Source organism: Salvelinus sp. IW2-2015, linkage group LG6.1 (genome assembly GCF_002910315.2).
Source record: "Salvelinus sp. IW2-2015 linkage group LG6.1, ASM291031v2, whole genome shotgun sequence".
In the NCBI taxonomy this organism is placed as follows: Eukaryota; Metazoa; Chordata; class Actinopteri; order Salmoniformes; family Salmonidae; genus Salvelinus; species Salvelinus sp. IW2-2015.
This window is the reverse complement of record NC_036845.1, coordinates 3,842,490-3,914,578: the sequence shown is the minus strand read 5'-3', so window position 1 is coordinate 3,914,578 and position 72,089 is coordinate 3,842,490. Positions and strand designations below refer to the sequence as shown.

The 72,089-nt window shown below is 44.1% G+C and overlaps 2 protein-coding genes across 2 annotated transcripts; one reads left to right on the top strand and one right to left on the bottom strand.

The window, feature by feature from the left end:
- The first annotated feature begins 13,542 nt into the window (after window positions 1–13,542).
- LOC111964917 (melanocortin-2 receptor accessory protein 2A-like) lies at window positions 13,543–21,034 on the top strand. The gene is made up of 3 exons (XM_070443921.1): window positions 13,543–13,958; window positions 14,590–14,689; window positions 19,317–21,034. The coding sequence occupies exons 1-3, from the start codon at window positions 13,835–13,837 to the stop codon at window positions 19,807–19,809; spliced, it is 717 nt and encodes a 238-aa protein (XP_070300022.1). The 5' UTR covers window positions 13,543–13,834; the 3' UTR covers window positions 19,810–21,034.
- Window positions 21,035–22,918: 1,884 nt separating this feature from the next.
- On the bottom strand, window positions 22,919–44,675 carry LOC111964916 (centrosomal protein of 162 kDa-like). The gene is given in 29 exon segments (XM_023988788.2): window positions 22,919–23,457; window positions 23,589–23,723; window positions 23,829–23,927; window positions 24,034–24,175; window positions 27,242–27,738; window positions 27,889–28,095; window positions 28,699–28,938; window positions 29,048–29,146; window positions 29,335–29,498; window positions 29,703–29,829; window positions 29,954–30,053; window positions 30,134–30,246; window positions 30,860–31,009; window positions 31,476–31,655; window positions 32,035–32,132; window positions 32,135–32,218; window positions 32,919–33,165; window positions 33,526–33,742; window positions 33,853–33,937; window positions 34,207–34,425; window positions 34,575–34,697; window positions 36,166–36,196; window positions 36,582–36,634; window positions 39,303–39,379; window positions 39,700–39,895; window positions 40,097–40,258; window positions 41,534–41,836; window positions 43,287–43,446; window positions 43,661–44,675. Coding segments are annotated over 29 exon segments (4,581 nt in total). The 5' UTR covers window positions 43,721–44,675; the 3' UTR covers window positions 22,919–23,244.
- Window positions 44,676–72,089: the final 27,414 nt, after the last annotated feature.

The following is a 72,089-nucleotide window of genomic DNA, read 5'->3' as shown; positions in this document are numbered from 1 at the left end:
TCAATAAACAGACTCCAACCTCTCCACAATGGCCAAGACCAGAGAGCTGTGTAAGGACATCAGGGATACAATTGTAGACCTGAACAAGGCTGGGATGGGCTACAGGACAATAGCAAGCAGCTTGGTGAGAAGGCAACAACTGTTGGCGCAATTATTAGAAAATGGAAGAAGTTGAGATGACCGGTCAATCACTCGGTCTGGGGCTCATGCAAGATCTCACCATCGTGGGGCATCAATGATCATGGGAGAGTGAGGGATCAGCCCAGAACTACACGCAGAACCTGGTCAATGACCTGAAGAGAGCTGGGACCACAGTCTCAAAAGAAAACATTAGTACCACACTTACGCGTCATGGATTAAAATCCTGCAGCACACGCAAGGTCCCCCTGCTCAAGCCAGCGCATGTCCAGGCCTCTGAAGTTTGCCATGACGATTTGATGATCACAGGAGGAAGGATGGGAAAGGTCATGTGGTCTGATTGAGACAAAATAGAGCTTTTTGGTCTAAACTCCAACTCGCCGTGTTGGAGGAAGAAGAGAGGATGAGTACATACCCAAGACACCATCCAACCGTGAAGCATGGAGGTGGAAACATCATTCTTTGGGGATGCTTTTCTGCAAAGGGGACAGGACGACTGCACCGTATTGAGGGGAGATGATGGGCCATGGATCGCGAGATCTTGGCCAACAACCTCCTTCCTCAGTAAGAGCATTGAAGATGGGTCGTGCCTGGGTCTTCCAGCATGAACACGACCCGAACACACAGCCAGGGCAACTAAGGAGTGGCTTCGTAAGAAGCATCTCAAGGTCCTGGAGTGGCCTAGCCAGTCTCCAGACCTGAACCCAATAGAAAAACTTTGGAGGCCTGAAAGTCCGTATTGCCCAGCGACAGCCCCGAACCTGAAGGATCTGGATAAGGTCTGTATGGAGGAGTGGGCCAAAATTCCTGCTGCAGTGTGTGCAAACCTGGTCCAAGAACTACAGGAAACGTATGATCTCTGTATTGCCAACAAAAGGTTTCTGTACCAAATATTAAGTTCTGCTTTTCTGATGTATCAAATACTTATGTCATGCAATAAAATGCAAATTAATTACTTAAAAATCATACAATGTGATTTTCTGTATTTTTGTTTTAGATTCCGTCTCTCACAGTTGAAGTGTACCTATGATAAAAATGACAGACCTCTACATGCTTTGTAAGTAGGAAAACCTGCAAAATCGGCAGTGTATCAAATACTTGTTCTCCCCACTGTATCTTATCAATATCCTATATATCCTATCAGTATCCTATATATCTTATCAATATCCTATATATCTTATCAATATCCTATCAGTATCCTATATATCTTATCAATATCCTATATATCTTATCAATATCCTATATATCTTATCAATATCCTATCAGTATCCTATATATCCTATCAGTATCCTATATATTCTATCTTTTTTTGTTTTATGTGCTTCACATCCTTTTTATTTAATTTGACAAATTTATATAAAATGTTTTTATCACTGCTCCAGGCGACTACCTTGTAGGCTCATTCTCTCTGCTGCAGTGTGGAAACAATGTAGCAAAGAACATGTAATATAGCTTATGGTATGGCCGGTACTTCAATGGTGAATTATATCTGTTTTTCTGGGTTAGAGAGAAGTTTATGGAGAAAATCAATCAATCAATACTGGCCAATCAATCAATACTGGCCCCTTAACATTCAGCTTAGTGCTCCCCAGATCCGTCCACTCCAACGTACAGCTGATGTGACATAGTGGAGAAGAGAAGAGTATCTTTAGAGAGAATCCATTAGACCAGATGCATGTTTTATTGAGCTGCTTCCTTTAATGAGATGTCTGATCCACTTTGGACATATTAAACACAGAATTATTCATCATTTTGAAGTGCACGACCACCACTCCCCAGTGATGTGGAGCTTGATCCCTGCTTCATTTGTCTTCTATTTGCGATCCCCTCACTGTGTGAATTCCACACAACAGCAGCCTAGCCCCAGTACACGTCCTCATCTTCAAAAGAAGTGGCTTTTATCAGAGGAGACAAGAAAGGTTTACTCCTGAGGCCTCCTCCCACTGAGTTAGGTCTTTGACACGACTCCCCCTCTGGCTTAGTGCAGTTGTGACCAGAGGGAGAGAGGCTTTGCTGAAACATTTAAAAGGATGGGTCTATAGCTAAAGCAGGTTTTCCTGTTGTTCTTTCTGTAGCAGAGAAACAAAGGAACCCAGAGTAACAAAATGAATCTCATTTCAACAGTTTATTGAATGTATTGTGTTGCAAAGAATGATTCACAATAACTGACAGTAATCATGTTTAACTATCCTGAATGCTTGAAACATTTTACTAAATGTAATGTTTTACTTTTGATGAATAAACCTTGCAATTCGAGAAGCATGGTGATAAGGAAAGGTGACAGAAAGACAAGGAAAGGTGACAGACAGGTTCAGCGAGAAAAAAAATCCATAATTCGTCAATAACCTCGTCAAGTGCCTGGGAAAGTTATTTGACCAGACCCTAATGGACAGAAGATCCACATGTACACTGTGCTGGATGTACCAGCACAGTGTCCTCCCCCGAATAACCTGGCCGCTAACCCTGTACAAGGTCACCTCATCAACAACAGGCACTAGAGAGAATTGCGAACCGAGACCTACGCAGATGGCTTGGTGTGCCCCCCAGCTTCTCATGTGTGGGCCTGTACAGTAGAATAGCAATCTCATCACTGGTAGAATTCAAAGTGGTAAAGACCAGGCTGGTGATGATCCTCAGGGACTCCAAAGACCTGAAGATACAAGGTGCCATGATTGAATTCAGAACACAAAGAAAGTGGTCTGCCACCAAAGCCGTCAAACAGGCTGAAGCACGGTGACATTTTTGTAGTATATTTTTTTGAACCCTTATTTGACCAGGTATGTTGACTGAGCACACATTCTCATTTACAGCAACAACCTGGGGAATAGTTACTGGGGAGAGGAGGGGGGATGAATGAGCCAATTGGAAGCTGGGGATAATTAGGTGGCCATGATGGTATGAGGGGCAGATTGGGAATTTACCCAGGACACAGGGGTTAACACCCCTTCTCTTACAATAAGTGCCATGGGATCTTTAGTGAGTCAGGACACCTGTTTAACGTCCCATCCGAAAGACGGCACCCTACACAGGGCAATGTCCCCAATCACTGCCCTGAGACATTGGGATATTTTAATAGACAAGAGGAAAGAGTGCCTCGTACTGGCCCTCCAACACCACTTCCTCCACCATCTGGTCTTCCATCCAGGGAGCGGCCAAGACCACCCCTGCTGAGCTTCAGAGGCAAGCCAGCAGTGGGATGCTGGGTGGTGTGCTGCTGGCAAAAAGAGGGGAATATCTGCCAATAAAGACAGGGCCTTGAAACAACGAAGACCACATGCTGGGCCAAAGCCAACACCACTGAAAGGAGGCACCTGGTGCAGCAGGAAGTCAGGCAAATGGAGGATCAGAGAAGGGCCAAAGCAGTGAGATTGGGAGCCCAGGGAGCCTGGAGTGTCTTTGGGTGAGCTGTGGAGGATGGATCCTGACAGAATCCTGTTCCTGTTCAGATCTGTCTATGACGTGCTCCCATCCCTCACTAACTTACACAGGTGGGGCCTCGCTGAAAACCCATACCTCTCTCTCTGCAACAAACTTGGCACCATGGAGAATGTTTTAACAGTGCACTCTTGCCCTCTCCCTAGGCAAATTCAGATGGGGCACTACCAAGTTTTAAGGGAACTGGCCATGATCCTCGAGAATCAACAGAGGAAAAAGAGGACTCCCACCAACAAAGGCCACCACATCAACTTAGTCAGGCCACGGGAAGCAGAAGTAGCCAGACCCAGGAAGACGGCATCCTGGAACAAGCCAGAATGTGGGAGATGCAAGACCGTGGTAGATGTGTGCTGACCTAGACAGAAAGCTGATCTTCCTCCCTGACATGGTTGTCTCCACTATCCGTCCAGACATCATCATATGKGCGGTAAAGGAGAAAAAGCTGGTGACTGTGGAACTCACAGTACCCTCAGAGAGGTGTTTGGAAGCATACCAGCACAAGAAGGGAAAGTATGACATCCTGGCAGATAAGATGCGAGGGAAGGGATGGAGTGTCTGGGTTTACCCAGTTGAAGTCGGCTGGCATGGCTTCCCTGCCTAATCAACATGGAGACTGCTTTCCGCTCTGGGCATCAAAGGAAAGGACAGAAGATCTGCGCTATAGCACCTAGCAAGTGCTGCTGAAAAGGCCTTTTTCTGGTTATTATGGTGGAAAAGATCTGCACCAAGCTGGAAGCCATCCACAGGCGGGCAGTGATTTGGCCAATTACTGTCAATGCATCATGTTCAGGGTGTTCCTGGATAGGAGTTGAAAAGTCCAGTGAGAGGTGGACCGGGCTGATGATGCCTGTGGATCAGTAATCAAACACTGATTGTATCAGATACAACAAAACCCAAAATCGTATAATGAGAGGGAGAGGTCAGAATGGTTACTAATCTGCCTACAGTGCAATCATTCTCTATGTGCTATTGGTCATGACAGAGTATCAGAACGGCCCTGAAAACCCTGATCCACATGTGTTCTCCTGAAGGTCATATTTAACTAGCATGGTTAACAGAGTAGTCTATAACTAGTTATATAATACACMATTTCTTTGTGAATCTAATTAAATATTCAGCTCAGAGCGTACCTACGAGATCCATATCCCTGGTGCATTGTACAATTATATGGTACTGTTGTCCTGTGGTCCAACTAGCTGTAGCAGAGTGTGTGTTGTGTTCCCTGAGCTCTGGTTAATAAGAGCTAAACACTGGCCTGCAGGTCTGGAAGGATGACTCAATAGAACAGCACACCTGACCTACCATTCACACAGCAGATCACACAGGGTTACTGTTAGAGGAATTTGATTCCTATGTTTTCGTTAACCAATTTAATTATAACAAAGCAAACACTCTGTCCGTTTCTAAGAATTTGTAAGGTTCTTATTTGCATAAAATAGACAAAGACCAGCCACCAAATTAATCAATAGCATTTATTCTCGAGAGCTCTCCAGTGCATATACAAAACAGTTATTTTTATCCCTTCTCTTCAGCTAACGCACATACATTACACACTATATTTGGATTATCTCCTGAAGTCTCACCACAGTTTATTACCACTTAGCTGAGTTCCAGTACCCCCAGATACGGAAAACCTGGAGGGGCTCTCACTGTCTTATTTTATCTCCACAGAGTTATAGCTGTGTCAGTTCAAACATAGGTTAACGAGTCTCTTTGCTTTCTTTCGACACACACATACATTCCTTTCTTCCACAATGGTTATCATTTTTAATTACCCCTTGTCCATGCTACATAATTTCTATTTCTCATGAACTAACATAATTAATCACTAAAGTAAAAATGGTAGAATTCAATTAGTTCTAGTTCTAGTTAAATGTATACATTGTTTAGTCATTTATTCATAAAATCCATAACAATCCACACTTTGACTAAATATTATACTTACAAGCACACATCTATTTTTATTAGATAACAATATCTATGGTTATCCAAAATCAACCTAACACATACCAACATCTGTATTTTCACCGACTGTTCTAGGTCTACATCAGAATCATAACTCTTCTTATCAGGATTTGTGTTACAATCTTCATCAAAGAAACAGTCTAAACATCAAAACAGGAAACAACCTAAAAATCCGAAACATCAAAAATGGTCTCATCCAGCTTAGGCTCCTCGTATGTGAAGGAGCCGGATCCATCCTCTAGGTCTGGGGCCATGTATTCATCATTCCACTGGTCAGAGCTTGGGATCTGTCCATATCTCACCATCTGTTGTGTCATCGATTTCTCCAGAGTCCTAGAAATGAGACCTCTCACGCACGGAATAAAGCAACAGCCTCACAAAACTAACACAGTCACACAGGTGAAGGTAGCCCACAACACAGTGATCATGACATTTTTCCATTTTCCAAACATACTGTCAACCCAATTAGTCAGAGAAGTATCCACCCCAGAATTTTCTGCCAATTCGTGAGCTAGGGTGGTTAATTAAACCAGCCAGGGCCTTGGTCACTGATCCGTCCGGAGCTGTGTTATTTGGGATAAACGTACAACACATTTTTCCGAATATCACGCAGAACCCTCCCTTCTCGTCCAATAACATGTCTAATGCGATGCGGTTTTGCCAGGCCATCAGGCTAGTAGCTTCGGTTTGTTCTGCCAATCCTTTTATTGCATCTCTGGTATAATTGATGAAGCGCTGTTGATTATAATAKATATAATTAATCCAGTCCACATTCTTATTGAGAGTGGATCACCAGAAGATGCTTGACTCTAATCCTGCTAGTATCTGATTTCTCGCTTTGAACTCGTCTGGCACCCCCCTTGGAACCCCAATGTTATAAATGTATACTTTATCGTCAAAAGACCCAGATGGAGTACTTCTTTTCTCCCGTTTGGCCAACACCGCATCCTGGTGTAGGATAAGGGTGAAAGGCAGTCCCAAATGCACAAGAGCACATATGCCTGTCCAATTCGTGGGTAGATTTGGCCATAACGTCATTCCCCCGCACAACCACCAGATGTCAGCCCTTGGCCTCCTTATCTTACTGAAATCCCCAGAGCTCAACCAGCCTGCCAGATCTCTCATGGTCTCATCTATTGTAATATTCTCCGTGCTGTTGCAAGTACTCACTTCCCCTACGTCTTTCCCATGAATGTTGTACCGGGCCAAACAGTAATAGTCTCCTCCTGTCACTGTGAAGGGAGGGAGCCTAGATTTAAGGGGTACATGTGGATACAAATAGTGCAGATCAGTACAACTGTCATTATCTGGCATTCCTGCTTTCATGAACAGCTTTACCATACAGGCCATTYYCCTRGGTRWATYAATTCCATYRARTGGAAMRGGRATGGTWGTCAACTKAGGTTTWGCTGTGRCRCAGGCATAACMTTCTTCTTTMGCTACTGATCTRGCCSTATATWGAATCMWTTCCAACCATAGATTAGAATCCCCAAACCCAGTCTCCMCCTCAATCACTTCCTTAAGGTMTTTTGTCTGGACTATTCGTACCGGCCCTTGGCCCTGGATGACTATATCAGGAATATTAGTTTTGTTAGGGAGACTGATTGGATTCTGACTGGCCTTGGCATCCTCACCAACTCTTACCTCTGCTACCTGGAATGGCACCATAGTATCGGTCGAAACCTGGTCAAAGCCAATATACCACAACCCAAGATCCTCGGTGTTCACATTCTTGATGGTGAGTCATACCTTTATATAATACTTCCCCTGCTCCGGATGGCAGTCAAAAACCCTCACTTTTACCATACTCCATCTGTTCCCATATTGGGTATGTGGGTTTACGTAGCCACCCCTCTCAGTGTGAGCTATGACCTGATTCCACGAATKACATGGTGATTTACACAAATACCTTCCAAAGAGGCCCATAGTTCTGGACTGCCAAGGAGTGAAGGACCCCAGTTGGTCTACATAGAACTCAACTGAGATATCCTTCCCCAACTCCACTCTCATGCTTAGCATACTACTCAGTTTCAGTGACCGTTTGAAATGCTTTGGTAATATCAAATTCTCATCGTCTACACTATAAGTCAGGTTACCCTCTTTAGCCTCCTCGGGGGGTTCATGGTGTATCAGGAATATGGCTCCCACAATCAGACAGCTCAGGACGACCAGCACACCTGTAAAGCCCCACCCTCTCCCAGAGAACATATCATCAGCCAGAGGCCAAGCCATACTTTCACTTCTATGAATGCTCACGCGGGGAAATGTCGGGTATAAGGGAATCTTCGGTAGAGAGTTAACCCCCGATTCCTGTTGGTTTCGGTTCTGCTCCTACCCTTGTGATTGTTCGACAGTGTCAGTGTGTCTTACCCTCTTACAATGTGTGATATGTACCCAGGTAGCTCTTTCAGCTATTCTCACCGCGAAGGCTGTTACCAGGAGTATTTGGTATGGYCCCTCCCACCGTGGCTGCTTCCAGTCTTTTTTCTTTAGTGATTGGACCCAGACCCAGTCTCCTGGTTGTATCTTGTGTGCAACCTCCTTCTGTAGTTCTCCTGTTGGGCATAGAATCTTTGACATATGGGTTTGGTTAATGAACAACCGTCTCATGTGTTCCACCATACTGTTCTCTACTTCTATATCTGCTTGTTCCAATCATCCTAATTCGGGCATTCTATAGGGTCTACCAAAAACCTTCTCAAATGGAGACAGTCCCTCCCTGTCGGGGGTTATTCTAATAGTCATTAACACTATGGGCAAGCATTTTACCCAATTCATTCCAGTACTTAGGTGTGTTTTCCTTAATCTATTCTTCACCGATTGATTCATGCGCTCAATAAGGCCCGAGCTCTGCGGATGATAAGAACAGTGTTTCTTCATGTTTATATTTAATTTCTGACCTATATTATCTATTACCTGATTAGAAAAATGGGAACCGTTGTCGCTATAAATAGTTTCAGGCAGTCCAAATCGCGGGATAATCTCCTGACATAATGCTCTAGCCACTGTCTCTGCGTCTGCTGAGGATGTAGGAAACGCCTCTATCCATTTAGTGTATTTATCAATACTTGTTAAACACCACTTCTTACTTTTAGTTAATTCAATGAAGTCCATTTCCAACTGTTGGAATGGGTACTTAGCCGCAGGATATTCACCCTGCGGTGCCCTCACTTTGCCTTGGTGATTACTCTGTGCGAATATAGCACAACGTGAACAAAAGTTTTTTAAATAGTTAGTTATTCCATATGCTACGAAGTATTGTCGAATTAAACCTATCATACCCCCTGTTGATACATGGCTTTGCCCATGTAACAATATAGCAACATATTTAAATAGTGACTTAGGTAATATAGGTGCTTCGCATTTACAAATTGCTACTTTCTTTGGTAATAAAACTGCCTCCAATAAATTCAAGATTAGCTGCGCATGGGTAATGGGTTTACCCGCCGTGGTAACCATGCCCCTGTTTCTCCACTGAGCTGCAAATACATGGACCGTGTTAAAAGCATAAGCACTATCAGTATGTATCGTAATGCATTTACCCTTCCCCAATTCACAAGCCCTGGTAAGGGCAACAATTTCAGCTTGTTGAGCAGAGTAATTCTTTGGTAATGCTTCAGCTTCGAGCACCTCAGTGAGAGTCACTACTGCATAACCAGTGGTATTTGAGCCATCTGGGTTCTTTCTGGAAGACCCATCAACAAACATAGTTATTTCAGCATCTGGCAAAGGCAAATCAGTTAGATCTGGTCTGGGGGGAACTACTTTCTCCGTTTCCGCTACACAGTCATGGGGACACCCATCGGTGGCTATGGGAATTAGAGTGGAGGGGTTCAAGGTAGTACATCGCTCAATAGTTAGATTTGGCATATTTAACAAAATAATAATACAAGACAAATGTCTAGCTGGTGACATTTACGCCATCTTATGTTCTAATAATAAGATTGAGACGGCATGTGGTACCCTCAATTTTAAATAATGGTAAAGCACTACAGAGGCCGAGTCCTCCACAGCCYGTGCTGCAGCCACCAGTGACTGCAGAGACAGGGGCATTGCTTGCGCCACCTCATCAAGACGGGAGGAATAATAGGCCACAGGCTTATTCTTCCCTCCGTGTTTCTGAGTCAACACTGATGTCATGAACCCCTCCCTGCAATCCACCGCCTGTGTGAATTCACGGTCATACCTAGGGAATGCCAGAACAGTATCAGATACCAATAACTGTTTAATAGTCACAAACTGATTCTCCGCCTCTTTTGTCCATTCAATTTTGTCTTTTGCTGTCATAGCCTTACCATAGATAAAATCACTAAGTAACCCTGTATGCAGTGCAAAGTGTGGGACCCACGCCCTACAATAGTTAATCATTCCCAAGAAACTCATCATCTGCTTTTTGTTCTCTTTTCTTTCTTTTGTTCTCTTTTCTTTCTGCCTCTACCGCTTCTCTCTCCCGGATCCGGGATCCTCCTCATCAAAAAAGCTGACTAGCATAGCCTAGCCTAACGCGACAGGGATATCATATAATATAATTTTCATGAAATCACAAGTCCAATACAGCAAATGAAAGATAAACATCTTGTGAATCCAGCCATCATTTCCGATTTTTTAAATGTTTTACAGCGAAAACACAATATGTATTTCTATTAGCTAACCACAATAGCAAAAGACTCAACCACATATTTTCACAATTTTTCTACCGCATAGGTAGCTATCACAAAACCGACCAAATAGAGATATAATTAGTCACTAACCAAGAAACAACTTCATCAGATGAACAGTCTTATAACATGTTATAACAAATACATTATGTTTTGTTCGAAAATGTGCATATTTGAGGTAATAAATCATAGTTTTACATTGCAGCTACCATCAAAAATATCACCAAAGCAGCCAGAATAAATTACAGAGAGCAATGTGAAATACCTAAAATACTCATCATAACATTATATGAAAAAATACATGGTGTACAGCAAATGAAAGATAAACATCTTGTGAATCAGCCAATATTTCAGATTTATTAAAGTTTTTACACGAAAACACAATATGCATTATATTAAGCTTAACCACAATAGCCAAACACACCAAATGCATTTATCAGCAGCAAAAGGTAGCGATTGCAAAAAACCAGCAAAAAGATAAAAATTAATCACTAACCTTGACCAACTTCATCAGATGACAGTCCTATAACATCAGTTTATACAATACACTTATAGTTTATGTTCGAAAATGTGCATATTTGAGCTGCAAAACCGTGGTTATACATTGTGAATAATGTAGCATCGAATTCACACAATTGTCCGGAGATTATTTTGGACACTACCCTAATCTGACCAAAGAACTCATAAACTTTTACTAAAAAATACCATGTTGGACACAAATGAAAATACACTAGTTCTATAATGCAACCGCCAGTGTTAGATTTTTAAAAAAACTTTACCATAACAAACAGCTTACGTTATAGCGAGACAGCGCCCGCAAAAAGGGCGGAAAATAGGACTCAACATTTTCCACAGAAATACGAAATAACATCATAAATTGCTCTTACATTTTGCTGAGCTTCCATCAGAATCTTGTACAAGGAGTCCTAGGTCCAGAATAAATCGTTGTTTGGTTTTAGAATGTCCTTTTCTCCTGTCGAATTAGCAACCTTAGCTAGCCATGTGGCGCGAACATGCCCATCTTCTCCTGACGCAAAGAAAGGAAAATTTCCAAAAGTCGCAAATAAACGTTGAAAACCTGATACAAACTCGGTTGAAAAAAACTACTTTATGATGTTTTTATCACATCTATCACATAAAATCAGAGCCGGAGATATCCACCGTGTATACCGAACGCTTTTCAGAAGCCAATGTTGATGTCCTTCCCGCGCCTAGGTAGAGAAAGGAAAATCTGGTCACGTCATTCCAAGAGCTCCTTTGTTCAGACCTCAGATCAAGCTAGACACCCCATTCCACCTTCCACTGCCTGTTGACATCTAGTGGAAGGCGTATGCAGTGCATGCAAATCCATAAATATTAAGCAATTGAATAGGCAGGCCCTGGAACAGAGCATCGTTTTCAGATTTTTCACTTCCTATCTGGAAGTTTGCTGCCAAATGAGTTCTGTTTTACTCACAGATATAATTCAAACAGTTTTAGAAACTTGTGTGTTTTCTATCCAATAGTAATAATAATATGCATATTGTACGATCTAGAATAGAGTACGAGGCCGTTTAAATTGGGCACGATTTTTYCCCAAAGTGAAAACAGTGCCCCCTATTCACAAGAAGTTAAGTGGTCCCAAACCACTTAACAAAAAGCTTCTAGAATGGCTGTCTTTCTGGCCGAATTAAGTGTTCTCCCTTCCTGAGTTATAGTGTGTCCTAAATAGATAACTTGTTCCTGCCAGAGCTGTAACTTCTTCTTATTAACTTTGTGACCTTGGTCTGCTAGAAAGAGAAACAGAGCAAGAGTATCCGCTTTACAGGCCTCTTGTGAGGAATTTGACAACAGAATATCATCAACATATATCAAGATTTGACTTCCCGGGGGAGGGTCGAATTTTCCAAGATTCCTGGTAATAGCCTGACAATAAATTGTTGGACTTTCCAAATATAAAACTTAAAAATAAAGGAGGGCCGCACACTCTAGGAGCTCAGATGCAAAAATGTAATTACCAACGTTTCGACGGCCAAGCTGTCTTCATCAGGGTGTAATCACAAACACWGCGGGATGACTCGTTTATATAGTGTCAAAAGACACACAGGTGTCTGTAATCATGGCCAAGAGTGGCCTAATATCATTGGTTAATTCTCAAATATTAAAATGGCATACAAAGAGCAGCATACAAAAAAACAAATGGATAGCATACGATCATAGATTCATTTTGTGGAAAGGATGTAAAAAAAAGCTGAATAAACAAGGATTGAACATAGCTAGGGTCTGGCTTTCGGAAGCCAGAATGAGAGTAGAAGGGGATAGGAAAAAGAAAGAAACAGAGAGACAAGAAACGCTGCCCTCCGCTCCCGCAGCCGAAAAAGTTAGCCAATTGGGCGGGGGTGGGAGTAAAAAACTATATCCTTCTCTAGTAGACCAAGCGTGGAGAGGAAACCCCGATGATGAAGTGGTGGTGGCTCAAAGAAGAGTGCTATTGCCGCTCCAGGCTGAGCCTCCTCCCGCTTATAATCGGGGAGAGGAGGGTGTAGAGCCAGAGAGACAGGGAGAGACAGAGAGGGAGCAGGAACTGATTAAGGCAGCATTAAGTAAGGCTGGGTTAGAAGGGGCATGGGCCGAGATCCAGACAGTGAAGTAGAAAGACAAGTTSGACAGGGGGAAATATCAGACACATTTACCGAATCAGAACCGATCAGGACTATTCAGAAAAACCTCCGATGTAGGAAAGAAGAATAGACATAAGCCTAGGAAAGATTCCCATTATTATAATGATGAAGAAGACAGTGCAGAGAGAGAGGGTCTGTATCCCCTAATAGAATTACCCAGGCGGGGGAGGGTGACAATGAACCTATTGTTCGGGTCTATCGGCCCTGGACACAGAGACATGGAAAAGGCAGTAGAAGGAATCCCACACCCAAAGACAGGAATGGCAGGTTTTGAGAGAGATTTGAACGGACTAGCGTCCGTTCAATCTCTCTCAAAACCTGCGTCCGTTCAATCTCTCTCAAAACCTGCCATTCCTGTCTTTGGGTGTGGGATTCCTTCTACTGCCTTTTCAAATCTCTCTCAAAACCTGCCATTCCTGCTTTAATTTCACTCTGTGGTTTCGTGACAATAAAATAGCATATGTTTGACCTTTGAACATGATGGATTATTGACAGTATTCCAAAACACAGATCCAGAACATATTTAAAGCCACTCGTGCCTTTGCATAAATATTTTCATTGATGGATAAGATCACTCCAGATCGCAGTCCCCTTTAAAAAAAAAAAAGTGTAGGCCACATATCCTACCTACCGCTCTCCATTTCACCGTCCTCCAACTCATTATTGCTCTGCGCATCCAAGCCAAGCGCACGAGTCCGAAAGCAATACAAGATGATGTCAATGGACAGGCGCACCCTCGTTCCGAATCCAGAGAGAGAGAGAGAGAGCGCGCGCCGTGTAAGCACATAGCTGCGCGTGGTGAAGTTTAGTATACCTCATATAATAACTGTGTTATTGAACGGAGTCAATTCCAGAAATCCTCGCCTACTTCGCTAGATTTATTTTATTTTATTGGTGTTGGGGAATAAAACTGTCTCACTTAACGTTCGCCTTTTTCGTTTTTCTTTAGTCCGCCTGCGCTCTTGGATCTTTTTGGAGATGTCTGAGTTTAACCACTCAAATCTATCAGGCGGAAACGCTCCAGACCCGGACTACAAGTGGACATATGAGTATTACGACGATGATGAGCCTGTTTCGTTCGAGGGACTCAAAGCGCACCGATGTAAGTACAGGATCTCAGTTTACAGTCCTGTGCTGCCCCTCCATCCCTTTCACCCATCTTCTCTGCGTTACGCATGCATGACTTTATTGTAGAAGTGAACTGTGATTAAATCATGTGTGTATGTATTTATACGTGAGAATTGCCATGGCTCATTGCATCACATTCATATTTGTGGCTTGAAGTTAAAGTTAAGTATAGCAGATATTCTTCATAATGACAAATAGGTAGAGGGTGTGTGTGGTTTATGAGAGCTAGAGAGAGAGAGGGGGTGGTGGCGCCTTAGAGTGTAAACCCTGCAGAGAAATATAAGCATGTCAATGCTGAGTGTCTGAGTAAGGGAGTTCCTTGTTTAGGCCTGTATGTGTGTCCGCCTTTTAACATTAGACACATACACAATCAATACATTTATTTTTCCTCTAGAATAACATGCACCAATCAATGTCAACCCAGTCTAGACATAATACATTTTCATAGCCCTCCCCTCTCTCTCTCTCCCCCTCTTCTCCATCTCATTGTGCTTAAAATACTGTTGTTTTTGTCATGCTGTAGATATAATGACATATAATGACCTACTATACATTGGAACTAAAACATGTATTTGACCTGTCAATCAAGTCTTGTTGTGTTGCAGACTCCATCGTGATAGGCTTCTGGGTGGGCCTGGCTGTCTTTGTCATCTTCATGTTCTTTGTCCTGACGCTTCTCACCAAGACAGGAGCTCCACATCCCGAGTGAGTCTCCTTATCAACCAGCCATCACATGTCAATCAAGTGAATTACTTAGCAATCCACCAACTTCCAGTGGCTCTTAACATGTGCGCAATTATTTACCACGGTAGGTAAATGGCAGACAGTGTGACTGGTTCATGTTTCATGGTGCTTTTCAGGTCCATGGATAGCACCATGGTGGTTCAGCAGCACGGACAGTTTCTTAGCATGCCCAATTATTTATCACACCAGGTAAATAACATTGGCAGTGTGGCTGTTCATATTCCAAGTTTTGTGGTACTTTCTTTTCAGCACCGTGGACAGCACCAGGCGTGTTAGTGGCAGAGCCTTACACAGGCTGTGGTTAGTTCTGCTTCAGCACCACAGAGAGCGCCTGGTTCAGTGTCTCTTGGTTTTCCTCTCTGTAAATGAGACAATTCTCCCTCCCRGTCTCAGTGCACTCTGATGTTTGATGCCATCTTAGTAAASGATTCTAATTATCAGCAGCCCTCTTCCCTTGTATCCATGGTTGTAGCATATGTCTCATTTGCACACCGTACTTGCTCTCTCTCTCGCGCGCGCTCTCTCTGTCAGCTCCCTCTTTTTTTCTTACTATACGCTCTGCTTTGATCCTTCTTTCTTTCTCCTTTTCAGTCAGAGATTTCTCCCTTGGTGGTCCCCCCCCCTCTCTTCCCCCTCCCTCAATGCCCTGTTTCTCTCCCACTCCGCTCATCTCTCTCTCTCTAGCCTCGTGCAAACAAACTGCGGTAATCTGTATGCGTTCCGGTGGAAGTCCAGTCATTTCAATGGTAGGCGAGCCGCACCGCTGCAGCTCATCTGTCGAACTAGATCTTTCAACTATGTGTTTATGGGATAGCATCAAGACATTTTCGACAGGTCAATACATTTACTTGAAAAACTACAAGATCAAAGTTTATGATGTTTATACATTTATGCAATTATGTGGTAACGCTTCACTTAACACCCAGTGTTATTACACGGTCATAACCATGTCATGATGTCATAAGAGCTGACATAACTTGTCATAACCTGTCATAATATTGTCACAACACTGTCATGACCCATATATTTACACCTGTTATGACAAATATTGTTTTTTTTTATGGCTGGTTATGACACCTACATTTATTCAAATATTTTTTTTTCCTGATAAAAAGTTTCCTTTCATTTGAAAGTTTGTCTCTTATATCCTTTGTTTTTGTTGTAATGAATTCTTTACAGTCATGTTTTTTTTCATCATATTTTATTTAACTTGTAGAAAATACACTTTATGACACTGTCATGAAGCATTATGACCATCCTGTGTCACTTTACATGGACTAAGACAATAGACTTTATGACAAAGTCAAGAAGCATTATGACCATCATAATCATATAAGCCAGATAAGACTATCACTTACATGCCCTTATATCAGTCATCAGTCAAAAAGATGGTGTGTTGTCCTGCTCCTGATATCTGCTCCTGCATTCATCCCTGTAAACAACAGAGCACTGGGGTAGGTGCATGTCTGACATCAATGTGTGTGCAATTACAATAATAATTTAACAACGTTAATAAATAWATATATATACAGTACCAGTCAAAAGTTTGGACATACCTACTCATTCAAGAGTTTTTCTTTATTTTTAAAATTTTCTACATTGTAGAATAATTGTTCAGACATCAAAACTATGAAATAACACATATGGAATCATGTAGTAACCAAAAAAGTGTTAAACCCAAATATATTTTATATTTGAGATTCTTCAAATAGCCACCACTCTTGTGTAGGTGTCATAACCAGTCATAAAATAACTACTGTGGTAGGTTTTGTGGGTTTTGACACTCTTGTGTAGGTGTCATAACCAGCCATAAAATAACTACTGTGGTAGGTTTGGGTGGTTTTGACACTTGTGTAGGTGTCATAACCAGCCATAAAATAACTACTGTGGTAGGTTTTTGTGGTTTTGACACTCTTTGTGGTGTGTCATAACCAGCCATGAAAATAACTACTGTGGTAGGTTTTGTGGGTTTGACACTCTTGTGTAGGTGTCATAACCAGCCATAAAATAACTACTGTGGTAGGTTTTGTGGGTTTTGACACTCTTGTGTAGGTGTCATAACCAGTCATAAAATAAACTACTGTGGTAGTTTTGTTGGTTTTGACACTCTTGTGTAGGTGTCATACCAGCCAATAAAATAACTACTGTGGTAGGTTTTGTGGGTTTTGACACTTTTATGTGGGTATCATAACCAGTCATAAAATAAATACATAATATACGTCACAAACAGGTCTAATATATTTACAATGACAGTGTATGATCATATTATACCAAGTTATGACAAGTTATGTCAGCAGTGTTATTACATATTATGCACATGGTTATGACCGTGTCATAACCTGTTATGATGCTGGGGTGTCAAATAAAGTGTTACCTATCATGTTTTATGTTTATATCGCTATTGGTGATTTTAATTTTATACAAGTTGTGGGATTAGCCTTTGTCACACACCCTGGCATAGTGGCTGAAAGATAATTAATTAACACTTCCATGTTGTGTGGAATTCTGATTGGTGATGCCTCATGCAATAGATTACAACACGTACGGCAAATGTGATGGATGCAGTCTGTTAGCAGATGCGGTGCTTGAGTTCTATTTCTCTTGGAGCTTCATCCCCTCTCTCTCTACCACTCTCCCTTTTCTCAACTCTCTCTAAGCTGATTCTTTCTTTAAGCTCAGTTTTCCCCTGTGAACGTTTTATGCTGCTCTCTGAACCACCCTTATCCCTGTGTGTGTGGCAGTGCCACGGCTTCTCTCATTAGCTGTCAGAGAGCTGAGCCCGTGAGTCTGTATGTATCTGTTCCTCTGGAGTGGATCTCTGCCAGGCTCAGCTGAGGCTCAGCCTCTGGATCCCTTACAGACAAACCTCACTGCCTTCCAGACAGACCTCACTGCCTTCCAGACAACCTCACTGCCTTCCAGACAACCTCACTGCCTTCCAGACAGACCTCACTGCCTTCCAGACAGACCTCACTGCCTTCCAGACAAATCTCACTGCCTTCCAGACAACCTCACTGCCTTCCAGACAGACCTCACTGCCTTCCAGACAGACCCTCACTGCTTCCAGACAGATCTCACTGCTTCCAGACAAACCTCACTGGCTACCTTGATACGTCCCAGGCTCTATCTATTGCAGGACCACAGCACAGCAAGCAGGATGGCAGTTAATGCATTTAATGTGACCAACTAGTTAAAGCTGGAAATCTGTCTCTGTGTGTGTGACTATAACAACAAATGAAAGAGTAAATGATACCCATCAGCCTCCCTGAATCTTGTATTTCCAATTGTAGCCCAGTGTGTGCGTGTGCGTGCGCATGCATGGTTGTGTGCATGGGCATGGGTGTGTTGAGGTCACATCAGGCTTCTCTTCTTTATGGCTATGTTTAGACAGGCATCCCAATTCTGATCTTATTTTCAGTAATTGGTAGTTTTATCATTTAGATCAGCTCTGAATAGGATCTGAAATGATCTGAAATGATTGGTCAAAAAGCCAATAACTGGGGCAAAAAAAAWTGAATTGGGCTGCCTGTCTAAACACAGCCTATTAGGCCCTAAGTGAATGTGAGAGCTGATGAGTGCTGGCTGCTGTGTAGAGGAGCTAATTGTCTTGCTTTGTTCAGTAATGGAGGTCAGGGGGCCTCAAGGGGCCCCACCAGGGCGAAGCCTGTTAACCTCCCAGGTCTGCTGATCACAGCGCTCCACTGCTCTAGTCCAACGCCATGACATCCATTTACTCAGCTTTCTCTCTTCCTCCCTCTCTCTTCCTCTCTCTTTCTCTGCCTGCTTCAATGCAGCTATATACTGAGCTGAGCTAAAGCCAAAAAATAAAGACACCCGCTAAGAGAATAGAAATATGGTGTTGAGCCAATAGACACAGGAGCGCCAACATACACAGAATTAGCGCACGGACACGCAACACACAGCTCTTTCCAAACATGCATTGATTATTCAATCCAGACTTGTTTGTTTGAGCATGAATGAAGAGTCATACGCCCCAAAAGGGAATACATGATACCCTCTTTTACCTACCATCCATGTCTYTTTCTTCCCTCTCACTGTCCTCTCTTACCTAACATCCATGTCTTTCTTCCTCTCCCGGTTCTCTCTTACCTAACATCCATGTCTTTCTTCCCTCTCCCTGTCCTCTCTTACCTAACATCCATGTCTTTCTTCCCTCTCCCTGTCCCTCTCTAACCTAACATCATGTCTTCTCCCTCTTCCTGTCCTCTCTTACCTAACATCCATGTCTTTCTTCCCCTCCCTGTCCTCTCTACCTAACATCCATGTCTTTCTTCCCTCTCACTGTCCTCTCTTACCTAACATCCATGTCTTTCTTCCTCTCCCTGTTCTCTCTTACCTAACATCCATGTCTGTCTTTCTTCCCTCTCCCTGTCCTCTCTTTACCTAACATCCATGTCTTTCTTCCCTCTCACTGTCCTCTTTTACCTAACATCCATGTCTCTTTCTTCCCTCTTCCTATCCTCCATGATTCTGATAAGGCACTTAATATTTTTCACTTTTAATTGTGAGGTAGTCACACCTATTTCTCTTCTAATACACTCCTGGTCCTCAACTGTCCCCCATCTAGAGGAGCTGAGCCCTGTAAGAAGCGTGTTCGTCTGACCAGCTGTGTGGAGGACCTCCGCCCCCCTGCAGACCCTGACAACCGGCCCTGCCTCCAACTGGACTCCTCTCTCAGCCGCTCCCTCTTCCACTGCTACATCAATGAGGAACAGGCCCAGGGGGGGTCCAGGCCTAGAGCTGGAGCAGGAGCTGTGGGAGCACCCAGTGGAGGGCTGGTCCAGGGGCCGGGGCGAGGCAGGTCAGGCAGCCCAGAGGAGGGGGTGGTGGTGGGGATGGAAGTAGGTGTCAGCCGTGCCCTGCAAGGGGCTGCCATGTTGGGGGGGAACCGGACTGACCACAGAGAGGCAATGTCCCTGTCCCACTTCAACATCCCTAACGTTGTGGACTCCGAGCACAGCTCCGCCCTGGGGGCGGACGATCTGCTGCTGGGGGAGCCGCCAATCATCATGGAGGGGGAGTGTCATCGGCCCCACAGCGCACATCACATGATGGACTAAGGTACCCTCTACTTCCTGGGGAACCACCAATCATCCTAGAGGGGGAGTGTCATTCCCATGGGGTCCATCACACGATTGACTGGGGGAACCACCAATCATCCTAGAGGGGGAGTGTCATCGGCCACGTAGCGCCCTTCAGAAGATGGACTGTCCTGCCCATCACACAATAGACTATGGTCCTGCTTACTTCTCACACCCACCTCCGTTAGGACATTATAGATAATTATGAGGACATCACAGGACTCATCAGCCTTATATAGAGAGAGTTGTGTCAACCGAATTCATGGAGGTTCAAATAAATCCTAATCTAACATTCTGTGTTGTGCCAGTCATGTACAGTGCAAGCTCTCCTAATTAGGCTGTGGTTCCAGCTTCTCACACCACCTCCATTGTGAGGACATTCTGGATTATTATGGATCCTCCTGCAGTAACTGTACCTCCTGACATTTTCATTCTGTTCAGATTTGGTTCTAGCTAAAATACTGTACAGTCAAAATATATAAACATTTAATGTTAATTAACAATACAGAGTTAAATATGCATATGTGATATGCCCTACTTTTCGAATCTTTATGTCAACAAGGTTGCCTACGCAGAGCCAGAACTTGTGACGCCACATCTCAACGCTAAACTGGAAGTCCAGCTTCATCAAGTTGATTAGAATGTTTTTGTATTTAACCTTTATTTAACTAGGAAGTGAGTTAAGAAAAAAATATTATTTACAATGACAGCCTACCCCGCCCAAATCCTCCCCTTACCCGGACGACGGTGGGCCAATTGTGCGCCGCCCTATGGGACCCCCGATGACAGCCTGTTGTGATACATCCCAGGATTGAACCCGGAACTGTAGTGACGCCTCTAGAAGTGCCTTAGACCGCTGCGCCACTCGGTCCCCCCGTATAGTGGTGGAGGCCTTGCAGGAATCAGATAAAGGGATGGCGACAACAGAAGAGGTAAGGAGAATTTGATACAACAACCAAAATGCACCAGAAAGGCCAGACTCTTCTCTTGGGTTTTCAATTCAACAGCAGTCTGAATGTTGTCCTTGTTCAGTACTAATCGTAGCACACCTGTTCCTCACTATAAACTGTCACAGACATAACTTTTTATATACCATGCTTTGCTCCTGTCAATGCTTTACCTACATGTCATATCAGTCTCGTCTGCCAAGTCTATAGAAGGTTGTGACTACATAAAACTAAACTCAGCAAAGATAATTAGTAAAAATCCAAATAACTTAGTCGATATTCATTGCAAAGGGTTTCCCATGCTTGTTCAATGAACCATAAACAATTAATGAACATGCACCTGTGGAACGGTCGTTAAGACACTAACAGCTTACAGACGTTAGGCAGTTAAGGTCACAGTTATGAAAACGTAGAACACTAAAGAGGCCTTTCTACTGACTCTGAAAAACACCAAAAGAAAGATGCCCAGGGTCCCTGCTCATCTGCGTGAACATGCCTTAGGCATGCTGCAAGGAGGCATGAGGACTGCAGATGTGGCCAGGGCAATAAATTGCAATGTCCGTGAGACGCCTAAGACAGCGCTACAGGGAGACAGGATGGACAGCTGATCGTCCTCACAGTGGCAGACCACATGTAACAACACCTGCACAGGATCGGTACATCACACCTGCGGGTCAAGTACAGGATGGCAACAACAACTGCCCGAGTTATACCAGGAACGCACAATCCCTCCATCAGTGCTCAGATTGTCCGCAATAGGCTGAGAGAGGCTGGACTGAGGGAATGTAGGCCTGTTGTAAGGCAGGTCCTCTGACCAGACATCACCGGCAACAACGTCACATATGGGCACAAACCCATCGTCTCTGGACCAGACAGGACTGGAAAAAAGGGCTCTTCACTGACTAGTGTCGGTTTTGTCTCATCAAGGGTGATGGTCAGATTCGCGTTTATCGTAGAAAGAATGAGCTTTACACTGAGGCCTGTACTCTGGAGCGGGATTGATTTGGAGGTAGAGGGTCCGTCATGGTCTGGGGCGGTGTGTCACAGCATCATCGGACTGAGCTTGTTGTCATTGCAGGCAATCTCAACGCTGTGAGTTACAGGGAAGACATCCTCCTCCCTCATGTGGTACCCTTCTTGCAGGCTCATCCTGACATGACCCTCCAGCATGACAATGCCATCAACCATACTTCTTATTCTGTGCGTGATTTCCTGCAAGACMGGAATGTCAGTGTTCTGCCATGGCCAGYGAAGAGCYCGGATCTCAAMCYCATTGAGCACGTCTGGGACCTGTTRGATCRGAGGGTGAKGGCTAGGGCCATTCCCCCTCAGAAATGTACGGGAACTTGCAGGTGCCTTGGTGGAAGAGTGGGGTAACATCTCACAGCAAGAACCGGCAAATCTGGTGCAGTCCATGAGGAGATGCACTGCAGTACTTAATGCAGCTGGTGGCCACACCAGATACTGACTGTTACTTTTGATTTTGACCCCCCCTTTGTTCAGGGACACATTATTCCATTTCTGTGTTACTTCTTCACTTTGTCTCAGTTGTTGAATCTTATGTTCATACAAATATTTACATGTTACGTTTTCTGAAAATAAACGCATTTGAGTGAGAGGACGTTTCTTTTTCTGCTGAGTTTAAAGGCCAGCTAATTGTGTTCATTATATAACCATTTCAATGTACCTTGGAACCACGAAATAGAGCAAAGTTCTAATTCTGAAGATAAAAACAGGTGGTGAATTGTTTCACTATTGTTTGTTTTTACAGGATTTGAAGACATCCTCCAGCGATTTGTTTTTAACTTTTGAAAAGCGTTCAGTAAAGTACACTCTAAAATACATTGAGCAAAATAGTRTTTAGCCAATGGCAAACTTCAGGGAGTTTTAACAAAATGCTTCGATGCCATGAATAACTACAGCCACTTTTTTCTTGTCAGATGTTATGGTAATACATGTTAAGGAGCTTTGATGATATGCTAATGTTTAGCAACAAACCACAACTGGAGTCACCAATAACAATCATCTTGGGGATAACAATAGACCAATTTCAAAGTGTGAATTTGAATAATTTGTTAGTCACCTTTGAGATGTTTCATCTTTGTGCCTTACTTGTTACAAATTCAMACCCACACATAGGAAAAAATTATACAAAAGGTCCTTTATTTTTCTAACACGCATTGAATAACTTAAAATAAATTCCAAATGATCAAGTATAAAAATACAAATCTACAAAAAGAAATAACCTGATTGTTCAGCACAATGATGKSTTCTCCTAAAGGGTGTGAGAGTTGGCTCTCAATTCCTTACAAATCCGCCCTCTCCTCCCCTTTATCTACACTGAACAAAAAAATACTTAAATAGTGGAAGCTCATCATTAGGCTGGCTTTCGCCTGGTCAATTCTTTCAGATCAGACAAGGTGAGGACAGATTTGTAAGTAATTAGAAAGAGCCTATGTCCTATGGTTCAGGTCCTCCAGCTGAAGGGTACAGCAGAAGCCCGGTCCGGAGCAGGGATGACCACTCCCTGTCTCTGAAGTTCTCTCAAGATGTCCAGGATAGAGTCCAGTTCCAGACGGAAGACCTCCAGCTCCCGGGTCTTCCCCTGAGCCAGCCTCCTCCAACGCTCCACATCAGACTGCTGCTCAGCCTCCACCACCAGCCGAGTCTGACCTATCACCTGCAGGATGGCACCGAGGGCATGTGTGTTAATGTTCAGTGTTTGGTCAGTGTGTTATTCAGTGTTCTTTCTGTGAGTGGATTTACCTGCAGCGGCTCTTTCTTCCTCTGTTTGTGTGTGTGTGTGTTCACCTGCTGGAGCTCTTTCTCCCTCTGAGTGTGTCGTAGCTCCATGCTGTGGATCTTTCTCTCCAGGCTAGTGAAGTGTCGGAGCTCTGGGCTGTGGCAYTCCTTGGCCTGCTTCAGCTCCTCCAACAGCCTTGTCAGCTAAAGAGATGAAACAAGCATTAATGTTGTGCTTTCCCCAGGAAATAGTCACCTTGTGTTGTTTCCTTGCTGTGACAACACTAGTGTGTTGATGAAGTTGAGTACCTGGTTCTGTAGGGTGTCCTCCCTCAGCTTGGACACAGCCAGAGCATCCTTGGTCCCCTGCAGTTCCTTCACCTGGTCACGCAAATGCTGCACCATGATCTGAAGGTTCATAAAAACAACCCCATTTATCCAGTTGATACGTTATACCTGGAACACCACCAATAACTTTCAGTTCACATGTGATTGGTCCATTGTGAGCCTTTACCTCCTGCGCGGTCACCTGATTGGTCAGTTCGGCCACTTTAGAGGAGGAGTGGGCGAGGGCGTGGCCGGTAAGCAGGCGCTCCAGCTCCCTCTGATGGTCAGCCCTGAGAGAGGACACCTGCTCTGCTGAATGCTGCTGTACCCTGCAGGACAGGTAGATACACCACCATGAATCATCTAGCATCCTCAACCCAGCGCCTCAGAGGGGTGACTACGATGTTAGCTAGATTTACTCAGGGTTTTCTAAAACTAGCCAGCTTCAGCTAGCTTCACATTCCAGCTCAGGCTTCATCCGTATGACGGATATTGCTTGTCCGCCTGCCACCAACTCTAGCAGGCTTGTAACTGTGTGCATATCGCACGTGGCTAGCCAAACGCTGAACTCTTCATTGTGACAATGCTGAAACATCAATCCATGGGCGAGTCAGTGCCACATTTGATTTATGCAGAGATCAAAATGAAACAAAATTAATCAGGATATGGTGTAAAACAGGCTTTTGGAATSGTGCTACTAATTACCACAAACATGCGGTCAGACAAAACAACCACAAACTGGTACCCAAAACAACCCAAAAGTACACAAAAACAGGCAGCCAAAACAACACAAAACCACCCAAATGATCAGTTTAGGTTCACGTTTCGATGTCAATAATGGCTTTGTCGACTGTGTATTTTAGTGACGCTGATTATAATTCATATGGTAATGTCATGAAACAGCCAGGCCAAGCTGCTACTAAACCTCTGCTGCCCTTCCTTATTTAACACAATACAGCATGAGACAACTGGTATTCACTACGACCTACAAACAGTAACACGCACACACTTTCCTGTTGAACTCATCTTTTTTCTCAAATCCATAGGACATCAAACAAGATGGATATAGATTGAGACATGACATGTATTTTCATGTTTTAGTATAGGCTTTTCATATTACATTTGAAAATCCTGTTCTCAGATTTCTCACAAAAACAAGCATCTCTCTAAAATGTCAACAGAGCGGATACCAAGCGTTTTATTTTCAAAGCCTTTTACATTTAATCCAGCTTGTGTAATGCTAATTTTGCGACCCGCGGAAACAATTATCCTCTTTCAATGAGATGACCTGTGATTAGTATGTAGATCAGTGTGTCCTGTCTGACGCATACAGATGTTGTTACAAGGTGCTGCCAACACCAGATGGCCAGGGACACTGTCTGTGTTGCATTCAAATGCATTCTGTCATTACTAAATGTGTAATGTGAAGCATTAACAAAAAACATTGCTTAAATATTTTATTAAATCAGTCGTCTTCCACAAAGGGAGGGGATGACGTAATCTTTGCGAGAGGTTGGGAATCTGAATTAATTGCTCCTCAACTCGTGGCTCAGACACTTCATTCAGGATAAATGGAGTCAGCCATGAGTTAGCCTGCCTTGGAGCAGGTTCGTTAGAAATGTAYCTGGCTAAAAGGGGAGCCCGCTTTCATAGTACAGGTTATCCTGAGTTGAACTCAGAGTTCACCAAAGTCACCTCACTAACTCCTCAAACCAGGTATGTAGTATAGGGCGCTGGACCCTGCAGGATAGGTAGAAACATGATACACCATCATATATCATCTAACCCTAATCCTCTGGTGGTCAGCACACCCGTGGCCTTATTTACAACAATACGTACGTACAAAAACCCCACAAAACATGCATTCAGACAAAAGCTGGCATTTACAAAATTAAAAAGTTGACGTGAGAATGTGCTTCCTCGTAAACTTTAGACCATGCGTACACACAATTTATAGTGGTTGAAGTAATGCATTGCAAGGAGGCAAGTAGTATTTTATGCAAATAAGGGATGACACTCATTCATAAAAAAAAGAAAAAAATAGGAAAGTATAATAAGATGCAAAAACATTTGCCATTTCTATTAGAAACCGCTTTGGGCTAATTCCAACAGTTCCAACTGAACTGGGACAATAAGGGTGTTGTCACCATAATAGGTGAATGATTGGCGTTTTCCAGGCGGAGTTATAATGCTTGTTCACGACGCGTTCAGTTTTAGGATTTATATTGGAAGCAATATTTGKATACGTACGCATTCTTTTCAGAAATGGCTTACGCAAATATTTAGTGCAAAATGAATGCAACGTTTATAAATGAGGATCCTGGACCCCGGAGGTAGTGAACACCACCATACACTGTAGCATATTACATACCAGTGGAGGCTGGTGTGACTTTAAAATCGGAGGACTATTTCAATGTAATGGATGGATGAATGGCACGGCATCAAAAGCATGTATCAAATGTGTAGGGTGTAGGGATTTTGGGTCTATTTGGGATTGAGAATCATGTTGACATCTCTCTGAGTGCATTGCAATTATATATTTAGGCTTCAGCTATAGAGAGCCACAGAGAGCCATTTTTGGGAGTTTATTTTTGGTGGTCTCGGAAAAGTGCATTAGTGTGGGCTGCAGTTTTCAGCAGGGCTGCCAGAGAAAAACAGCTCATTAGGTGCAGGGCTTGACATTCACTTTGTCCAAAAGCTTAGGCCACTTGTCCCCCCAATTCTTCTCTGTAACACCATTTTACTTCACAAAACAAAATGCATTACTATCTTCTTTACCATAGAGTATCAGACAGAAATGTAAGCTACACTCTGCCTATTGGCTTCCTTGCATGTTAAAGCCTGTCTCAAAATACAACACTGCCCCTTTAAGACTCCCCTGGAGGAAGATTGGCCACTCTTGGTAGTTTATAAAATATTGCAACATTACAATTACAACCAAATTCTTTCTATGCCTTTATAAAATAATTCCCTCCAGGGCTTGAAATTAAGGGCGTCCCATCCTCCCTAAAAAATGTCTTCAAAACAGACTCTGGGACGATAGATCCCAAATAAATACAACCGCTGCACATGCAATTTAAAAAGCAATGAGGCTGATGAAACAGATCAGACCATTTAGCTTAAAATGTTGATAACGTTTTATTTCTTCATATTATAAGCTCAACGATGAGCACATGGCTGTAAACTGCGCAGGAATATTCCAGTATGTCTGTATGGAGGAAACTGTGTTCGTACACAATTGTGAAAAGCCTTATAGAAGCTCCAGCAATGAACAACATTCTACCAATGAGTCAGGCACCTGTACAACCACTGAACTACTGGAGTCCTTTGTACTGAAAGGTCTTATTGTGGGTCTAAATAAAGGATTCAAAATGAGTGTGTGTGTGTCTACATACCTGCGCAGCTCGGCCTGGGCCTGTGCGGCTGCAGCCTGCAGTACCACCCTCTCCTTGTCACTCTGCAGCTCCAGCTGCTCCAGACGCAGCCTTAACCCCTCGCTCTCCTGCAGCACCTCTGAGATGTGGCTCCCAGAGAACGCTGTGGGCTGGTAATCCTTCTCATCTTGAGTGGGAGGGAAGGTTGCGGTCTCTCCTACCGTGCCTCCCCTCTCCCCTGGGGTAGCCACCACCACCATGGGTCCTTTGGATCCGGCCGCCTGCCGTCTGGCCTCCCCAGGCCCAACACGGCCATCCGATCTGGGGCCAGGACCACACAGCATGGTCTTCCTCTCCCTCTGGAGTCTCTCCACGGTGCGGCTCAGCTCCTGGACGCTGCGGGTCTTGGCTGACAGCTCCTGGTTGAGTCTCTCYATCCGGACCCCCAGGGCCGTCTCTGCTTGGCGCTGGTGTCGGGACGGGCTGCGTTGGGGGGCTCTCTCTGGCTCGGTGGTAGACTGATTCATTGATTTAAATAAAATACACATGCTCCAGATAACATTACATACATTTAAAACAATTATCCAGGATGAATTATTAAGACTAATTTCCTCTTAGGTGGGCTAAGTAGACAAGAAGGCAGGTAGACAAGAGAGAGGTAGGCCTACCTGTGCCTGTTGTGTGAGCTGCTCCTGTAGGGAGTGGACCTCAGCCTGTAGGGTTCTCTCTCTACTCTGATGGTTCTCCTTCAGGAGCTCCAGTTCCTGCTGCAGGGAGCGGACCTGGGCCTGCCAGACCCCAGGAGACCCGGTCTGGACCTGGTGTTTCTGGGTTAACCGCTGCTCCAGATCACTGATCTGCTGCTCATACTGGAGCTACAGACACACACACTGTAAATTAGTCTACTTTTATATTTAGGGGATTTATTTCCATAGATACAATTTATTGATCTCACAACACATTTCCTGAGAAAAAGCTTTTTCCCCCTGGTGCAGTGTTGGTCTAATGAAACCTTACATTAAGACTAATGACATCACACATTTGGAAAGGATAACAAATATTATACAGAGGATGAATCACTGACATCCTCAACGTCTCCACCGCGAGTGTCGGACAGAACTGTCAATTCAAGTGTTGTGTTGTACAAGGCTGTTGGAACTTGCCCTCTGACCCCTCTCCAAATAGACATGAAGAGAACTGGGGGAACAGTGAGGACTCATCACCCTGTTCTTATCTTTCCTTTGTGTGAGAGAGGACATTCAGAGTGTTTTGTGTTGAGGATGAACATCTTCAGGTAGTTCGAAGACCCAGTTTGAAGCGGTTGTGTTTACAGCAAGGCCATGTATGTCGGAGTAAGTCGTCGTAAGTACGTGTAGAGTGCTAATTGGTACAGGACTGTGAGGCCTAGTGACAGGGAATGGTAACACAGGGTTGTATGAGTGCATAACAGTGCCACTCAGCTGAGAGTATGAACAGACCTTAATCCGCTGGTACTGCTGCTCCATGGCTCGGAGGCTGCGTTTGGCCTCGTCGTCACGGCTCTCTAGTTCCGCCTCCAGCCTCTGGATGCGCCGCTCCAATAGGGCCCTGGTCTGATTGGGCGGGGAGCTCTTGGCCCCTCCATCCTCATCCAGCGTAGGTGCGTTGGCTGCAGCGTAGATGAGCGCTGGGAGGGAGTTAGGGTTCCTCTGTCTGAGAATCTTCTCCATCTCCTTCACCTGGGAGAGAAAGGGAACAGAAATATGGCATGAGTCATGAGAGAAAGGAGAGGTATGCCGCTATTCAGGGATACGTGCATGCACAGGAAATATTTCTCAACTGACTCACCTGTCGTTCTAGGTCCTGTATCCTCTTAGCGTCTCCAGCTCTCTCTTTAGTCTTACTCTGATTGGCTCTCTTCCCCACCTCCATCTTCAGCTTTTCCACCTGATTGGAGGAGCAAACGTTTCATTCAAAATATTGACGTACAGGAAATGACAGAAATACAATACACACTCTCATATAAGGTCGAGTTGGTCCTACCTGCTCTGTGCTTTAGGTCCTACCTGCTCGGTGCTTTGGGTCCTACCTGCTCTGTGCTTTGGGTCCTACCTGCTCTGTGCTTTGGGTCCTACCTGCTCTGTGAGTTTGTGTGTGTCTGCGGTGGCAGTCCTCAGTCTGGCAGAGTCTCTGTCCAGCAGCTCCTGGTTCTCAGCATACCACTGGAGCCTCTTCTTCAGAACACACACCTCCTCCTTATGCCTGTCCTCTGCCACCTGCAGCTCAAAGCTCTTATCCCCTGGCAGAGACAAGGATAATACAGACCACAGCATGTCACAGAGCTCCACTTGACTGTCAACCACAACAATGGGATGTTTTAATGGAGGTTTAAACCACACGTCTGGAAAAGTCACTGGATCTGAAACAGGGAACATTGTCCTTTGGGAGTAGAAACAAGAGGTTTGATTCCACAGTCAAGCCTCCATGTCTCTCACGCACTAACCTGAGGTGTAGACGACCTGCGCTTTGGCCAGGTCTCTCTCTTTCCTCATCATTTGAAGGTCCACCTCCAGGGCCTGTTTCTCCTGCTTCAGCTTGTGGGTCTCCTCCACCAGTCTCTCTTCAGTCCTCTGCACACACACACACAGTCAAAGGTGAGACTGGTCTTTCCCTTTTAAGATGAGTTGATTGTTTCATCTMCAAAGCAACATCTAGGCCTTCCTTTTAGAGGTGGTTGTGTGACTGAACACTCACCTGTGCTGCCTGCATCTGGCCCAGCAGCTGTGTGATGCGCTGAATATGGGCCACACAGCCTACATTACCCACAGTCCTCGGCGAGTTGCTCATCTGCTCCCTGGGCATAAATAAGAGTCAGTGTTAACATTCAATGACGTGGATAGGTACGYGTCTGTGCATATGTATGAGTCAACTCACTTGGTAAGGGCCAGTTTGTTTAGCAGTCTCTGGTTCTCTATGAACATGGCCTCTTCATTGAGTTTACTCTGAGCCTGAAGAGCCTTCATCTGCAGGTACAACTTCTCATTCTCCTGTTACCCACACACACCGCAAGGAGAGAGAGAGAATCACATTGTCTCAACTATAGGCCATCTGGGTAAATTAGTTTAATCAGAAATACCTGTTCTACGCATTTAACCTACATCAAATCAAACTAGAAAGGAATAGGATTAGAAGCTGTGAGATGAGGGAATGCATTCAGCATGCCTAATTAAGAACGGCTACAGTTCCACCTTGGTGGTGTGTGTACTGTAGCCACTGATTCTAGGAGCTCGGCTGTAGGCTCTGTAATTATGAGAGATTATCAGACAGTGTTATTGTCACATCTCTAAGCTGGTCACAATCTGGAGGAAAAAAGGCTAACTGTGCTGCCTGCWACAAACCCACACCCCCTCCTGGAATTAAGTCAGTGAACAGAGGAATTCCACTACCCTGAACAGTGGCCTGTATATATAACCTCTGCAGTCACAGAGACTCCGGGTAATTGGGATGGATTCAAAGCCAATGAGTCACCGCCAGCCTGGCGCTGAACAAATGCAGTACATTTAAGTCTTGTTTCCTTAAAACACAGACTGGAAGAGAAAAGACCAAGAGAGACGGCCAAACAATCACAGAGTAGACAGAGACAAACAGACGTGTACAGACCTGCTGGTATCCCTGGATGATGGTCTCCTGTTCCTTCACCTCTTTCTCTAKCAGTCTGAGTTTGTCCTCAGTGAGGGGGTCCAAGGGCCCGTCCAGACCGAGACCCAACCGGCCCTTCTTCCTGCTGTTGGCCTCCTCCGTACTGTGCAGCTGAAACACAGGGGACAAGACTCAGTACACATCACAAATAACACACAAGTGATGTATGCATCTACTACAGTTTTGAGTTCACAAAATACAGTTTGAGCTAATTTAACTGGCCTTCAGTGAATGGCAGAGATATCTTAGATAACATGCTATTGTTTAAAGGAATATTTTATTTTGCTCCTGTGTCAGCTGGGTCCTTCACAACTGCTTTATTCAATAGCTTGAATAACAGTATTACAAAAKTCAGACACACAAAGCAGCTAAATAAAATGAGCAGTGCCATAGCAACAGGAGTGCTGACGTAGGGGTTKTAAACTGTTCCGACAGTCATGGAGAACATGTTATTTTCTGTTACAATAGAAGGATGTAGGAAGACACAGGTGGTCAAACATTTGGATCTATACTCTTTAGAGACATGACTGTCCCTGTGAATGTAACTGTGTGTGTGTGTGTGTGTGTCTCCCTCTACCTTGCTCTGCAGGAGGTAGTTCTCCTGTCTCAGTGAGCTGAGCTCTGTGTCATGCTGCAGCAGTAGCTCTTCCTCTCTGGTGTGGAGCTCYCTCTCCCTCTGGGCTAGCTCCAGTCTCAGCCTGGACACTAGGGGGCTCTCCTCCACCTCCCCAGACCGGCCCTCCTCCCTGGGCTCACTCTGACAGAGGGGTAACACATGGTTAGAGTCTTTATAATGGATAGTTGCTAGCACTTGAATGTGCATTGAAGGCCATAATATTGCACAAACAAAGATGTTGCGAAATTCGGCACCAAGAAGGCAACAATAATGGACTGCTATATTCATCCAGGTATGAATACACACTACATAAGATCCAAACTGAAATCAGTCAGACTTATGATAGAGCAAGGAGCAATCAGCTGGGTTAGATAATGCAACAAAGTAGAAGTCACACCCCTATCATATGACCAGGTGAACGGAGAAAAATATCATACTTACCTGAAAAGAAATTGCAGCACACTGATGAACGAACTTGATGCACCACAGACTGAAAAACTACTCCAGTATGTTGACTTACTTTCTTCTCTGATGGACACTCAGTCTCCTGAGTCTGGCTGGCTTCCTGTTGACCTTTGGTTTCCCAGGAGACCGTGTGACTGGTATCCTGGCGACCTCTCCAATCCGATGTTGCTGCTGGAGGAAGGCAGCGAAGGACTGAACCCCTGCCACCAGCTCACTGCTCACCCTCAGACCACCACAGTCTGGATCAGGAGTACAACCACACAGCAACATTAGTCTGGATCAGGAGTACAACCACACAGCAACATTAGTCTGGATCAGGAGTACAACCACACAGCAACATTAGTCTGGATCAGGAGAACAACCACACAGCAACTTAGTCTGGATCAGGAGTACAACCACACAGCAACATTAGTCGGATCAGGAGAACAACCAACAGCAACATTAGTCTGAGCAGGAGAACAACACACAGCAACATTAGTCTGGATCAGGAGTACAACCAAACAGCAACATTAGTCTGGATCAGGAGAACAACCACACAGCAACATTAGTCTGGATCAGGATACAACCACGCAACATTAGTCTGGATCAGGAGTACAACCACACAGCAACATTAGTCTGGATCAGGAGTACAACCACACAGCAACATTAGTCTGGATCAGGAGTACAACCACACAGCAACATTAGTCTGATCAGGAGTACAACCACACAGCAACATTAGTCTGGATCAGGAGTACAACCACACAGCAACATTAGTCTGGATCAGGAGTACAACCACACAGCAACATGTGGTAAATGTTATTTATCTATTATTTATTATACTGTAGTACTGTTATGTGCTATACTACTTAGATATAGTTCTAACATATCTTTTTTTAAGCACACTTACACTACACCTACTAGCTTTGGTTGTCAATGTGTGAGGAGTTATTTTTCTCCTACCTTTATCTTTCTCTGAGAGGAGAGGGCTGAGGCTCTGGTATGATGGCTGGCTGAGAGGCTTCCTCTGGGTTAGAGGAGAGGGGGGCTTGGCTGCAGCCCCAGGTCTGGTAGGACCAGATTTCCTAGCTCCAGAGGTCCTGGTGGCCACGGCTGATGGTTTACTCTCCACTCTACCTCTGCCAGGGGCAACATAAGGCTTCCTCAACGAGGATGTGAAGGGACCAGCTACCGTAGAGCGTCCAGGAACCTATGCAAAATATGATATTGTCAATATACAAATCATTGCCATGTCACCGTCTACATTGTAAATGATAATCACCTTTGATGCAAATCAAATGTTATTGGTCACATACACATATTTAGCAGATGTTATTGTGGGTGTAGCGAAATTCTTGTGTTCCTAACAGTGTAGTATTCACTAACAATTCACAAATCTAAAAGTAAAAGAATGGAATTAAGAAATATATACAATATTAGGATGAGCAATGTCGGAGCAATGGCTACGTAATGTGGAAACAGTTCAGGTAGGTGTGAAAGCCTGAATCAGTGTGGTTATGTATGGTAGGGTTTAGTGCTTATTAACAAGGGCTCCGTTCCAGTCCCTTACCTGCTGGCTTTTCTTGTTGCTGGGTTTAGTGGTCAGGTCAGGGGAGGAGCTGTCCTGATCCTGCTTCATCAGCCTCTGTACCTCCTCTCTGATGCTTCTGGGACGGGGGCCTGGGGAGGCCGGAGGAGTGTCTGGCTCTGCTGAGCGTCTTGGGCTTGACTCACGGGATCTATGGCATAAGGACTGGCCAGTCTTCTCTGGGCTGAACTGGGTCCCACTGTGAACACACAGCTCATGTTAACGTCTATCCACTCCATTCTGTACCTTCCAGAGAGTGTCAGTTGTCCTTCCCTACTACAGCCCTGTGACAGACAGCTGTAGACTCACCTAGCAGGTTGCAGAGTGAAGCCTCTTGTGTCGTCTATGCTGTCTGGTCGGATGGGACGCATCAGCTCCTCTGCAGTGGGCAGCTCTGAGAAAACACATCGAAGTTAATCAATCAATCAAGAATCAATCAGAAACTCAAGTCTATTTGTAACACCTCAACACAAACTTCAAATGTACCATCTTGTCAGATATGAATAAGGATGGACATGTGTGGATCTCCAGTTAGTTACGATTGAAAACCATATTCTATTTACTTGACAGGTTCACCACAGACAGTGTTTGAGACTGACCAACCTGACTCTGTGGTGACCAACCTGACTCTGTGGTGACCAACCTGACTCTGTGGTGACCAACCTGACTCTGTGGTGGAGACTGGTGCTAGTAGTGTTCCTCTGGAGAGCTCAGCGACAGAGGGAGAGACAGGAACAGGACTGCTCTTCCTCCTCCTCTCCCTCCTGACTGGTGATGAAGGGTGGTGATGATGGTCTGAGTCCTCCAGAGAGCCACTGATCTGTCTGTAGGCCTCCTGTAGAGCCTCCATCTCACTGGCCCCACTCTGGCCATACGACTGGGCTACACAGACCACACAGGAACACCACCAGGTTCACCATCATCCGCCACCACCAAACTGACACAGATGAAGCCTAATCCACATAAGTGTCTAGGTGTACATAGCTACATCCAGTAGGACCTGACTGATAGTCTGTCTAGTCTGGTCTCACCTGGTAGTGCCGTCTCTATGGTCTCCTCTGCTCCCTGGTTCCTCCCTGGTTCCTCGTTGGTGTCACTGTCCGCTCCAGGGGGCAGGAGTTCACCGGTCGAGTCCAGAGAATCATGGAGGGATACTTACACCAGGAAATGATGTGATCAGGACAAATAGAATATTGATTTTAGGGGTAGGTCAGTTTCAATACTGTATGAATAGAGGATGGTGTCATAAAAGCAGGAAATTATTCATCAGGAATAAATCACATGCCTGCGAAACAGGGGTACTGTTAGAAGAACCAGAGACACTGTATATACATACTGTGTACACAACACACACTAGTGTTGTCACGATACAAGGTTTAGTATCACAATGCTCGATACCATCACAATAGTCGATACCACAGCAAAAAAAGAAGGTGTGTTAGCACAAAAACTCAACTGGGTAAGCAATAAGATGAAGCAATAAGAGTGTGTGCATGTATTGAGTTATTKAACTTGTTTTGGCTGATTTCATGGGGCTACAGATGAAAAACAATCAGTTTCACTTCCATTTGGGATTTATTTTATTGTACTGATCAACAACATTTGCATTTCTTTTAGAAAAGTGTGGGCTGTCTCTTTTAAGACCCATGACGTCATTCACACACACACAGTCAGTTCGAGGCTCTATGGAACGGCATTTGGGTCTTTGCGTGTCAATTTGACGTGTATCTTTTTTGACACGCAAAGACCCAGAAGGCTTTCCATAAGGCTTGAGCAAAAATGACCTTGACTGGGAGAGACGTGAGGTGGGGAAGACGACGTGAATGAATAAAGTTTTTGGGGAGAATCAGCTTTGAAGCCAGCAATATTTTCATATCACAAACAAGGTACAAGGGTAGTGAATTGTTGTTAGCGTCAGCTGTAAGCTAGCAAGGCAAGTTAGCCTACAAAGCTGAAAGCTACCAGTATCTTCTTGCATTGCAAAGTGTTCTAGCCTGTAAAGGACATTGTTTTGTGAACAGTAATTAACAGTTTCAACATTGAAATTATTTGAGTGTTAACTCCTTGTTGCATTACTTAAGTGTTAACTTCTGTGCAGCATATGTGCAGTGATTCCTCAGAGTAAGAGGAGCAGGAACAGTGCTCTCGCTCTACAAGGGAACATCGGCTGTGCTGATAGAAACAGACGTTCCTCTTTCAATCAGTAGACGTCGTGAGACACATTTGACAGAAGTACCGAAAGTAACAAGAATTCTAGTATCGAAAAAGTACCGAAGTTTCGTATATCGTGCAGCACTAACACACACACACTAAAGACTTGCTTCCCAATCGCCCTTGCCCCAAAACACATGTAAATACTGGACTATATTGTGCCTTCCTGTATTATATTTATGCTAAAATGTTAATTCTATTCTACAGAGCCATTTACTTTAGGTTCGTATTTTTCTATTTTATTATTGTTGCTACATTGTCGAGAAGATAACTGCAAGTAAACATTTTGTTGGATGTTGTAAACCATGTGTATGCAGTACATACGGCTAATAAAACATGAAACACATACTTGTGCTGTATTAAAAACCCACTCTGACCCAGAAAATAAAAATGGATGTTGGTTTATAATACCTTTGGTGAGCATGGTAGGCCTTTTAGGCTCCTGAAAGAAAAAGGGAGAGAGAACAAATGAGATGAGCAAAACAGAAGAGCCATGCAGTCAGTCACCCACCACATATTCAGCCAATCACAGACAAGACCTGGCACACCCGCCATTAAAGACCCCTTCTTCTCACTCTACCTCTTGAGAGAGAGCTGGGATAACTGCTGAATGCCTTTATAAACTGTGGCTTTTTTAACCCAGAGTGATTAGCACGTGAGCAGCAGGAACAACTCCTGCTTACAACTCATCATGGGGCAATTCTACATGACGCAATTTACAACCAACTTTCGGTTTAAACCTCTGGTTCAAATCACTCCCTTACAAAGCGTTATTAGAACTAAATGACTACATTTTCAAATCAGACTCGCATAAAATGTAGTCTCACCTCCTCAATGACCTCATCTTCAAAGTCCTCATCCTCGCTGTAGTGGGGGGAGGCTGCAGCAGGCACAGACAGAATGACAGATTCACTGATGAGCTACAATCATGCAGATGAGGTATGTGCAAGTACTTGTCTGACAGAGTGCCACTGTAAATGACAACAGACCTGGGTTCAAATAGGATTTCATTAGGTTCATTAGGAAGTGCATTGACGATGTCGTACCCACAGCAACGATTAAAACATTCCCAAACAGAACCGTGGATTGACGGCAGCATTCCGCGTGAAACTGAAAGCGCGAACACTGCTTTTAACCAGGGCAAGGTGACCGGAAGCATGACCGAATACAAACAGTGTAGCTATTCTCTCCGCAAGGCAATCAAACAGGCTAAGTCCCAGTACAGAGACAAAATCGAGTCGCAATTCAACAGCTCAGACACAAGAGGTATGTGGCAGGGTCTACAGTCAATCACGGATTACAAAAGAAAACCAGCCCCGTCGCGGACCAGGATGTCTTGCTCCCAGACAGGCTAAACAACTTTTTTGCCCGCTTTGAGGACAATACAGTGCCACTGACACGGCCCCTACCAAAACTGCGGGCTTCCTTCACTGCAGCCGAGTGAGTAAAACACTTTAAACTGTTAACTCCTCGCAGGCTGCCAGCCCAGACGCATTCCCAGCCGCGTCCTCAGAGCATGCGCAGACCAGCTGGCTGGTGTGTTTTACGGACATATTCAATCAATCCTTATCCTAGTCTGCTTGTTCAAATGCTTCAAGAGGGCCACCATTGTTGTCCTGTTCCCAAGAAAGCTAAGGTAACTGAGCCTAAACGACTACCGCCCCGTAGCAACTCACTTCCGTCATCATGAAGTGCTTTGAGAGACTAGTCAAGGCCATATCACCTCCACCCTACGGACACCTAGACCACTCCAATGTTGCTTACGCGACCAAATATCCAAGACGAACGCAATCGCAAACCACACTGCACGACTGCACCTATCCCATACTGGAACAAGAGGAATACCCGATTGAGAATGCTGTTCATCGATTACAGCTCAGCATTAACACATAGTACCCTCCAAACTCGTCATCAAGCTCGAGACCTCTGGGTCTCGACCGCCGCCCTGTGCAACTGGGTCCTGGACTTCCTGACGGGCCGCCCCAGGTGGTGAGGGTAGGTAACAACATCTCCACCCGCTGATCCTCAACACTGGGGCCACAAGGGTGCGTTCTGAGCCCTCCTGTACTCCCTGTTCACCACGACTGCGTGGCCATGCACGCCTCCAACTCAATCATCAAGTTTGCGGATTGACACTACAGTGGTAGGCTTCGATTACCAACAACGACGAGACGGCCTACAGGGAGGAGGTGAGGGCCTCGGAGTGTGGTGTCAGGAAAATAACCTGCACACTCAACGTCAACAAAACAAAGGAGATGATTGTGGACTTCAGGAAACAGCAAAGGGAGCACCCCTATCCAATCGACGGGTCAGTAGTGGAGAAGGTGAAAGTTTTAAAGTTCCTCGTGTACACTCACGGACAAACTGAATTGGGTCCACCCACACAGACAGCGTTGTGAAGAAGGCGCAGCAGCGCCTCTTCAACCTCAGGAGGCTGAAGAAATTCGGCTTGGTCACCAAAAGCACTCACAACTTCTACAGATGCACAATCGAGAGCATCCTGTCGGGCTGTATCACCGCCTGGTACGGCAACTGCTCCGCCCAAACCGTAGAGGCTCTCCAGAGGTAGTGAGGTCTGCAGAACGCTCACCAGGGCAAACTACTCCCCTCAGGACACCTACACCACCGATGTCACAGGAAGGCCATAAAGATCACCAAGGACAACAACCACCCGAAGCCACTGCCTGTTCACCCCGCTATAATCCAGAAGGCGAGGTCAGTACAGGTCGCATCAAAGCAGGGACCGAGAGACTGAAAAAACAGCTTCTATCTCAAGCCATCAAAACTGTTAAACAGCCACCACTAACATTTAGCGGCCGCTCCAACATACTGACTCAACTCCAGCCACTTTAAAAATGGGAATTGATGGAAAATTATGTAAAAAATGTACCACTAGCCACTTTAAACAATGCCACTTAATATAATGTTTAACATACCCTACATTACCCATCTCATATGTAATACTGTACTCTATATCATCTACTGCAATCTGCATCTTTATGTAATACATGTACCACTAGCCACTTTAAACTATGCCACTTTATGTTTACAACCCTACAGTACTCATCTCATATGTATATACCGTACTATGAACCATCTACTGCATCTGCCATGCCGTTCTGTACCACCACTCATTCATATATCTTTATGTACATATTCTTTATCCCTTTACACTTGTGTGTGTGTGTAAGGTAGTAGTTGTGGAATTGTTAGGTTAGATTACTTGTTGGTTATTACTGCATTGTCGGAACTAGAAGCACAAGCATTTCGCTACACTCGCATTAACATCTGCTAACCATGTGTATGTGACTAATAAAATTTGATTTGATTTGTTTCCTTTCAAATACCTTAACGGCAATTGATTGAGCTTGCCTGTTGCAACTGAACCAACGGAATCGTCCCAAAAGCGCAAACCACCCTCAACTTCAAAGTATTTGAAAGAAAACAAAACCTATTGAACCAAGCAGGGTCTGGAGTAGTGTGAGCATAGAGATCCTATTAAATGATTATTATAATTCCTAATTCTATGAGTGCATCATCTGTCCTACCTGGGGAGAGTCGGTCAGACTCCATAGCTCTCTCCTCCTCTCTCTGATCGACCCCCGCCACAGCTGCCTCTGCCTTCCTGGAGAAACAGCAGAACAWGTGTCATTCACAGATCACACGCTGGGAGTGACAGTAATGACCTTACCCAGCCACTGTCTGCAACACTGAGGGTCTCCTTGGGACAACCCCAGCAGTGGCTTCAAAAGGCAGCTACAGCTAGACCTCGGGCGACTCGGAGTGTCATGCTCCGGAGTGAAGATGCCCCTAGTTACAGATCTAGGATCAGCTTGTCTTCACAAAGTCCTAACCTTAACCACTCGAAAGTGGAAACGCAAAACCGACCTGAGACCATTGTGTAGAGACAACACCCCCCTTAGCTCCGCGGCGTGTGGTAGATACCTGAGGGTGGTAGCGGTGGTGGAGGCGCTGGTGGAATCCAGATCTTTGTTGAGTCTGGAGTAGTCTACTGTGGAGGACACACCTCCCTCCAGGTGGGCAAAGAAGCGGGCCTTCTCCTCTTCCTCCTCCAGGCTGTCCATGCCCAGACCAAGACTCACTGCAGCGTTCTGACCTGGTCCGGACGCCATCACAGAGTCTGGGTAGACAAAATCACGGGCAGACACAGACAGACATGTTTCAACCATTGCTACTTTCAAAGAGTTTAAAGTAAAATAGTTTAAAGCTGGCACGTACAGCTGCTTTCATGTCACTACCCTGATGTCAGGTTAGCAATGGATTGAGCTAGATCTGGTGACATCATAGAGAGTATCTATCCATCCCTCCTGAGCAGACTCACCCTCAGGCTCCAGACTGTCTCTGCTGAAGATGACAGGCTCTGCCCCCTCCTCCTCCTCTGAACCCCTCTCTACTCCCTGATGCTGCAGCTCCTCTTCCTCCTCCTGGATGGGCTGGGATCTTCTCAGAGACTTACAGAACATCTTCTCAGATCTCAGCAATCCTGGAAAACAACAAAAGTAATGGACCGTTCAATTCAGGTAATTACAGGAAACAGAAATTGCTCTTGCTTTAGGCTACTTCCTGAATTGAAAGAGGACCTGTGGTTGTTGTATAGGCCTTATTGTGGTCAGACAGCTCAGCATAGGACTTGATGTAATATATCTTTTTTTAAAGAGCTAAAAAAAAGAATAGAAAAAAGGAGTCCGTCCATGAGGACACCAAGCTGTCAATATCCCAGACCGTGTTTGAAACCCCACTATGGTAATGTAGCTCATTAGCTCTGTGTTTTATCATTCACAGGATATTGACTTCCTGGGGTACACAGGCCTGCAGAGACCCTCAAAGGCCATGCGGTCCAATTAAGAGGGGAACAGCACACACAGAAAAGAGAAGACAGAGCAGTAGAGCTAACTTTGATCTCAGCTCCACAACCACTTGCTGTCAGTCTACTGGAGGGAGGGTACTGTAGAAAAGCTCCATATCCTCATAAATATTCAAATGATTTTGGAATACAAATAGCTGTCAAGATAAAAAAAGCTTTTCCTCATTTAGTCTCACCATGGCAAAACATGCCCAACTTTTTCATTTCAGCACTGAATGATCATCGTGACATTTACAGAATGGAAAACAAGCACGGGTTATAGTAAAAAAACAAGAGCTAAACTCAGGCTCTCCAGAGTTAGACTAGTTAAAGCAGTTGGGAGTAATTTTACTAGTGAAAATATTTGCCCAAATGAAGCGCTGAAACTAACGGTAAAACAGTTTGCTCGAAGCACAGAATCACAGCTCGCCTCGACACACTGAATTGTCTGGCGAAGATAGAACATGACCGGATTTAGCACCAGTAACCATAACACCTGCCCTTCAGGTCCAGAAAGTTCTTTATTTTTTCCAAAGCTTTTAATTTGTTAATTTACACCGCTCTATTAGCAGAGGAAAATAAAATGAATAAATATGAAAATAAGTGACAAGGAAACAAAGAGAGTAAACAGTATGTTTTAAATCCATGTTTCACAAAAATCATGGTTAATCATGGTTTCAGTCATAAAAACCTTGATTTCCACCTTTGTAATGTGGATACAGGTCTGGGAAGTGTGGCAACACGAGACTACAGTCATACTGATGTTGAATATCCACCTCTAGCCTCTACTTTCTAGTCTACCAGGGCAGCAGGTCTGGATCGGTCTCTAGCTACTATCATTATACCATACTAGTCTAACTACTAGTCTACCAGGGTTTTGGGGATTTGTATCTAGTCTAGCTACTATGACTTTACCATCTTCAAGAGCCTGTGAGTCACTATCACTGCTGTGACTGTCCACTGGTGTGTCACGGAGAGAGGTACTCTCCTCAGGACTCCTCTCTCCTGATGCATTACGGGAGCTCTCGTTCATGGGAGGGCTCCCCTGCCTGGCAGAGTGGGAGGAGTCGTGTTCTGGGCTGTTATTTTCCGGCCCCGCAGCAATGTGAGAAGAAGCATCCTGATTGGCTCCATGGACCTTGTCCAGCTGACTGAGCCTATCCAGAGCTTTGCTGCGAGGTTTGGGGGTGGGCCTTGTGGAGGCTTCCACTGTGACAGCTAACCAATGGAAGATAAGAGGGTAGATAAAGATGAGAAAGGAATCATGTTCTGTACACACAAAGAAAAGGATCTCAGGGAAAGGGTGATAGGTGAGAATTATCTGTTAATTGAATGATTAGAATGTTCCGCCCTGATACATATAATTGTATGGAAGTGATTAGAATGTATAAAATCATAATCAATAAATGTGTAGTCTAGTCAGAATTAGGGTAAAGAATATATATCTTTATGGTATTATAAACACAGACTGTCTGAGCTTGGTGCCGACCTGACTAGAGATTTGGGAGAGAACAGGGAGTACGTGTCAAGGACAAGGTCACTAATCTCTGGCGGCTGGGTAGTGAGACAGTGTGTGTGTGTGTGTGTGTGTGTGTGTGTGTGTGTGTGTGTGTATGTTTGTGCGTATGTTTGTGTGTATGGTTTTGGGAATGAGTGGGCGTGAGAAGTCAGTATAAAATGAATTGTTTTGTATTCTTGACTTTAGAACGTTCCCGTGAATAAACCTTTTTGACTATTTTAGCTGGGCCTCCGTCTGTTTCATTCGACCAGGATCTTACAWATTCTGGTTTGCAGACTTGAGTAATATAATTAAATTGGGTTATGTACCTTGAGAACAAAATTCYCCTATCAAAGGGACACCCTCAAAGAGTAGGTGGGCAAAAGGAGAGAACTACTAAATGTGAGCTAGAAATATKTAAGGGTTAGCTTGGAGGAAGAGAAGATCTAAGGCAAAAAAACAAGACAAATATAGCAAAGGAGAGGTTAGAGGGCAGGACTAAAGCTAATGAGAGAAAGTGAAGGTTGGTAGCATGTCAATGTACTAACACCAATGATTGGGAGACAATGTACCATTGGGTGGCCCTAAGAAACTAGGGGGTTACAGTAGTGATTCCTATACCCTGAGGGGGGCTTTTTATTGGGCTGCTCTCACTCTCATCCTCCTGAGTTTTCACCACAGCCTGCTGCTGGGGCTTTTTGGGTTTAGTGAACCTGCGTTTGGCAGCCTCTGCTTCAGACAGGTGGAAGGAAAGAGGAGATGGAAGAGAAAGGAGAGAAGAAGGTGGGGGCCAGACAGCTAGAGAACAAGACTGATATACAAATGCGTCATGAAGAGTCGACTGATGTAAACCAATCAAAGATGAACTCATGAAAGGAGTCAAACCATAATTATCAGGGGAGTAGCAGCAGGGAACAGGTTATGATGGACATGTTATGATGSTGMAATKAAATGCAACAGATGTTCCAGGAATTACAGAGCAGATGAGAAATCAGCACATAGTCACAGTGTCCCTCTAAAGATATAACCTTTCAGCATGTCATGAAACACGCAAGCACAAAGACACATACACAGAGAATGAACCAATGACAAGCACACACGCACACAGAGAGAGAGAGAATCCTAACTGAACTGAAGCACATCAACCTACACATCCCTGGCTTTGCTTACCTCTGCCAGGTGTCTCTTCGCTGTCCTCCTCCTGCCACCACGGCACAGGGGCAGCTGATGTCTTCTTTGGTGGTGGTTTCTGAGAGGCTCTGCCCAGGCTGTCCAGAACACTGGAGCGCATAGCACTGCCACCCAAATCCACTGAGTCATCTGAGACAGACTGAATACAAGTCAATGGTTACTAGGTTAAAGTAGCCATCTAGCTAGTTGGTTGGGTGAATACATAGTAGTATGGACACAGATGAAAAGGCTGGTTATCAGTATCTTTGGTGTGGATATAAAGAAGGGCCGTCATTCGTGAGTAACTTTAGCTATGAACACCCAGAATTGCAGACATAGTGCTACTATCATGCCTGCAGTAACGTTAAACTCACCTCTTTCAAAAACTGCTCGAACTGTTCATCAAGCTCATCTTTCGTCAATTGATGTGCCATGATTCCAGTCAAAGATGATAGGTAACTAGCTAGCTACCTGTAAGTAGCTAGGGTAGCTACCTGTAAGTAGCTAGGGTAGCTACCTGTATCTTGCCGAAAAAAATGGGAGGATAACAATAGTGAGACGTTTGCGACCCAACAACTCAAACGCCCCTTTAACTTCCTATCTAGCTAGTTACCTAGGCAACCAACGTGGATGTAGTTTTTCACAAGATTGTCGAGCTTGCTTATTTAGCTAGTGTATTTCGCTAGGTAGCTAGCCTTGACAGTTGTAGCAGTTATAAAAAAGATTTGGTTGTAGCTAAGCTGATTAGCTAACTGGCTTTAGTTAGCGTTAGCCACCTAGCTAGCTAGCTGGCTTTAGTTAAGTAAGCATTAGCCACCTAGCTATAGCTGGCAACAGTGTCTTCTAGCTAGCTATCTTATTTGCACTCCGCCGAAATATTCAATCAGTGTGATGCATGTATAACTAGCTACACATGCATGGCTGGTGGTTTACAAACTGTTATATTTGCAAACGTTAGCTACAGTAGCAGCTAACAAGTGTTTTGTGTTCATAGCTCCATAAAGTTCCCGCGACAACAACCGGGTGAGACCTCAGAGTCCATTGGTTGGCTATTCAGAGACGCAATAACGGAATGACAAATCACCATTATCCTTCTGCTCGCTCGTATATCTATTTCCCTTTCAATATCCATCCATTCATAATTAATTCACGCATCAGAAAAGTTATTATTATTTAGTGCGGCAATGGTGTGTCATATTTCCTGTCTCTGTCAATCTGAGTGTTTTCCTTCTGAAGGAAAGATGAGCAAAACATTCATACGCAGACATTGAAGTTTCAACCAATAGACCTTTTGATCAACGTAGCAACGCCCACTTCCGCTCAACTTCCTACCCGATACATAGCTTCCTGTCAGCCTGATTGTAGCCGTACAGTACTAGCCTCGTTTTTATCATTACCTCAGTATATTAATATAATCATATTTATATAGCGTTTATCATTCTTGTTGAAAAGTCTGTTTATCTGTTCAGTTAGTGATTTTTGTAATTCGATTGTGTTCTGTCTTTGTCTCTTTAGCTAGCTACCTAGCAAAAGTTAGTGCTAACGACGTTAACCTTATTAGTTGGTGCGGCATCTTTATTGAAAGTTAGGAAATTAAGATTTCATTGAACCTTCTAGTGGGCTTCGACGTCTGAAGAAGGGAGCAGTACCTTTGCTATTCCAGTGGAATATTACCATGTCAAGGAGATCCTCATGTCACTGATGGGAAGCATCAACTGCATCTGGGCTGTGGCTTGCCTTCTTACAAAGGGCCAAGGAGCAATGAGCTACTACTGCAATGCATCTATTTTTTTCTTTCTGTGACCATCATTTACATTACATTTAAGTCATTTAGCAGACGCTCTTATTCAGAGCGACTTACAAATTGGACCATCCACATTGTCTAACACCTTGTAGTCCATTTATTGATAAAACACCTCTGCTTATCCTCCAAACAAAATGTTAAATAATTTTTATTTACAGTGAGAAGAGAACAGAAAAATTTAACTGAATATTTTAAATTATTAATTCATTAATTGCAAAGACAGATATTGGTTTGTTTCTCTTAAATTAATTGAAAGATAAAGGAGCCTGTCCCTTGTTATTTAGTCTATCCTGCCTAATAACTTTATTTTGCATGTACACATAAGTAGTACCAGTCACCCTTCTCTAATTAGTGAGGGTCTCTATGTATTCTCTCACCTGAAGAGACTGTGAAGCTGGTCTTCACTGAGCACAAATGTGCAGCCTTGAAAGTTGCTCTCCATTCTGTAGCCATCCAGGGGCAGTGAAGGGAATGGTGGTGTCTCCTTATGGTGAACTATGGTCACGTAGTGATTGGAGACTGCTGGTAAGACAGGAGGCTCCCCACCTGTACCTTTCCAAAGTGGGAGTCAACTAAAAGCTTTTCATCAGACATCCCCATGCTGCAGATCAATGGCTTGGATAGAGGGTCAAAGTTCTTGTATGCCTCTTCTATCTGGAGAACTGAGAGGTTAGGGAACGTTCCAAGAAGGGCACTGTAGAGTGTACTTCTGCAAAGCAGCCGCTATGGTTAGCCAATCTAAACAATGTACTTGAAACCACCTGAAATTAAATAATTTTATATAGTCAGAGTGTAATAGGACATGACCACCTACTATACTGGCTATTAGGGAATACTCACCTAATCCCTCTTTCTGCCATACACTTTTTGGTGGGCTTGGTGATGGTCATTTTGCCTATGGGCCCTGGTTTCAGAACCTGTTAAAAGACATTATAAGGGCACTATTCTAAATCTAATCATGAGACGATTTAAGTTTTCATTAAATCATTTATTAGCATTATGATGTGATTATAACCATATGATGTTGATATGTGGTATAGCTATATAAACATACCCTAGTCCTTGGCTGTATGCCACTGCTGCTTGGTATCTGTCCAGCTGTGCACAGGTGGGACAATTCCCATCTTGGAATAGTGTGCAGACTGGCATAGTAATGCAACTGTGGTTGCATAATGCACTGCCAGCAACACATGAACAGTGATGTTGTGTCGTTACTGGCTCAGAGGGCTTCAGTACAACCTACGTGGGGATATAAAAAGAAAATGATTAGACTATAAAATCACTCAACGTGTCACGACCAGCAAACAGAAGTGACTGATGCAACAGCAACTCATTTCATTACAGCAATAAGGGTTTAAACTTTTCTATTAAGGGTATATGCCCTTGTTTAAATGTAATTAATGCGCAACATAACAGTGCTTACATGAACTAATTCCAACAAGTTTTGGGGCACTAATGTCCATGGAGAATAAGAACACCTCCCAGCTGCCCACTGCACTGAGGCTAGGAAACACTGTCACCACCTATAAATCTATGATAATCAAGAATTTCAATTAAGCATTTTTCTACGGCTGGCCATGCTTTCCACCTGGCTACCCCTACTCCGGCCAACAGCTCTGCACCCCCGCAGAAAATTKCCCAAGCCCCCCCCCCCCCTCGTTTCTCCTTCACCCATATCCAGATAGCTGATGTTCTGAAAGAACTGCAATATCTGGACCCCTACAAATCAGCTGGGCTAGACAATCTGGACCCTCTCTTTCTAAAAGTATCCACGGAAAATGTTGCAACCCCTAATACTAGCCTGTTCAACCTCTCTTTCGAATCGTCTGAGATCCCCAAAGATTGGAAAGCTGCCGTGATCATCCCCCTCTTCAAAGGGGGAGACACTCTAGACCGAAACTATTATAGACCTTATCTGAAAACAAGGCTCCCTAAATTTGATCAGCATATCGAATGCGCGACCCGGGCTGGCAAAACCCTGGATCATTGTTATTCTAACTTCCGCGACGCATATAAAGCCMTCCCTCGCCCTCCTTTTGGAAAATCTGACCACGACTCCATTTTGTTGCTCCCAGCCTATAGACAAACTAAAACAGGAAGCTCCCGTGCTCAGGTCTGTTCAACGCTGGTCCGAACAATCGGATTCCACGCTTCAAGATTGCTTCGATCACATGGACTGGGATATGTTCCGCATAGCGTCGGACAATAACATTGATGAATACGCTGATTCGGTGATCAAGTTTATTAGCAAGTGCATCTGTGATGTTGTACCCACAGCGTCTATTAAAACATTCCCCAACCAGAAACCGTGGATTGATGGCAGCGAACCACTGCTTTTAATCAGGGCAAGGTGACCCGGAAACATGACCGAATACAAACAGTGTAGCTATTCCCTCCGCTAGGCAATCAAACAAGCTAAGCGTCAGTATAGAGACAAAGTAGAGTCGCAATTCAACGGCTCAGACACAAGAGGTATATGGCAGGGTCTACAGTCAATCACGGACTACATTTAAACGTGTTAACCCTCGCAAGGCTGCCGGCCCAGACGGCATCCCCAGCCGCGTCCTCAGAGCATGCGCAGACCAGCTGGCTGGTGTGTTTACGGACATATTCAATCAATCCTTATCCCATTCTGCTGTTCCCACATGCTTCAAGAGGGCCACCATTGTTCCTGTTCCCAAGAAAGCGAAGGTAACTGAGCTAAATGACTAAGTGAGTAGCACTCACTTCCGTCATCATGAAGTGCTTTGAGAGACTAGTCAAGGGTCATATAACCTCCACCCTACCTGACACCCTAGACCCACTCCAATTTGCTTACCGCCCCAATAGGTCCACAGACGACGCAATCGCAATCACACTGCACACTGCCCTAATCTATCTGGACAAGAGGAATACCTATGTAAGAATGCTGTTCATCGACTACAGCTCAGCATTTAACACCATAGTACCCTCCAACCTTGTCATTAAGCTCGAGACCCTGGGTCTCGACCCCACCCTGTGCAACTGGGTCCTGGACTTCCTGACGGGCCGCCCCCAGGTTGTGAGGGTAGGTAACAACATCTCCACCTCGCTGATCCTCAACACTGGGGCCCCACAAGGGTGCGTTCTCAGCCCTCTCCTGTACTCCCTGTTCACCCATGACTGCGTGGCCATGCACGCCTCCAACTCAATCATMMAKTTTGCAGACGACACTACASTGGTAGGCTTGATTACCAACAACGACGAGACGGCCTACAGGGAGGAGGTGAGGGCCCTYGGAGTGTGGTGTCAGGAAAATAACCTCACACTCAATGTCCACAAAACAATGGAGATGATCGTGGACTTCAGGAAACAGCAGAGGGAGCAGCCCCCTAACCACATCGACCCGACAGTAGTGGAGAAGGTGGAAAGGTTTAAGTTCCTCGGCATACACATCACGGACAAACTGAAATGGTCCACCCACACAGACAGCGTGGTGAAGAAGGCGCAGTAGTGCCTCTTCAACCTCAGGAGGCCGAAGAAATTTGGCTTGTCACCAAAAACACTCACAAACTTTAACAGATGCACAATCGAGAGCATCCTGTCGGGCTGTATCACCGCCTGGTACGGAAACTGCTCCGTCCACAACCGTAAGGCTCTCCGAATGGTAGTGAGGTCTGCACAACGCATCACCGGGGGCAAACTACCTGCCCTCCAGGACACCTACACCAACCGATGTCACAGGAAGGCCAAAAATATMATCAAGGACAACAACCACCCGGGCCATTGCCTGTTCACCCCGCTATCATCCAGAAGGCGAGGTCAGTACAGGTGCATCAAAGCGGGGACCGAGAGACTGAAAAACAGCTTCTATCTCAAGGCCATCAGACTGTTAAACAGCCATCACTAACATTGAGTGGCTGCTGCCAACATGCTGACTCATCTCTAGCCACTTTAATAATGAAAAATTGATGTAATAAATGTATCACTAGCCACTTTAAACAATGCCAATTTATATAATGTTTTCATACCCTACATTACTCATCTCATATGTATATACTGTACTCTATACCATCTACTGCATCTTGCCTATGCCGTTCGCTCATCGCTCATTCATATATTTTTATGTACATATTCTTATTCATTCCTTTACACTTGTGTGTATAAGGTAGTTGTTGTGAAATTATTAGGTTAGATTACTTGTTAGATATTACTGCACTGTCGGAACTAGTTAGCACAAGCATTTCGTTACACTCGCATTAACATCTGCTAACCATGTGTATGTGACAAATACAATTTGATTTGATATCCATCCTGCCCTGCCTTTCTAAAGTCTTCAAAAGCCAAATTAACAAACAGGTCACCGACCATTTCGAATCCCACCGTACCTTCTCCACTATGCAATCTGGTTTCCGAGCTAGTCATTGGTGCACCTCAGCCACGCTCAACGTCGTAAACGATATCATAACCGCCATCGATAAAAGACAGTACTGTGCAGCCGTCTTCATCGACCTGGCCAAGGCTTTCGCCTCAACAGCCTTGGTTTCTCAAATGACTGCCTCGCCTGGTTCACCAACTACTTCTCAGATAGAGTTCAGTGTGTCAAATCGGAGGGCCTGTTGTCCGGACCTCTGGCAGTCTCTATGTGGGTGCCACAGGGTTCAATTTTCGGGCCGACTCTTTTCTCTGTATATTTATCAATGATGTCGCTCTTGCTGCTGGTGATTCTCTGATCCACCTCTACTCAGACAGCACCAATTCTGTAAACATCTGGCCTTTCTTTGGACACTGTGTTAACAAACCTCCAGACGAGCTTCAATGCCATACAACACTCCTTTCTTGGCCTCCAACTGCTCTTAAATTCTAGTAAAACTAAAAGCATGCATTTCAACCGATTGCTACACACACCTGCCCGCCCGTCCAGCATCACTACTCTGGACGGTTCTGACTTAGAATATGTGGACAACTACAAATACCTAGGTGTCTGGTTAGACTGTAAACTCTCCTTCCAGACTCACATTAAGCATCTCCAATCCAAAATTAAATCTAGAATCGGCTTCCTATTTCGCAACAAAGCCTCCTCCACTCACGCTGCCAAACATACCCTCGTAAAACGGACTATCCTACCAATCCTTGACTTTGGCGATGTCATTTATAAAATGCCTCCAACACTCTACTCAGCAAATTGGATGTAGTCTATCACAGTGCCATCCGTTTTGTCACCAAAGCCCCATATACTACCCACCACTGCGACCGATATGCTCTCGTGGCTGGACCTCGCTACAAATTTGTCGCCAAACCCACTGGCTCCAGGTCATCTATAAGTCTTTGCTAGGTAATGCCCCGCCTTATCTCAGCTCACTGGTCACCATAGCAGCACCCACGCAGAGCACGCGCTCCAGCAGGTATATTTCACTGGTCATCCCCAAAGCCAACACCTCATTTGGCGGCCTTTCCTTCCAATTCTCTGCTGCCAGTGACTGGAACAAATTGCAAAAGATCACTGAAGCTGGTGACTCATATCTCCCTCACTAACTTTAAGCACCAGCTGTCAGAGCAGCTTACCGATCACTGTACATATACACAGCCCATCTGCAAATAGCCCACCCAACTACCCCATCCCCATATTGTTATTTATTGTTTTGCTATTTTGCACCCCAGTATCTCTACAAATACTACACTAAGAATGGTTTCATAGACATGGGTTAAACCTTGTCCTAGACTAAGCAATGCCTCTTAATGYAGATCTACATTGACAGGAACCTCTTAGTCTTCATCTCTGACTGTGTAACCATTATGTAGTGTYACAAACAGCTGACTTTTCACCCTACACTCAAACTGTGTGGTTTCTCATTTTTCCTCATGGACCTGTATAGCAGCAAGCCCTTATGCTTACTTCTCCTGTCATTTTGTCCCTGTTCGAAACTGCTTGGAACAAAAAGAATGAGCAATCATAATGTTAGCTAACTACTGTAAAAAGCATGTCTTAAACTACGTTACAGCTTTGAGTAAATGTCCTTGTCTGGTCTGATAGGCAACTTGGCTATACTTACCTTCATAGTTGAAAAGATAACTGGAGACAAAGTTTGAATCCTTTTTCCAACTTGGAGGTCGGTGCTTTGCTACTTGTCTTGGCCAGATGATGTACATCCGTCACTGTTATCTTTGGCAGCTCTTGCAGGCGCATTGAGTAAAACAGTGTCATGGTTGGCAAGCATTTCGCTACACTCGCATTAACATCTGCTAACCATGTGTATGTGACAAATAAMATTTGATTTGATTTGATCTGATAAGGGAGGGGGGCGTTGGCTAATTGCTAGCCACCTTACTAGCTAGCACGTTAATAGCTAGCTATAATTCTACAGTATTTGAATTAAATATTTCAAGGACAAAAGTAAATCTATTTAAGTATTTTTTGGTGTTGTGGGGACAGTAACATTATTAAGGAAAATGTATGTATGTATATATATTCACACTCTCTCTATATGTATGCACTTGTTGGCTGCTTTTCCTTTACTCTGCGGTCCAACTCATCCCAAACCATCGCAATTGGGTTTAGGTCAGGTGATTGTGGAGGCCAGGTCCTCTGATACAGCACTCCATCACTCTCCTTCTTGGTCAAATAGCCCTTACACAGCCTGGAGGTGTGTTGGGTCATTGTCCTGTTGAAAAACAAATGATAGTCCCACTAAGCGCAAACCAGATGGGATGGCGTATCGCTGCAGAATGCTGTGGTAACCATGCTGGTTAAGTAAGCCTTGAATTCTAAATAAATCACTGAAAGTCACCAGCAAAGCACCCCCACACCATCCCACCTCCTCCTCCATGCTTCACGATGGGAACCACACATGTGGAGATCATCCATCCACCTACTCTGCGTCTCACAAAGACACGGCGGTTGGAAACAAAAATATCAAATTTGGACTGATTCACGCAGTCTCCTCTGAACAGTGGATGTTGAGATGTGCCTGTTACTTGAACTCTGTGAAAAATGTATTTGGGCTGCAATTTCTGAGGCTGGTAACTCTAATGAAATTTTCCTCTGCAGCAGAGGTAACTCTGGGTCTTCCTTTCYTGTGGTGGTCCTCATGACAGCCAGTTTCATCATAGCGTTTGATGGTTTTTGCGACTGCATATTTTTTCTTAAAATGTTCTGGATTGACTGATCTACATGTGTTAAACTAATGATGGACCGTCATTTCTCTTTGCTTATTTGAGCTGTTCTTGCCATAACATGGACTTGGTCTTTCATCAAATAGGGATATATTCTGTATACCAACCCTACCCTGTCACAACACAACTGATTGGCTCAAATAGCCATTTGGATGCATGGCTATTTTACAGTCTCCGGGAATAAAAAAATAATAATTCTTCGGGTATGGTTGCAGCAAATTTTGGGTGACAGTTTGTTTGGTCTCTGCCAATTCTTCCACCTGGTTAAACTCCTAAAATGTACTTAATAACACTCACAACATTATAGCGGATTTGGGGGGTAGCCCAGACCTGGACTCTCAAACCTGGCTTCCATTACGCCAAGAGGTCCAAACCCCTTGACGAGGTCGCTACATTACCCCCTTTCCTTCGGGAGCGCGTGTCCCCACACTTCTCTATACCAATTCTACACACCTCTCCGATGGCCTCAATTGCACCATCCCACTTCTAACACCAATATAGGAAATTCAGAGGTAGCCCCAAATGGGACTTGAACCCTAGTCTAACAACTTTCAAGCCAACACCTTAACCACTACGGCAAGAGGTCTGAATCTCTTGATGAGGTTGCTAGGTGTTGGGTTAAGGTCGCTACAATATGAACGRCAAACAGCATTCATTTCAACAGTGGCATTTAAGAACATGTCTGAATCTTTAAGAACCAAAGGCGAAACAGACACTGGCCAAACAATCAACCAAAGCAACGAAAGGCAACTCACCGATACAGGTATGTTGGAGCAACAAACATTAGATTTGTTGACTATTCTGAATTTAATTTGTCCTGGAAACAAGGCACTAATGGATAGAGTTTAACTTTTTTAATCAAATCTCTGGTAGGCCTATTGTAAGTAAATACATAGGCCTCCCATGGCATCATAAATGAAAAGTGATGACTAAATTGCAGTCCAGCCTATTTGTCAGTGGGGAAAAAAGGCCTACTATGTTTCCAAGTATTTGATCTTAGTTCACTCCATTGGAGGGCAGTGTTGAGCTATGAATACATCTCTGCGTGTCCTCTGAAGTTGTGAATGGGCTGGGCTGTCACCATGAGAGATCAGTGGTAATCTAATAGACTCCCTTAGAGGTCAGGACAGATCCATTTAAACTCTGTTCTCACCTTCCTCCTCTCCTCACTGTCCTTTCTCTCAGAGGTCAGGACAGATCCATTTAAACTCTGTTCTCACCTTCCTCCTCTCCTCACTGTCCTTTCTCTATCAGAGGTCAGATCAGATCCATTTAATCTCTCTCTCTCTCTCTCTCTCTCTCTCTCTCTCTCTCTCTCTCTCTCTCTCTCTCTCTCTCTCTCTCTCTCTCTCTCTCTCTCTCTCTCTCTCTCTCTCTCTCTCTCTCTCTCTCTCTCTCTCTCTCTCTCTCTCTCTCTCTCTCATCAGCTTTTGTCAAGGATACCAGGTGTTGTGTTTCAGGATGACATGTGTCATTCCAGAGCAAATGCTAACCTTCACGTTCCCTGTTCTAGTTTCAGTGACATTTCCATGCTTAACACACACGTCTTCTGAGAGCAAGGCAGGACCACCACCCCTCCCACCACGGTTCACTGACACATACTTCTACTGAGGCAAAGTATTCTCACTGCTCAACCCAATAGAGACAAAGACAATTTCAGACAAAGAAAAGCAGAGCTTAATTTGAGGTGATTACGTCCCGATTGGATTAAATAACTTTTAATTAAAATTGCTAAGTGCAGTTGGGGCCTTTGAATTGCAAGGTTTTGGGGATGGGGAGACTGTCTCTGCATGTAAATGAGATTACTCAGTGCTCGATATGAGGACTCTGAAGAGGAGAGAACTAAAGAGTCTTAGGAGTGGTTTATTTAGTATAATAGAGGTATATAGCTTGTGATCTATGTTATTTTTTGTCCCTATTAAAGGAACGTATTAATGCTTAAGTGACATGGTTGATTTACAGGATGGTATTCAAGCTTCAGCACTTGAATCAGGTCATAATATTGCTCTTTGGCTATAGACGTGAGTGGAAATATCAAGTGGCCCTGAATGATGAGTCTCACTATAGAGGCTGGGGCCGGGAGTCACATTAGAGATGATATTATGGTAACAATGCAATAACACATGACCTTAGCAACCCCGGAGGCAATCAGAGACGCATGGCATGTCCCTCCCTCTCAGCCCGCTCGTCAGCCATGCCATCTCTGCTGCGTTACAGCCCTGATAAATACTGAGAGGGATGGGTAAGAAGAGAACAGACCAGAAATGAGGGGAAAGCAAACATGCAAGCGCGTGTGACGCTCATCACTCTCCCCCTGGTCAGTTAAATGAATGTTTAATGCACAGACATCAACATCCCAAGTGCCTTCAGTAMAATCGCCGGACCTGTCTGACCATGATAACTGAGTGAGTGATTAGGAGGGGAATGCTGGTTAGCATGCTACTGAGGATGCTCTCCTCTCTTCTTGTCTGCCCTGGTTCTGATGTAAATGCGAGGCCAACTCACCGCCCTAATGAAGGCGCTGTCCTCTCCTGTCACTGGGTGACATTGGGATCGCTCTCTCTATCTCTGACTCACACTACTAACTGCATAACCGTTTCTACTGCACTCCCATGCCACCCTATGCCCCCCACCCATATTCAATCTGATTCATACATAGTCTATTGATTCTACAGATAAGGGGATTTAGAAGTGTGTGAGGCGTTGTAAGGGACTAGTTCCATCACAGATAATTGGAATGACCTTCACTTACATTTTAAGAGTGTCTTTTTTCTCTACCCCCACTTCCTGTTTTTGACTTATGGAATTAAAATTCACAGAGAATCTATTAGCTTCCCCAGAACTTTGCAGTTTGAGAGATTACAATGCCTCAATCCTGCATGATTGTCCCTGGTCAGAGCACATTTGATTAATGAGATGGCTTTTGGTTACTTCCCCAGGTTGGCCAGACAATGATAGTGTGAGAATCGCCTATGAGCTAAGAGCGAGAGGGAGAGACTTTGCAGTGGTCATCCCAGAAAGAGGGAAGCAGATTGGATTTCCTTTCTTCCGCTCCCACAAAGGTATGGTATGCAAGCACACCTTGTTGTGTTGTTTGTTAAGTGTTTTCTAACAAATCAAAACCCTCATAAATTGATAGCAGCCATCATATCATCGTTGGAATGATAAATGATCTAATGACTCATGATTACAACGTCTATATGTGAGGTCTGTATCTGCTCTCCTATCATAGTATGAGAGAGAACATATCAGCAAAATTCCAGAACCAAACTCTCCAGGATGGGTTTGTACAGAATGTCATGGAATCTAGTTAAATGTAAACGAAGGCAGACATTAAGCCAGCATGTTAGTATTCACATTGTAATGTACATAGAGCTTTGAAATAAAGGAAAGAGTAAAGAGGAACATGTGACACCTGCCAAAATGTGCTGTGGAGTAATGAGCCTCGTCATAGTGAGAAGGCTAACGGTCCCTCCAGACGTCACCTCCTTTATCCTCGTTCTAACTGAACGAGCCATGATTGATTAGCTCTCTCTGCCCATCCACTTTGGCAGAGAACACTCAAGCCTGGCGGATTCTCTTCATCATTTTCCCTCTGGGCACACCGCATAATGTCTGCCTACTGCTATCACTGTGAAGAAGATGGTTATAGGAAAACACAAAGGACTGGCTGATGATCCAGTGTGATAAATAGATGGAGATCTCCCTCCAGCCTTGTAATGACAGAGGGTCAAAACATKGAAGAGGCCCACCCGGCCCCACACACCTACCTACTGTATATCTTTAGGGCAGGCGTCCCCTGCCCCTGCACTGTACTGCAGGAGTTTTCAAACATCTACCACCAGCTGTTCCATATATTTGACTTATTCTATAGCTAGCACACCTGAAACAAATAGTCAACTAATCATCAAGCCCTTGACTGGGTGAATAAGGTGAGTTAGTTCCGGGGTCCTCGGGTCTCTGAGATTTAAACCACTGCTACTGTACTCTACAACCCACATAGTAATGATGAGAGATCCTCACATTACTCACTCCATCACATCTCCCAATCGTCACACACACAAATCCAGGACAATCTCTGAAATCCTAACATTTTTCTTCAGATAAACCTGTACTAATCTCTACAGTCTATACTGTACAGTCGTGGCCAAAAGTTTTGAGAATGACACACATATTAATTTTCACAAAGTCTACTGCCTCAGTGTCTTTAGATATTTTTGTCAGATGTTACTATAGAATACTGAAGTATAAATACAAGCATTTCATAAGTGTCAAAGGCTTTTATTGACAATTACATGAAGTTGATGCAAAGAGTCAATATTTGCAGTGTTGACCCTTCTTTTTCAAGACCTCTGCAATCCGCCCTGGCATGCTGTCAATTAACTTTTGGGACACATCCTGACTGATGGCAGCCCATTCTTGCATAATAAATGCTTATAGTTTGTCAGAATTTATGGGTTTTTGTTTGTTCACCCGCCTCTTGAGGATTGACCACAAGTTCTCAATGGGATTAAGGTCTGGGGGAGTTTCCTGGCCATGGACCAAAATATTGATGTTTTGTTCCCCGAGCCACTTAGGTATCACTTTTGTGCTTATGGCAAGGTGCTCCATCATGCTGGAAAAGGCATTGTTCTTCACCAAACTGTTCCTGGATGGTTGGGGAAGTTTGCTTCTCGGAGGATGTGTTGGTACTATTCTTTATTCATGGCTGTGTTCTTAGGCAAAATTGTGAGTGAGCCCATCCCTTGGCTGGGAAGCAACCCCACACATGAATGGTCTCAAGATGCTTTACTGTTTGGCATGACACAGAACTGATGGTAGCGCCCACCTTGTCTTCTCCGGACAAGTTTTTTTTCCCGGATGCCCAAACAATCGGAAAGGTGATTCATCAGAGAAAATGACTTTACCCCAGTCCCAGCAGTCCAATCCCTGTACCTTTTGCATCCCTGTACCTGTACCTGTCTCTGATGTTTTTCCTGGAGAGAAGTGGCTTCTTTGCTGCCCTTCTTGACGCCAGGCCATCCTCCAAAAGTCTTCGCCTCACTGTGCGTGCAGATGCACTCACACCTGCCTGCTGCCATTCCCGAGCAAGATTTGTACTGGTGGTGCCCCGATCCCGCAGCTGAATCAACTTTAGGAGACGGTCCTGGCGCTTGCTGGACTTTCTTGGGCACCCTGAAGCCTTCTTCACAACAATTGAACCCGCTCTCCTTGAAGTTCTTGATGATACGATAAATGGTTGATTTAGGTGCAATCTTACTGGCAGCAATATCTCTGCCTGTGAAGCCCTTTTTGTGCAAAGCAATGATGACGGCACGTGTTTCCTTGCAGGTAACCATGGTTGACAGAGGAGGAAGAATGATTCCAAGCACCACCCTCCTTTTGAAGCTTCCAGTCTGTTATTCGAACTCAATCAGCATGACAGAGTGATCTCCAGCCTTGTCCTCGTCAACACACTACACCTGTGTTAACGAAAGAATCACTGACATGTATGTCAGCTGGTCCTTTTGTGGCAGGGCTGAAATGCAGTGGAAATGTTTTTGGGGTTTCAGTTCATTTGCATGGCAAAGAGGGATTTTGCAATTAATTGCAATTCATCTGATCACTCTTCATAACATTCTGGAGTATATGCAAATTGCCATCATACAAATGAGGCAGCAGACTTTGTGAAAATTTATATTTGTGTCATTCTCAAAACTTTTGGCCATGACTGTACATCTAGAATCACCCTCATTTGTACATTTTCCAGAAAACTGTCTTTGGAATCTTCTCAAAGGATTTAGAGCAATTGTCTCCGCGCTGTTGTTGTACAGGTCCAGAAGAAAGTCTGAGCGGAAAACCCGGTCTTAGTTTTCATATTTGAGGAACCGCTGAGCTTTATTTTATGGTGTCATGTATCTGTCAGTGCTTATAGGCACATTTCCATTCAAAGCGAGTGGACTGTGAAACTAAACATTCACATCACCTTGCACAGTGTGTGTATGTCTGTGTGAGTGTGTGTGTGTGAAATGTCTGTGTGTGTGTGTTTCCACCCTGTGCAGTATGCCCGTCATACCTCTATTTACTCCTGCACCATATGTAGGAGGTCTGGACTGTGTTTAGAAAATGTCATCCTCACTTAGCACTGTATTCATATTAAATATTAAATCCAATTTAAATACAAAATTGCCATATAAAATATTAACCGCAGTGGTAAATATTTAATCTGGAGCCCTTTACCCGATGCTTGGCTATGATATACCAAGCAGTATTGGGGTTTAAATGGTCTTTACCCCAGGACCAGACATTCTCATACTCAGACTGACCTGCGGGGAAGACAAAGGTTGCTGCGAGAGGCCTGCCTCACAAAGAGATGAGATAGAGAGATTTGAGGACAGGGGAAAAGAGAGAGAGACGTAAAGGTGTAGAATAGGCTATTAGTGCATTTCTCTGTGTGTGTTCTCTATGTGTGTTGGCTCTCATTAAATTATAACAATATTTGAATAGGTCTGACACCTTTAAAAAGGAATGCATGTTTGAGTATGCACCATTTTTATTTTAAATGTTTTAAATTGTATCCTTTATGTTAAACCAGGTAGCCAGGTTGAGGAAGAAGATTCTCATTGACAACAGCCGATCTGGCCAAGATTTCACGAGCCAAACAGTGCCGACACAAACAACAACACAGAGTTTACACATGGGATAAAACAAGAACGCACATACAGTAACACAATAGAAATCTATATACAGTGTGGTGCAAATGTAGATAAGAATTAGGGAGGTAAGGAAATAAGTAGCCAACAGTGGCGCCTACTATAAAACATTTTGCAAATAAACACTGGAGTGATAGATGGCAGAAGATTGAATGATGCATAGTAGAGGATACCGGTGCAAAGAGATGATCTAGGCAAATTAAGTAAATAAACATATTGGGCTGGGACTGGCTCGGTAGTTGGGTGGCATTTACAGATGGGCTATGTACAGGGCAATTGATCGGTAAGCTCGCTCTGACAAGGGCTGATGCCTATAAAGTTAGTGAGGGACGATATAAGTCTCCAGCTTTCACGTTGATTTTGGCAATTCGTCCCAGTCATTAGCAGCAGAGAACATCTGGAAGGTAAAAGGGCCAAGTGAAAGGATTTGGGCCTTTGGGGGTGAACCAGTTAGAAATATACTCGGTTGCTAGGGGCCTAAGTGAGGAGCGTGTGGTTACGGGTTGGGGTCGCTGCTATGGTGATCGCAGTGAGCTGAGATAAAGGCAGGGCTTTACCTTAGCAAAGACTTTTAGAAATGACCTGGACGCCAGGTGGGGTTTGGCGATGAAAATATTGAAGCGCAGGGCGCAGCCAACGAGAAACATACAGGTCGCAGTGATTGGGGGTAGTATATGGGGCTTTGGTGACAATAAACGGGGTATGGCACTGTGATAAGACTACATCAATTTGCTAGTAGATGTGTTTTGGAGGCTATGTAAATGCATCGCCGAAGTCAAGGATCGTAGACATAGGTCCGTTTTAACGGGGGTATGTTTGGCAACATGACGTGGAGGCAGGCTTTGTTGCGAAATAGGAAGCCGATTGTAGATTTAATTTTGGATTGGAGATGCTTAATGTGAGTCTGGAAGGAGAGTTTACAGTCTAACCAGACACCTATGTATTTGTAGTTGTCCACATATTCTAAGTCAGAACCGTCCAGAGTAGTGATGCTAGACGGGCGGGTGGGTGCGGGCAGCGATCGGATGAAGAGCATGCATTTAGTTTTACTTGCATTTAAGAGCAGTTGAAGGCCATGGAAGGAGTGTTGTATGGCATTGAAGCTCGTCTGGAGGTTTGTTAACACAGTGTCCAAAGAAGGGCCAGAGGTATACAGAATGGTGTCGTCTGCGTATAGGGGGATCAGAGAATCACCAGCAGCGAGAGCGAAATCATTGATGCATACAGAGAAAAGAGTCGGCCCGAGAATTGGACCCTGTGGCACCCACATAGAGACTGCCAGAGGTCCGGACAACAGGCCTCCCGATTTGACACACTGAACTCTATCTGAGAAGTAGTTGGTGAACCAGGCGAGGCAGTCATTTGAGAAACCAAGGCTGTTGAGTCTGCCGATAAGAATGCGGTGATTGACAGAGTCGAAAACCTTGGCCAGGTCGATGAATACAGCTGTACAGTATTGGCTTTTATCGATGGCGGTTATGATATCATTTAGGACCTTGAGCGTGGCTGAGGTGCACCCATGACCAGCTTGGAAACCAGATTGCATAGCGGAGAAGTTACGGTGGGATTCGAAATGGTCGGTGATCTGTTTGTTAACTTGGCTTTCAAAAATTTTAGAAAGGCAGGGTAGGATAGATATAGGTCTGTAACAGTTTGGGTCTAGAGTGTCACCCCCTTTGAAGAGGGGGATGACCGCGGTAGCTTTCCAATATTTAGGGATCTCAGACGATATGAAAGAGAGGTTGAACAGGCTAGTAATAGGGGTTGTAACAATTCCGGTGGATACTTTTAGAAAGAGAGTGTCCAGATTGTCTAGCCCAGCTGATTTGTAGGGGTCCAGATCTTGCAGCTCTTTCAGAACATCAGCCATCTGGATCTGGGTGAAGGAGAAATGGGGGAGGTTTGGGCAAGTTGCTGTGGGGGATTCACAGCTGTTGACTGGGGTAGTGGTAGCCAGGTGGAAAGCATGGCCAGCTGTAGAAAAATGCTTATTGAAATGATCAATTATCGTGGATTTATCAGTGGTTACAGTGTTTCCTAGCCTCAGTGCAGTGGGCAGCTGGGAGTAGGTGCTCTTATTCTCCATGGACATTTCAGTGTCCCAGAACTTTTTGGAGTTAGTGCTACAGGATGCACATTTCTGTTTGAAAAAGATCGCCTTTGCTTTCCTAACTGACTGAGTATATTGGTTCCTAACTTCCCTGAAAAGTTGCATATCGCGGGGGCTATTCGATGCTAATGCAGTATGCCACAGGATGTTTTTGTGGTGGTCAAGGGCAGTCAGGTCTGGAGTGAACCAAGGGCTATATCTGTTCTTAGTTCTAAATTTTTTGAATGGGGCATGCTTATTTAAGATGGAGAGGAAAGCACTTTTAAAGGATAACCAGGCATCCTCTACTGACAGAATGAGGTCAATATCCTTCCAGGATACCCTGGCCACGTCAATTAGAAAGGCCTGCTCGCTGAAGTGTTTTAGGGAGCATTTGAGAGTGAGGAGGGGTGGTCGTTTGACCGCGGACCCATTACGTACGCAGGCAATGAGACAGTGATCGCTGAGATCCTGGTTGAAGACAACAGAGGTCTATTTAGAGGGCAGGTTGGTCAGGATGATACCTATGAGGGTGCCCGTGTTTACGGATTTAGGGTTGTACCTGGTAGGTTCCATGATTATTTGTGTGAGATTTAGGGCATCTAGCTTAGATTGTAGGACGACCGGGGTGTTAAGCATATCCCAGTTTAGGTACAAACAGTACAAATTCTGAAGATAGATGGGGGGCAATTAATTCACATATGGTGTCCAGGGCACAGCTGGGGTCTGAGGGGGGTCTATAACAAGAGGCAACAGTGAGAGACTTATTTCTGGAAAGGTGGATTTTTAAAAGTAGAAGCTTTAACAGTTTGGGCACAGACCTGGATAGCATGACAGAACTCTGCAGGCTATCTCTGCTGTAGATTGCAACTCCACCACCTTTGGCAGTTCTATCTTTGCGGACAATTTTGTAGTTGGGGATGGAAATTTCCGAATTTTTGGTGGCCTTCCTAAGCCAGGATTTAAACATGGCTAGGACATCAGGGTTGGCGGAGTGTGCTAAAGCAGTGAATAAAACAAACGTAGGGAGGAGGCTTCTGATGATAGCATCCATGAAACCAAGGCTTTTACGGTTACAGAATTCAACAAATGATAGCGCCTGGGGAATAGGAGTGGAACTGGGGGCTACAGGGCCTGGGTTAACGTCTACATCACCAGAGGAACAGAGGAGGAGTAGGATAATGGTATGGCTAAAGGCTATAAGAACTGGTCGTCTAGTGCGTTGGGGACAGAGAATAAAAGGAGCAGATTTCTGGGCATGGTAGAATAGATTCAAGGTATAATGTACAGACAAGGGTATGGTAGGATGTGAGTGCAGTGGAGGTAAACCTAGGCATTGAGTGACGATGAGAGAGGTTTCGTCTCTGGAGGGACAAGTTAAGCCAGGTGAGGTCTCTGCATGTGTGTGGGGTGGGACGAAAGAGCTATCTAAGGCATTTTGAGAGGGACTGAAGGCTCTACAGTGAAATAAAACAGTAAAAACTAGCCAAGACAGCAGTAGACAAGGCATATTGAGATTAGAGAGAGGCATAAAGCAATCATGGATGTTGATCAGGAGAGCTAAGACAACAACAGGTAAATAGCGATGAATGGGCAGAGCGGGTCAGTTAGGACCTGAGTTCGAGGCTGGGTCCGACAGGTAAACAAAATGAGGTACCGTGTTATTGAAACAGTCCAGGGGGCATCAGCTGTGTAGCCGAGTGATCATAGGGTCAAAAGAGCAGCAATAGGTGAGTCAGGGTGCTGTTCGGTAGTCACTACTACGCAAGGCGAGCAGGGGACACAGCATTCAGAAAAGCTAGCGGGCCGGGGCTAGTAGATGGTTCTTCGGCGACATCGTAACAGAATAGCCTGTTGAGACCACATCGGGAGATCACGTCAGCAGTCCAGTCATGATGGATTGGCGGGGGCTCCGTGTCGACAGTAAAGGGTCCAGGCCAATTGGCAAAGGAGGTATTGTAGCCCTAGAATTAGCAGGTATATGGGCCTAGCTCGAGGCTAGCTCAAGGCTAGCTGGTGCTTGCTTCGGGACAGAGGCGTTAGCTAACAGTAACCACTTGTTTGCAGCTAGCTAGCTGCGATGATCCGGAGTAATGATCCGGTGTAATGATCCAGAGCGGCAGGAATCCGGTGATATGGTAGAGAGAAGCAGTCCGATATGCTCTGGGTTGATATTGCGCTGTGCAGACTGGCAGGTGTTGTCTGAGCTAAGGCTGGCTGATGACGGGGAAAAAGGCGAGGACCGCTAGCCGTGGCTAACAAATCTAGTAGCTAGTTAGCTGGCTAGCTCCTGATGGAAGTTCCAGTTATAWGGAATAAAAATAGCAGAATCGTACCACATTGGGTGAGGCGGGTTGCAGGAAAGTATATTTAGTTTGTAGATAGAAAGTGAGATTAAGATACATACGAAAAAGACCGGCTATTTACACGGGATAAGACAAAGACAGATACACACCTCCTACTGCAGCGCCATCTTGGAAAATGGAAAAAGTTCTCATGTGGTTTGTGAAGAAACAGAGATGAAAAAGGGAACTGTCTTAGAGAAGGCGATCCAATGACTAGGAGGTCTGCTCTACAATCAGTATGGGACAGGGTTACACTGTGAGTCTCTCATCAAACCTACCTGCACGGGTAATCTGCACTTTATTTTCTGAGGAGAGAAGTGCCTGACTTACCTCTTTTGTGTCTGTTTCTTGGAGGTCGTGTATAATCATCAGTACACACTAACCAGTCTTATTCCAAGAGCCCTCACCCATCCTCTGTCCTTCACAGCCTGTCTACCCCCATATCCCCAACATGCTACGTGCATATAACTACATCTATGAAATGAAGCAGTCCAGTGCTGTTCTCTCTGGAAGCTTTGTGATAGCTCTCTCACCGTTATGTAATTCGCCCCTTCCTATGGAAATGTATGCAGATCTGACATACCATCATCCCAGTGGATTTCTATTCAACAAAGCAGTTTCAACCTACATGACTATCCACAGCCATCTCAGCCAATATTATTCTCTCACCTCATATCATCCTACCACACATCTCCTAACTCTCCAAGACTCTAACCCATGATTTAACCTATTAAAAAAACATTTATATCACTCCACCTCTGATAGGCCTCATATCTGTGAGACAAGATTAAGAGAAAGAGAGGCATAMGAGTTCTATGAAGGATGAACTTGGGGAAACACAGAGAGCAAGAGGGGGGCAGAGAAAGAGAGAGAAGTAAGTGAACAAAATAGCTTTACAGAGTGACTATAAGAAGGAGGAGAGAGAGATAAAGAGAGAGATAGAGAGAGAGAGAAAGAGAGAGAGAGTGAGAGAAGAGTAAGAGATGCACGGGCACGCAGCTCTTCAGAGGAGAAGAAGAGAGGCACATTAATCATTGGGAGACATCTGTTCATTCCGCCGCTTTAGAATTCTGTCAAAGAGCTGCTCGGAGTCAGACGGACTCCACCCATCCGCCCAGGCAGCTAGTGCAGAAAGAGAAAAACCTGTCTCCTGTTAAGCATGGACAGACACATCAGAGCCATGTGCTCCTCCAAGCGCTGCCTTTAATCTGACTTGATTTAATTCTCATTTAGAGAGAACAAAAAGGGAGACAGAGGCACAAGGGACGATGAGAGAAGAATATATATGTAGTACATCACTGATCTGTCTCGTGTGTGTGTGTGTGTGTGTGTGTGTGTGTGTGGTGTGTGTGTGTGTGGTGTGTGTGTTGTGTGTGTGTGTGTGTTGTGTGTGTGTGTGTGTGTGTGTGTGTGTGTGTGTGTGTGTTGTGTGTGTGTGTGTGTGTTGTGTGTGTGTGTGTGTGTGTGTGTGTGTGTGTGTGTGTGTGTGTATTAATTCTGTCTGGTTTGTTTATGGTGTGGACTCTTACATCTCACCAATAAATATAATTCACAATGCATTTATGGGAGCACACAGGCACGCGCACCCATGCGCCTGAGCACGCGCACACACGCCGCACACACACCACACACACACACACAACACACACACACCCCACACACACACCACACACACACACACACACACACACACACACACACACACACACACACACACATAGCCCCATCAACACCTCAGCATTTTGTATACACTGAAGCCCCTATAAATCTATCTTATCTGGCCACACTGGACTTATTTACCCATGGCCCTTTTCAGGAGCGCCATAACATTCTCAGTGGGAGTATCAAATCAAATCTGAATTTGGCCTGAAGGAAAAGCACACCTGTAAAATTGCTGTCCTCCCCGTGGCAACAGAGCAGAGCTCAAGATGAATGAGTAGAAGTAGAGGCTTGGCTTAGCTTGGCTTTCTCAGGCCTGGAGATACTGCAGGAGTGTAGGGAGCTTTGGAGGAGAGAGAGAGAGGGTTACAAGAGAGAGAAGGCTGTTTCTCCCTCTTTCTACAATTTATCAAATTACAGTCTTTCTTGTATTGTGTAACAGCAGTCTATAAAACTAGGATAGCGTTTTTTTATTTACTGGGAAGCAACTCAAATGTTGTCTATTAGTAAAATACAGAAATATGTTAAATGTAGAGTTGTGCCAATGTTTTCACTCATCTGTTTGGATCATGGTCAAAGGTCTGTACTGAGATAATGATGGCAATCCACAGACCTGAGTAGACTATTACACTACATATTGTGTACTGGGACATTAAAACAGTCATATGGACATGTGGTCTCACAATAAAACCATTACTCATGGTTGTATCTCCTGCTATCCTTATTCATTTCAGTAAACATGCTATTTCTCATCCTCTATAAACAAGTACTTGTTATATCCTTAGCTCTCTCTCTCTCTCTCTCTCTCTGCACTACAGRTAAACTAATGCCACACTAAGATGATTTTCTGAGCTATGTTGGGRAAATASCATTACTCTCAGGGTGAGTGGAGAAAGTGGTGAATAGAGAAGTGTTAATTTTAAACTTAAGTGGTATATGTCAAAGGAGCTGGTATTATACTGCAAAAGACACACTAGAAACAACACCACCAAAACTTCCCCTTCAGGGTGGTGTCAGGCTAGGGTGAGCACAGAGCAGTGGAGGCTCCTCAGAGGAGGAAGGGGAGGACCACCGTCCTCAATTTCATAAAAATTAAAACAGTGAAATATTTAAAAAGTCATCGTTTTTAGAAACAACTATACTACATATACTACATTGATTAAAACATGACAGTAGCCTCAACAGCACTCTGTAGGGTAGCACCATGGTGTAGCCGGAGGACAGATAATTTCCGTCCTCCTCTGGGTACATTGACTTCAATACAAAACCTAGGAGGCTTGTGGTTCTCACCCCCTTCCATAGACTTACACAGTAATTATGACAACTTCCAGAGGATATCCTCCAAACTATCAGAGCTTTTTCAGCATGAACTGTCATGTTGTCCACCAAATCAAAGGATCAGAGAATGAATCTAGCACTGAAAGCATTAGCTACAGCTAGCTAGCACTGCACTGCATAATATGTGGTTGACCCCATAAGAGCGAGAAAGACAATAGTTGAACAGTTTTAAACAAATGAATTCCTTCAAAAATGAAGGAGAAGCAAGTGAGAGAGAGATAGCTATATTTTGCATTTTTGTTCACTTTCACTTTCACTTAGTTTGCTAGAAAATGCAGCTAGCTAGCTAGTTTAGCCTACTCAAACACTCGGCTCAAACAGAGAAGGATGCTATGTTACCTAGCTGGCTATGGCTAAATCAAGGTTAGCTTTTGGTTGTATTAATTTATTGCCACCAGGGCCCACCGGTGTAACTGCTAAACTGCTTGCTACACTGTACTTCATGATTGTAGTGGGTTTACTAATGCGTTAGTTCTAGTAGCTATGGTGTTGACTTGACATTAGCTAATATTGTGACAACGATGTAGGCTGTGTGTAGTGGTTAGCTTTTATAATATGAAGGTTTGGCTTGGTAAGGTTTTTTCACCTGGTCACAGACAGCTGATGTGTTGTGCACTGAAGTACACAAGAGAAGGGAAAAGGTGAGTGGAGGAGAGACGGAATTATACAACGATCTTTATACAACGATCTGGCTGCTATGAAAGTGAACTGCTTTTGCGTGTGATCAGGGGTTTATTCATTCTGCCGATTCTGTTGAAAAACATTTTTTAACGGAAGCAAACGAAACTGAACGGGGATAAACATAGCTGAATTTGTCCATTAGAAACTCTCGTTTGCAACTGTTGGACTAATGGTTACACCCTAGATCAGCTAGATGCAGGCAAGATTGTGCAAGGCGGTATTGAATGTGTCAATGTCTGTCACCTTGAATATTCAAATTTCTCTCGACCTGTGCACCTACATTGTAAACTTTCATTCATAGGCTAGGTTGTAGCAACGTCATGATGGGTTAAGGAAAATTTGAGTATCATGTAGTAAGTAGCCTAAACCTATCGATGTTACATTGAGCTGGGTGAATGGAATATGAATGACAGTCATTCAATATGCTTTAATAGAAATAAGGCCATGCTCATAAAAAAAAGTATGGTCCTCCCTCATCTTAAAAGGCACCGACCGCCACTGGCATAGAGAACACTGTCACTCTGTGATCAACACTTCTAAAATTGTATAAGTAAAGAAGTAGGTACGAAACAATCTAGAAAGAAGCAGCAACAAAAATATACCCTCTATTGCATTACGTTCACATTCTATAGTCATGTAAGCCATAAATTGTATCAACATCAATAGGAATGACTGAACAAGGACATTGGTTAATGTGCTGAACTGATCTGCATTATAGCAGAAATAATTTAACTTGATTTCAGTGCACTCAGAATCGCAATGTTCTGTCTGTAAAAATGTATTTCTCTAGCGTGTCTGTAAAGGAAACAGAAAGTTACAGTAAACACAGCAGCAATAAAATCAGGTTGACATATTACAGGTTTAGTAATGCCATCAGGTTTGTGTCAAGAAAAACAACAGTGAATAGCATAATGTACAGATTTGATATTCATACTATCACTATCATCTGAGAGAGGAGAGAAGATTGGGCCCGATCATGTACGTCTTGCGTTGCTTGTAGTGCTCTGAGATGTAGATCGTCTCGATGTGATTGTTGTTCTGGTTGTACTTCACCAACACCCTGTCCTGGTTGCTGAGGAGGTTGTCCTTGTCGTAGYACCGCCTCACTTCATAGGGCAGGTTCTCTGCACCGTGGGAATGGAGGTTACCGTAGGTGTAGTAGGTGTACAGGTTCTGGTCTTTCAGTTTGGGGAGTAACAGTTTATAGTTCTTGAACATATGGAACCCGTATGCTCCCTCCCTGGGGTCACAGAGAGACACCATGTTGTTGTCGATGCAGGTCTGGACGTAACAGAGGAGTAGTTTGAGGCCGTGGCGAGAGGGTGGGGTCCCTCCAGCTCTTCGGTCGTGTCCAATGTTCTCAAAGCCGAGGCTAGAGCGATGGCCAATAGCAGCAGCAGGATGCATCTCAGGACACTGATGTGATTGGCCATGCTGAACACCAGTTAAGGGTTATCTATGACAAGTGATTACATGTAAAAGTTTATACATTCTTCCTAAACATTGTGACAAAATCAGCTTATCATACATAAAATGGATAACATTTGATTATCRACAAAACTGTAGATATTTCCCCCAAAATKTCCATCTGTTTTTTATCCAGCACTAAAATGTATCAATTGCTCTAGTAAATTCACTAGAATCTCCTTAGGTCTCTGCTCAAAGGCTGTGGTATAAGGCTGTGTTGGTTGCAATGTTGCACCTGACCCTTACTGTGGCAGAGTAAGACCGGGTTCAGGACTCATGTTTACAGTGCATGCATATGTTAACTGTATGAGAAGCAGACCTGGGTTCAAATACTAATATCTTTCAGATATTATGAGAGTTTGCTTAAGCCTGCCTAGATTGCTGGGTGGGCAGGGTTTGCACTTTTGCGGCTACTCTATTGGTTCCATTGCGCCAAGCAAGCTCAATCAAGCACATCTAAAGTATTTGAAATTATTTCTAATAGCATTTGAACCCAGGTCTATTAAGAAGAGTTGAAAATCAAGGCCAGCTCTTGTGACAGCTGTCTACATCGGCATATACTGTTTCTCACAGGAGCAGCCGCAAACATTACAGGACTTCCTCTTTCACTTCTACTGATAAACATTTTTTATTTGAAAGGACTCAAGGGGTTAACGCTAGAGGTCGACCGATTATGATTTTTCAACGCCGATACCGATTATTGGAGAACCAAAAAAAGCCGATACCGATTAATATGCCGTTTTTTWWWWTTTATTTGTGATAATGACAATTACAACAATACTAAATGAACACTTATTTTAACTTMATATAATACATCAATAAAATCAATTTAGCCTCAAATAAATAATGAAACATGTTCAATTTGATTTAAATAATGCAAAAAAAAGTGTTGGAGAAGAAAGTAAAAGTGCAATATGTGCCATGTAAGAAAGCTAACGTTTAAGTTCCTTGCTCAGAACATGAGAACATATGAAAGCTAGTGGTTCCTTTTAACATCAGTCTTCAATATTCCCAGGTAAAAAGTTTTAGGATGTAGTTATTATAGGAATTATAGGACTATTTCTCTCTATACGATTTGTATTTCATATACCTTTGACTATTGGATGTTCTTATAGGCACTTTAGTATTGCCAGTGTAACAGTATAGCTTCCATCCCTCTCCTCACCGCTACCTGGGCTCGAACCAGGAACACATCGACAACAGCCACCCTCGAAGCAGCGTTACCCATGCAGAGCAAGGGGAACAACTACTCAAGTCTCAGAGCGGAGCTGACGTTCTGAAACGCTATTAGCGCGCACCACGCAACTAGCTTAGCCATTTCACATCGTCTTACACCAGCCTAATCTCGGGAATGTAGGCTTGAAGTCATAACAGCGCAATGTTTGAAGCACAGCGGAAGCTGCTGGCAAAACGCCCGAAAGTGTGTTCTGAGTGAATGCTTACGAGCCGCTGGTGCCTACCATCGCTCCAGTCCAGACGCTCTATCAAATCATTAGAATTAATTACATAACATACAACACCATAAAAAAAGAAATACGAGCCTTAAGTCATTAAAATGGATCGGATCCGGAAACTATCATCTCGAAACAAAACGTCTTATCTTTCTAGTGAAAACGGAACCGTTACGGGTATCTATAAGGGTGGCATCCTTAAACACTAAATTTCCTGTTACATGCACCACCTTCAATGTTATTCATAATTACGTAAAGTTCTGGCAAATTAGTTCGCAATGAGCCAGGCGCCAAACTGTTGCTATACCCTGACTCTGCGTGATAACGCAAGAGAATGACCACACATTTCACCTGTTAATATGGCCTGCTAACCTGGATTTTCTTTTTTCTCTTTTAGCTAAACTAATGCAGTTCTAAAATATAACTTCTGTGTATTGTTTTTAAGAAAGGCATTGATTTTTTGATGGTTAGGACCACATTGAGCAACGACAGTATTTTTCGCGAATGCGCACTGCCATCGATTATATGCAACGCAGGGACACGCTAGATAATAGTAATATCATCCAACCATGTGTAGTTATAACTAGTGATTATGATTGATTGATTGATTGTTTTTTATAAGATAAGTTTAATGCTAGCTAGCAACTTACCTTGGCTTCTTACTGCATTCGCGTAACAGGCAGGTTCCTCGTGGAGTGCAATGAGAGGCAGGTGGTTAGAGCGTTGGACTAGTTAACCGTAAGGTTGCAAGATTTAATCCCTGAGCTGACATGGTAAAAATCTGTCGTTCTGCCCCTGAACAAGGCAGTTAACCCACCGTTCCTAGGCCGTCATTGAAAATAAGAATGGGTTCTTAACTGACTTGCCTAGTTAAAAAAATGACCGATGACCGATTTGGCGTCCAAAATGACCGATTTCCGATTGTTATGAAAACTTGAAATCGGCCCTAATTAATCGTTCATTCCGATGAATCGGTCGACCTCTAGTTAACGCAGAGAGAGTGAGAAGAGTAGATACAGAGTAGCCTAGTGTTTAGAAACAGAGTAGCCTAGTGTGTATAGTACTGTATGACTGTGTCCATGAAAAGAGTAAAAAGCCATTCTGTGGATTACAGGTTTTCATGAGTGACATTTCATTCTGTTACTGTATAATCACTCCCATTCTCCAGGTGCCATACTCCATTTTGTCTAACACCTTCAAAGGCCTGGAGGAATTATACACTACTGGCAAAGTACCATTCTACGGGATTAGAATTGACTTTGTRAATATCGCGTTTTATACAGCCCCGTGTTTGTATTTGTGTTTGTTTGCCTTGATAATTTGCATTTTATTTATTAATTAATAAACAAATGTGTTAGTGTGGATAACAGTGAGACTGGATAACACATAACAACCTGGCTGCTAGTAGCATTCTACTTTCCCCTGGGGACAGAGAACATGACTGGGGTTGGTGAGTGAGCCCCTCTGTCATTAAGCAATCACTGCATGCTAACCTGCACTGCCTTGTGTACTGGAATCTACGTATGGTCTCCTTGCAGACATTTGTATTGCTATCTTGTTTACTTTATTAATAAAATATCTTGTGTTTCTCTCTATTATTACATTTTGACACAAAGCTGAATGAATATCCCAAAGGGACGAAGTGAGAGTGTGAACAAGGGAGAGAGAGAGGGGGAGAGAGCGGAGAGAGGGGAGAGAGGGAGAGAGATATTTAGTATAGTAAACACTTGGAGCCCCTGAAAATGTGACACAGCATGCTCTMCTCTGTCTGCTTAATCCGCCTTGCTCTGCCATATCAAAGCTTTCCCCACTTCATTATCAATAAATTATACTTTTAAATGATCTCAGCGGTACAAACAAGTGCTTCTCTTAGAGAGAGGGTAGAGAGAGGGAGGGGGAGAAGGAGGAAGAGAGAGATAAATAGAGAGACAGAGAGAAAGAGAGAAGGGAGAAGGGCAGAGAGGGAGACATTAGTCATTTCATTTGCAAAGATTTAACAGAAAATTGTGTTTCTTTTTGCTGCATTTATTTCTTTATTTCTTTAACCATGTTACCCTTCTGCGTTGATCCGCTAGTGAAGGGGCCCGCACAGCGAATCTCCACGGCAACAGGCTATGCTGCTGCTCAGTGCTCTGCAGTGCTTAGA

What these genes read in the sequence shown, in the direction of transcription:
- LOC111964917 (XM_070443921.1), top strand. Translation starts at nt 13,835, where the DNA reads ATGTCTGAGTTTAACCACTCAAATCTATCAGGCGGAAACGCTCCAGAC. An exon ending in GGGACTCAAAGCGCACCGAT is followed by an intron (nt 13,959 to 14,589) that starts GTAAGTACAGGA and finishes GTTGTGTTGCAG; the next exon opens with ACTCCATCGTGATAGGCTTC. An exon ending in ACAGGAGCTCCACATCCCGA is followed by an intron (nt 14,690 to 19,316) that starts GTGAGTCTCCTT and finishes TCCCCCATCTAG; the next exon opens with AGGAGCTGAGCCCTGTAAGA.